This window comes from Spermophilus citellus, assembly GCF_964194105.1.
Source record: "Spermophilus citellus genome assembly, chromosome: 17".
Lineage (NCBI taxonomy): Eukaryota > Metazoa > Chordata > Mammalia > Rodentia > Sciuridae > Spermophilus > Spermophilus citellus.
In genome coordinates this window covers 39408843-39480931 of record NC_138199.1, presented here as the reverse complement: position 1 = coordinate 39480931, position 72089 = coordinate 39408843, and the positions used below count along the sequence as shown (strand labels likewise).

Here is a 72089-nt window from a genome sequence, read left to right as displayed (position 1 = left end):
CTTAGCTGTAAGCCCCCATAAAATCAAAAGTTATATACTTTCAAAATACAATGGCACAGGTAAAAATTTGCATTTCAAAAGGGAAAAAGGAAAATAGCAAAGAAGAAGCCCAGCAGGGCAAACATTAAATCCTGTAGCTCCATGTCTGGCATCTGGATCAGATGGAGCTACAGGATTGAGAGTGGCAAGATGTGAGCTCCAAAGAGTTTGGGTAACCCTGTCCCTATGACCTTGTTGACTGCAGTCCAAATGGTCCTTCTCTTGGGCTGGCTATGCTTGCTGCCTGTTACTTCCCTTGGCAGATGCAGATGTTTCACTTTCCTGGCATCTCCAACCTCCTGAGTCTCTATTTCAGATTTAGTTTCACTCTCACAGTGTCATACAGCACTCAGGGAATGCTTGGAGAGATTCCCTACCCTTTCACACAGTGCCTAGTCTCGGAGACTTTTCTTTGAAATCTGAGTGGAAGCCTCCATGACCCAGTAACTCTTACATTCTGCATGCTTGCAAAATCAGCACCATGTGTATGATGCCAAGGTCTACCACCAGTGACTGGAGTACTTGGGCCCTTCTGGACCACAGCTGCAGGGGACTCTGAGTGCCTGGATGATTGAATACAGGAAATAAATCCTGGCAAATAATTCAAAAAACTAGGTGTCCCTGTGCAAACAGAGCACCCTGGGGATTTCTTCTCAAAGCAAAAATCTTTGAAAGGAGTTTACACTTTTACACTCTTGAGCCTGGCTTGGGTTGGGTCTTGCCAATTCCCGAGATGCCCTCAGGTATCTTTCCTATTGTTCCTGAGCCTTATTTTTTTTTTTAAGAGAGGGGGGGAGAGAGAGAGAGAGAATTTTTTTTAATATTTATTTTTCAGTTTTCAGCAGACACAACATCTTTGTTGGTATGTGGTGCTGAGGATCGAACCCGGGCCGCACGCATGCCAGGCGAGCGTGCTACCGCTTGAGCCACATCCCCAGCCCCTGAGCCTTCTTTTTAATGGCACTAATCAACTGCAACTTTATTTTTTAATTTTTTTTAATATTTCTTTCTTTCTTTTTTTTAAGAGAGTGAGAGAGAGGGAGAGAGAGAGAGAGTTTTTTTAATATTTATTTTTTAGTATTTGGTGGACACAACATCTTTGTTTGTATGTGGTGCTGAGGATCGAACCTGGGCCACACGCATGCCAGGCAAGTGCGCTACCTCTTGAGCCACATCCCCAGCCCCTCAATTGCAACTTTAAACATAGCAATTTTCTGACGAAATTATAAGTTTTTCAAATCTTTCTGCTCTGCTTTTTGCTCCAGATTTGCACTGAAAAATCTCGCTAAACACAGCCAGTAATACCCATGGTGCTGTATGAATGCTCTGCTGTCTTGAAATTTCTTCTGCCAGATAAACTAGTCCATCACCTTTAAACTCAGGCTCACACAAAGTCTCAAGCCATTAACAAAATGTAGATAAAGTTCTCTGCCAGAATGTAACATAAATGGCTTCTGGTCTTCCCAAGAGTGTCCTCATTTCCATCTGAAACTTTATGAGTACAGTATTTACTGTCCACATTCTTATCAGCATTTTGGTCTTCTGGGCTCCCACTGGAATCACCCACTGAGCTGTGCTTATAGCCTTCTAGGGCTTTTCTAACAAATTTCCCCAAAATTTTTCCAAATTGCTCCTGCAAATCAATTCTAAAGGCTTCTGAACAACATCATCAGTTATAGTCATAGCAATGAACCCACTTCTTGGTACCAATTTGCTGTGCCAGTCAGCTTTGCATCACTATGACAAAATACCTGGGATAATCAACTCAGAAGGAGGAAAGACTGATTTCAGCTCATGGCTTCAAAAGTCTCAGTCAATGGTTGACTGGCTCCACTGCTTTGGGGCCTGTGGGGAGGCAGTACATCATGACAGGGAGCACGTGGCAAAGCAAAGCTACTCACCTTATGGCATCCATGAGAGAAAGAGAGACACAGAGAGAGGAAGGATCTGGGGTCCAATAGACCTTTCAAGTGTATTCCCCCCAAAGACCTACTTCCTCCCACTTTCTAAAGTTTCTACCACCTCCCAGTAGCACCATCAGCTGAAACCATCATTCAGAAAATGAGCCTTTGAGGGACATTTAAGATCCATACCAATACAATGGGCATGTACTATTTTCATAATCAGAAATAAGAATAACTCTCATTTTATAAAAGATAAGATTCACTATGAGGGCTGGGGGTGTGGCTCAACTGGTAGCGCGCTCGCCTGGAGTGCGTGCGGCCCAGGTTCGATCCTCAGCACCACATACAAACAAAGATGTTGTGTCCGCCGAGAACTAAAAAATAAATATTAAAAATAAAATTCTCTTCTCTCTCTCTCTCTCTCTATCTCTTTAAAAAAAAAAAAAGATTCACCATGATAAGTATGGAACAGGATAGCTTTCTAAAATAATAGATTAAAAAGAACTCTATTGGGCTGGGTTATGGCTCAGTGGTAGAGCGCTCGTCTAGCACATGCGAGACCCTGGGTTCAATCCTCAGCAGCACATAAAAATAAATAAATAAATAAATAAAGGTATTGTATCCAACCACAACTAAAAAAAAAAAAAAAAAAAAAAACTCTATCTAGCCAAAGTCAGGGGCTTTTCCAGGAAAAAAAGAAAAGAAGCAGGGACTGGGGTTGTGGCTCAGAAGTAGAGCACTTGCCTCACACGTGCGAGACCCTGGGTTCGATCCTCAGCACTACATAAAAATAAATAAGTAAAATAAAGATATTGTGTCCAACTACAACTAAAAAAATAAATATTTTAAAAAAAGCAAATTGCTGGGATTACTATCATGTGTCACCGTGCCTGGCTACCTGATTTTTATTCTTAGTTTATTATCCCTTTTCTATTTGATGTATTCATGGTGAACAGTTATATTGCTTTGTCCTCCCTTGGACTAAGATGGACATGTGACCCCAGATATCCAGTCAGACTCTCTATCCCTAGAACCTGAATCTCCAAGTCACATAATCCAAAAACATCAAAAAATAGTTGGGGGCTGGGGATGTGGCTCAAGCCTGGCATGCACGGGGCGCTGGGTTCAATCCTCAGCACCATAGAAAAATAAAATAAAGATGCTGTGTGCACCGAAAACTGAAAAATAAATATTAAGAATTCTCTCTCTCTCTCTCAAAAAAAAAAAAAAAAAAGTTGGGACACAAGCCTGTAATCCCAGCAGCTCAGGAGGCTGAGGCAGGAGGATCATGAGTTAAAGCTAGCCTTAGCAACAGTGAGGTGCTGAGCAACTCAGTGAAACCCAGTCTCTAAATAAAATACAAAATAGGCTGGGGATGTGGCTTAGTGGCTGAATGCCCCTGAGTTCAATCCCTGGTACCCTCCCCGGCCCCCCCAAAAATTGTTGAAGCAGTTTCATCCTCCTAGTGGTCAGCATCTGCATGTTGGTCAATGTCCTATTTAGCCCTTGGGCAAGGTGCCTGTCTACATGCCCATCACTGCCCTGATTTCCTTGTTACTGGGGATTGAACTCAGGGGTGCTTTACTGCTGAGCTATATCCTCACCCCTTTTTATTTTGAAACAGGGTCTTGCTAGTGAAGCCAGATTTAAAGTTAGGTAGTCAGTGTAGTTAGGTAAATCGGGTCTAATATCGAGTAAGAACTAAAATGGAGGCCATGTTTAGAATGAATTCCGGGGAAAAGTTAAACAACTCATGGAATGTTAATGAAGTCCAGGAAACAGCCCCCAACAGATTTGAAGATAGCCCATCCCCAAGAAATGTTAATGAACAGCAAACTTGAAGATGCTGACTCGGAAGTGCCCAGATTACTTCTTTGGCCCACTTGTGTCCCACCCCTCGGGACTTCCCACCTACATTCCATCACCGAAAACTATAAAATGGAGAGACAACCGCACTTCCATGGATTCCATCTCTTGGGTCCCCTTCTTCCTCCGGGAGAAGTCTTTTCTGCTGTCCTTTCATAAACTTCTAATTTTCCACTCTGACCTTGCCTCAGCGTGCTTCTCTGGTGTTATTCTTCAACATTGGGGAAGCAAGGACTCCTGACCAGTCAAAAGTGGTAACACTAGTTTGCTAGTTTGCTGAGGGTCTCACAAAGAAGTTGCTGAGGCTGTCCTCAAATTGATTTCCTCCTGCCTCAGCCCAAGTCACTTTGATTATAGGCATGTAGAACTTTTTGAGAAATAGATTTCTCTCTCCTCTCTCAAGGGCACTGTTATAGTAGAACTGTTAGCCAGTGGCCTGTTCTGGAAGACAGTATAAAGTCCTTGCACACATAGAAGTCATTCTGTTGTTCTAAGCAACTCTTGGATTGCCCAAAGCACTTCATAGATGCTAGTTACCCTCAGGTATTCAAAAGAGTTATTCTATTACTCCTGTATCATACTGGAGGCTCTGAGATTTTGTTTAAGAAGCAAATTGCTGGGATTACAATCTTGTGTCACCATGCCTGGCTACCTGATATTTATTCTTAGTTTATTATCCCTTTTCTATTTGATGTATTCATGGTGAACAGTTATAGTGCTTTGTCCTCCCTAGGACTAAGATGCACATGTGACCCCCAGCCTGGGCATGTCAGACAGCTGTTCTCATTTAGGGTTCTTATTTCTGGACTTTTCCTATGAAAGTGGACCCTATGTCCTGGAACTGCTCACATCTTTTATTTTTTTTCTCCCCTTCTTTACTCTAGGATCCATGTTGGGGTTGGGAAGATGGAACTGTTGGTAAAGGGACAGGGTGCAGGGTACATTCTCCATAATCAAGTTTCTACTCTGGGCTTTCCTTTCTTTTCCTTGCTCCTTTCCAGGGAAACTGGCTAGTCTAAGGAATAGGGAAGCTCTATTTATCCAGTCAGTCCCACATCTACTGTATGGTCTTTGGTATGAGCTCTTTTTCCCTTCAGAGCCTAGACTTTTAAAATGCAAAAACAAAGAAGGCTCCTTGTTTCTCTTTTCTGTGCCCTCTGATTTAAAACAAATAGGCACAGAACCACACTAGCTGCTGCCTCCATGGGTGGGGGGAAGGGCTGCACAGTAACATCCGCTCATATATATTTTTTTAATTTTATTTATTTTTTAGTTTTTTCGGTGGACACAACATCTTTGTATGTGGTGCTGAGGATCGAACCCGGGCCACATGCATGCCAGGCGAGCGCGCTACCACTTGAGCCACATCTCCAGCCCATCCGCTCATATTTTAAAACTGATATCTTAACACATAAACGAGCTCTATAAATATCCATATGCATACATTTACTTGAATATGTGAGGAAACATCTATAAATCAAGTGGAAACTTGAACATTTTTTTTTTTAAAGAGAGAGTGAAAGGAGAGAGAGAGAGAGAGAGAGAGAGAGAGAGAATTTTTAATATTTATTTTTTAGTTCTCGGCGGACACAACATCTTTGTTGGTATGTGGTGCTGAGGATTGAACCCGGGCCGCACGCATGCCAGGCAAGCGTGCTACCGCTTGAGCCACATCCCCAGCCCAAACTTGAACATTTTTAATTGCTTTTATTTTTTAAAAACTTGAAGATTTTTAAGACTCTAAAATGTTTACCTAAGCATTTTTCCAACGTGACTGGTGTCTTAGACTCTGTATTTAGTATACCTTTCTATTGGGCTAGTTCATTACTCTACTGTGATTTTTTTGTGAAATGCAAAAATATTTTACCACCACTTCACACCCATTAAGATTAGGGTGACCATTTGTGTGTGTGTGTGTGTGTGTGTGTGTGTGTGTGTGTGTGTGTGTAAAGAAACAAGCATTGGCCAGGATGTGGAGAAACTGGAATCCTTCTGCATTGCCTGTGGGAATGTATGATGGTGCAGATGCTGTGGAAAATAGTTTGGCAGTTCCTCAAAAAGTTAAACATAGAATTACCATATGGTCCAGCAATTTTACTCCTGGGTATATTCCCCAAAGAATTTAAAATAGGGTTGCAGACAAATACTTGTACATTTATGTTCGTAACAGTGTTATTCACATCTTCCAAAAGGTAGAAAAAAAACAAATGTTCATCAATAGATGAATGAATAAACAAAATGTGGTATGTACATACCGTGGAATATTATTAAGCCTTAAAAAGAAATGCAAGTTTGACACCTTCTACAACATGGAGAAGCTAAAAAATATGCTAATAAAAACAAGCCAGAACCCAAAGGACAAATATTGTATGATTCTACTATATTAGGTACCTAGAATAAGCAGAGTCAGAGACAGAAAGTAAAAAATTAGTTGCCAGAGCCTGGGGGTTTGGGGGACAGGAGAATGGGGAGTTAGTGATTTGTACTTATAGAATTTTTTATTGGAACAATGAAAAATTTCTGGAAATGGATAATGGTAATGGTTGTACAACATTGTGAATATACTTAATGCCAATGAATTGCACATTTAAAAATGGTTAGCCTGGGGGCTGGGGATGTGGCTCAAGCAGTAGCGCGCTCGCCTGGCATGCGTACCGCCCGGGTTCGATCCTCAGCACCACATACAAAGATGTTGTGTCCGCCAATAACTACAAAATAAATAAATAAATAATAAATTTTAAAAAAAAAATGGTTAGCCTGGGCTGGGGATGTGGCTCAAGCGGTAGCGCGCTCGCCTGGCATGCATGTGGCCCGGGTTCAATCCTCAGCACCACATACCAACAAAGATGTTGTGTCCGCCGAGAACTAAAAAATAAATATTAAAATTCTCTCCCTCTCTCTCTCTCTCTCTCTCTCTCTCTCTCTCTTTCCCTCTCTCACTCTTTCTTTAAAAAAATAAAAATAAAAATAAAAATGGTTAGCCAGGAGCAGTGGTGGCGCATACCTGTAATTCTAGTGACTTCAGAGGCTGAGGTAGGAGGATGGCAAGTTTGAGGTCAGTCTCAGCAACTTTGTGAGGCCCTGTCTCAAATTAAAAAGTAAAACGGGGCTGGGGCTGGGGCTCAGTGGTAGACTGCTTGCTTAGCATGTGCCAGGCACTGGGTTTGTTCCTCAGCACCACATAAAAATAAATAAATAAAATAAAGGCATTATATACATCTACTATCAAAAAAAAATTAAATAAAATTATAAAAAAGTAAAAAGGACTAGGAATATATCTCAGTGGTAAAGCACACATGGACTCAATCTTCAGTAATATCATCATCATCATCATCATTGGTTAAAATGGGGGCTAGAAGTGTAGTTCAATGGTAGGGTCTTACCTATTATGTTCAAAGCCCTTATTTTGATTCCCAGCACTGGAAAAAATGGTTAAAATGGCAAATTATATGTTATCTATATCATACCACAATTTTTCAAAAGTATTTTAAGGAGTGTTTTTGAAAGTTTGAGTTGTAAAGAAAGTGTTGTTGTTTGTTTATTTTGGTGGTAGTGGGGATTAAACCCAGAGGCACTCTACCACTGTGTTATATCTCCAGCCTAGGAAGTAAATATTTTTTTTTTAAGAGAGAGGGGAGAGAGAGGGGAGAGAGAGAGGGGAGAGAGAGAGAGAGAGAGAGAGAGAGAGAGAGAGAGAGAGAGAGAGAGAGAGAGAATTTTTTTAATATTTATTTTTCAGTTTTTGGCGGACACAACATCTTTGTATGTGGTGCAGAGGATCAAACTCGGGCCACACGCATGCCAGGCGAGAGTTCCACCGCTTGAGCCACATCCCCAGCCCGGAAGTAAATATTATGTGATATGACAACCATGTGTTCCCCCCACCCCTGTAAAGAAAATGAGGAGGGACTATTCATTTATTACTCCAATTATTGAATGTTCACCCTGTAATCTGTTCTTGGCTTGGTACTTGAAATGTATTATATAGTTGTGTTCTCAATATGCTTATTGGACAGGTGGGGAAATATGGCATACAGATATATTGTTATAATAATTAAATTATAATGTAAGTTATTATTACAAGATATATTAGATGGCAGATTATAATGCCTGAACTTTTTCTTCTTTTTCTAATTATACATTCTTCCTCTCTTATCTATCATCAGTAATTATAAACTATATTTTTCTAGTCTTGAAATTTTTCTCAAATCTGCTTGCGTATTTATAGACCCAAACTTCAGTATGTTTTTAAGCTCAGTAAAAGCCTTACCATATATATTTTTAAAATATTCTTTTAGTTATAGATTGACATAATACCTTTATTCTATTAATTTATTTTTATGTAGTGCTGAGGATTGAATCCAGTGCCTCACATGTGCTAGGCAAGCACTCTACCACTGAGCCACAACCCCAACCCTATGTTTTCTTTTAAATTAAAAATTCAAGGTTTGGATCATTTGAAATATTTGTAATTAAAATGTTTGGTGGGAGGTTGGAGGTATATGATATCACTTAGGAAAATAGTATTCCCATCAGATAGCACAAGAGTTATTACTATTATATAATTATATCATATTGCCTGTAGTTTACTTGTTTTTATTTTCTATCTCAGTGAAAAAGTTAGTTTTTCACTGTCACAAATGAAGAACTATGAGTTTGATTCACAATTTTCCCAGGTATTCTGATAGATTTCCCAAGAAATTTTAACCAGGTATGATATAAAGGTAAATGAAAATGAACCCACTTATGATTGCTCAAGTAAATATGTTCCAGTGTTATCTTCCTGAGAACTTCATTGCAACTAAAAATACTGTGAGAATTGACCTACTTGGAGCTGCATTATTACATCCAAACCCAAGTCATTATCTTATCCATGGAAATTCCTACAATATCCTGGGAAAACTCTATCACAGTATTTCTGACTCTGCATTGTTATTGGTTGTGTGTCTATCTTTCCAAGAATGATTCTTAAGCCTTACATTGGACCAACACTGTCACCACAAATTTAAAACCCACTCAGTCCTTTTATACCCATTATTTCAGAATGTCAGGATAAGAATGCAGTATGTATTCCAGGTGGGCTTCCTCAAAACAAAGACTGGCAAATCATAGGGTATATTTTCCATTGCTTTGTAGGTCCAAATGGGGATAGTATATATGTTAATGAAGACATGGAGTTAAAACAAAAACAAAAACAAAAAATGACAACAACAACAACAAACAATGAGAAAAAACCTATCAGGTAACTTAACTATCTTGATTATGGAATGCCACATATAAGCAGGGTGAATTGAAAGAAGTCAAAACAACATGAACAGTAACTATGAACATGTCCATGAATCTTTAAGCAGATATAGGGATGAGGGTTGAAATTAAGCTGGATTTCCTCTCTGTATTGTTTCTTCCACATGACCAAAGCTTGTTGACAAAGACTTTCTCTGATCTTTGTTGGCTGCAAGTTACATGGATCATTTTTCTTATATGATTTGTGATGCCTTAGGTACACCTGGAAGACCCTATTTAGGAGATCCATGTGACCGTTAGTCTGGGGTTGTTAATGTGTGGGTATTGAATATAATTCATAGACTTAGGTTTGAAGGACTCTGAAAAAGACTCTTCAGATTTAAGACAAATATCATTGTCTCCATTTTGATATCCCATGGCTCAACCTTTTAGTGTGACAGAATGACCATTGGAAAATTAAGAAACCACAGGCAAAGAACTATATTATTTTCATGAATAAAGTAATATGCTTAGTAATATATATACAGACTTGAGAGGGAACAGTTTCATTATGGAGTTTAAGGTGATGTTTTTTTTCTTTAATATTTGTTTAGCTGTCAGTGGACCTTTATTTATTTGTATGTGGTGCTGGGAATCAAACCCAGTGCTTCACACATGCTGGGCAAGTGCTCTACTAGAGAGGTACAATCCCAGCCCAGGTTATGGGTTTCTAGAAACTTTAGGGGACTGGATAACTGGGGTGTTCCTTTTTTCTACTATGGCATAATAAATGACCTCAACCTTAGTGATGAATGAACAAGTATTTTATAATGTCCCTGTGGGTCAGGAATTCAGATGGAGCACAGTAGGGATGTTTGTGTCAGCTCCATAATGCCCTCATCTGGAAAAACTAAGGGTGACAAAAATGTCTTAGAATTGGAATTATTCAGAGATTCTTTGTTCAAAACATCTGGTAGCTGGGCCAGAATGATTCTGAGACTATGGACCAATGCTTCCATGTAGCCTTCCATTTGGCTTGTGTTGCCTCAGTGGATGGTGGCCTTAGGATACTCAGTATTTTTTACATGGTGCCTTAGGGATCAGAGTATTTCAGAAAACAAGGTGAACTCTTCTTGGCCATTCACATCTAATTCCAGCAGTCATGCAGCATCATTTCTGCTGCACTCCATTAGTCAATACAGTCAGAACCCATCAGATTCAAGTGGAAGTATTTAGGCTCCATTTCTCAATGATGGCAACTTCAAAGAAACTGCCATTTAAAATCACAATGGATATCATAGCCTCTTATGGTCCTCAGGAATCCTTTTGGACCAGGGACATGTCCTCATATATATCTGTATCATGCAAGGGTCTCCTGCCAAATTTGAAGATACCAGGAGGAATTTAGTGGACTGTGCAAGTGCGTAACACAAAGTTCCTTTGTGCACAAAAATATATAGAAAGCCATGACAGGGGGCTGGGGTTGTGGCTCAGTGGCAGTTGATGGTTGTGGCTCACTCACACATGTGAGGCACTGGGTTCAATCTTCAGCACTACATAAATTTAAGTAAACAAAATAAAGATATTGTGTCCATTTATAACTAAAAAATAAATTTAAAAAAAGCCATGACAGCTTAATAGTTTAGCAGGCCTCTTGTGTATTCTTTACTTCTGGAGCTGGGAATACATAATTCTAAATCTTCTGGTTCTCTCTGCTAGTCATAGATTATTGCTATCTTCCTTCCTTTTTCTTTCTTTTTTCTTTTTTATTTGTATGTGGTGCTGGAGATTGAACCCAGAGGTGCCTTAACCACTGAGCCACATCTCCAACCTCATTTTATTTTGAGACAGGATCTCACTAAATTGCTTAGGGCCTCACTAAGTTGCCGAGGCTGGCTTTGAACCTACAATCCTCCTGCCTCAGCCTCCTGAGCCACTGTATTATAGGCATGTGCCACCATGCCTGGCTTCTTTTTCTTTCTTTCTTTTTTTTTTTTTTTTTTTTTTGAGGTAGTGTCTCCTTACTCCTGGGTTCAAATGATCCTCCTGCCCAGCCTCCCCAGTACCTGGGACTACAAGCATGAACCACCACACCTAACTTGTCATGTTTCTGACACACAAGTCTGATTCTTTTACTTCCATATTGTCTCCAAGATAAAGTCCAAGGCCACTTGCAGCATAATAAGCCCTTTTTTGATCTGGTCCTGACCACCAGAAACTCAGATTCTATGCTGTAGTTCAAAATATGAACAACAGCACAGTATAACGACTGAGTTCAAATCTGAGCTCTGGCAGACCTAATTTTCTGGAGTGCAAAGGACAACCTTTCTTCCATCAGTTGAGGACTGTCTACAATAAAAATGGCCTAATTTCTACTGATGTCTCATTTCACCAGTTCTCAAGGGTCTAAGCCTCCAGATGGATTCTAATTCAGAAGTCAATTCTCCCCTTTGACCCTTGACCCTCCATATAGATGCCAGTCTAATAGTCCCGACTCATTTAACCCTCAAGATAAATTGTTTCTCAGTGGCCTCATCATTTTGGCTGGTCTGTCTCATCTTGTCCAGTGTCTCTAAGTCCATCTCACCCATTTTAATAACTCTCAGTCTCAAAGCAGTGAAGAAAGGATTAAGAGGCCCATTGTTCACAATGTCTCTCTCTCTCTCTCTCTTTTTCTCTCTCTCTCTTTCATTTATATTTAAAAACTACTTGTTTATCTGAAATTAAAAAGTAATTTGGCATTTATAATTTTTTTCTTGCTACATTTGCCAACCATCGTTTTTAGGTTCATAAAATTAGGATTATAAAGTAAGAACTAGTATAGACTGAAGACTAAATGTGTTTCTTTCTTTTTTTTTTTTTTTGGTACTGGGGATTGGACCCAGGGGTGCTATACCACTGAGTTATATGCCGCTTTCCCGTGGCCACAGCCCCCCATCTTTTTTGAGACAGGGTCTCTCATTAAATTGCCCAGGCTGGCCTCCAAATTGTAATCTTCCAGCTTTAGTCTCCAGAGTAGCTGGGATTACAGGCCTGTGCTATGGCATGGCATATTTCTTTCTTTCACTAAGTTATCTAACCACTGTTATTAACTGAAATACCTGGGTGAAGGGTAAATTTAAAGAACCCCATCCATTTCCTTTACAGCTAAATATCAGGTTATTATTATTGCTGTCTTCAGTATTTACATTGTTATAGAGTGACTATGAGATAGTGTCATCCACAGCAATGGCAATAATTTCCTTGTTAAATACCTACAACAGAAAGATGTTGCAAGTTCTTCAAATCACAGACTTATAAAATTAAACTACATTAATAGCAGACGTTCAGGCGGAAGAAGGAAAGCAGCTGAAACAAGGACTCCCATTTATTCGATAATCCTTTAAAGTCGGACTGCTAATCCTGGAAGAAGATTGAAATATTAATTTCTATCATTAAGTCCTCTCATAGACACGAATGAGCCTTTTTAAAAATCTTACCACTACAGTTGTCTTTGTGTCAGCCATAATCAGGCTAATCTTTCTACCCAATTCTTCTAGAGCGACTCCTATTCTTTTTTTATTTTTGTAAATTTTATTTGGATTAAGAAGAGTGATAAAAGTTCCAACGGGGCGAATAGGTCATACAATCAAAAGCAATCCCTTCCCTCATAATCTCTAGTTCCTGGACAGCGGTTTCTTAACTTGGGTTTAGGACTTTGGCTAAGGAAGGATTTCGATTTGTGAATTCCCTGAATGCATAATTTTCAACGTATGGATTACTGTGTACTTTTCTAGGGAGAGGATCCAAACTTTTACCTGAAACTCAAAAGGATCAGCGTCCAAGAAACCCGATACAGAATTTTGCTGAAGGACTCGAGTGATTCAGAATGGAGGGTTGAAAACTTGTAATAGTTTATCCCTGGGCAGAGTCTCGCATCTACCCTCATCCCAGGCCCCTCAAAAAGTAGGATGTGTGTGGGAGGGACGTCGCTCTTTCTTCCCAAGTTTTCCGCCTGCCGCATTCCTTCCTTCCAGCGCATCGGCGTGGCGCTGACGTCATGACGCCGCACACGCAGTCCCGCCCCTGCAGAGATCGGCGCTGGGACGGAACCCGGGTTCCTCTCAAACCCGGAATGTGAGGCTTCGGCCCGGTTGTCTGCTGCTCCCTGTCCCGCTCTCTACCCGCGCCTGCGTCTGCTGCCGCTTCCCTGCAGCTCGCCCCCTAGGAGCCAGGGCTGCCGTGCCCTTCTACCGTGTGCCCGCGTGGCTGCCACCGCCCCTCCGAATCCTCCGGGGCCGCAGAGGAGTTCGCTACGGAGGGAGGCGGGGGCCTTCGGGAGGAGGAGGCGGAGGAGGCGGAGGAGGAGGGAAGGAAGATGGCGGCCGTGGAACTAGAGTGGATCCCAGAGACTCTGTACAACACCGCCATCTCCGCTGTCGTGGACAACTACATCCGCTCCCGCCGAGACATCCGCTCCTTGCCCGAGAACATCCAGTTCGATGTTTACTATAAGGTACGGACCGCTGGCTGCTCCGGGCTCTCCTGCCGCAACCTCTGGAGCCGCACCCCCTTCCACGTCTGCGAACCCCCGCAGTTAACCCCTCACCCCTCGTAGCGGGCTAGCCGCCCAGACGTCTGGTGCGGTATCCACGATTCCAATACAGGAAACACCCTCTCTTCTCATTCTCTCTCTCCTAAACTTTAGGGCCTTGATGTTTCTTCCTAATGAGTATTACCCCATTTTGTTGTTCCCTTCTACACAGTGGCCCCCTGGAGTAGGCCTTTTGCGTGGACTTCCTCTGTTGCGCCTCTGTCCCATCCTTCTCTTCTATATTTTCCATTCTGTTCTTTCAGTTAAGTATCAGCAGCAGCTGGAGTTTTTGCTCTGCTCCTCCCCATCCCTTCCACTTTCTCACCCCATTGCCCTTCTTTCCCAAGTATCCCCCCCACCCCCACCCCCTCCTCGCGTTGCTTCCTTTCTTCTTTTTGATCCCAATTGGAAGGGAGTTGGGTATTGGAAATAGTCTGTGTGCTTTATTTGCATGTACTTTAAAGCTCCGAATTTTTTGGTTGACATTTGGTGTTGAATTGGGGATTTTATTAATATGAGAGTGTTGATCCACTCTTTAAAAAGGAAGGGGTGAAATTTCCTGAAAGAAAAAAAAATTAGAAATTTAAATTATGTATTTGAAAGTTGCAATCGTGCAGCATTCCTATGTCGCTCCCCCTCAAAAATCTCTGAACAAAAAGTCTCCAAGGAGTTTCAAGGGTAAGTGTTCTTAGACAATTTTTGCAGTGTTTTCAGAGGGAGGAGAACTTTATGAACTCGGAGCCTCCCTTTTCCTCTGCCCCTCCACATTTGAATGTGAACACTGGATTTATTATTCAGTGCTTGCCTTGAACCAGCATGGATAACCCCTAGTCACCAGTAGCTGCCTCGAAAAATGTAACTAGAAGTAGGATAGGATTTATTTTTTTAAATCTTAAATACTTCTTCTTGATTATACTTCTTGATTTGTAAATTGGCTGGAACAGTGTAAACTGATATCTAACAGATGTGTATGTTCATGTATGTGTATGGTGTGTTATGGGAGTTTTATTGGGAAGATTGCCTTCTTTCTCCACCCTCGGAATATTTTTTCAGGATTAGCAGCTGGCATACTGCATTCTGCTAAATCCAGTCTCTTTGTCCTAATTTTAACAATTAAAATGTGTCCCCCCCATTATTTGGAAAAGGTTAATTTTGGCTATGCATATTATTATCTTTGGATTTAGAGGAAAACTTCCCTCCTTTCAAATTCCTTGATACATTGGTTTACTTTTGTATATAGGTAAGGAAATTCTGTTCATTTAAGGTAAATTCTTCCCCAAGGACAAATTAGATCTTTCTCATACTGGACAACTGCAGTTTTGTGAGTGTCCATTTTATTAAATCATGTGTAATCTGGTACACTTTTTAGAGGAAATCACTGGGAATTTATTTTTGCTATTTGAATTTCTTCAAAATATTTGGGCATTTTTAGTAACTTTTACTTTTAATTGAAGGTTTTCCTTTGAAGATTATTATTAGCTGGTATGAACAGATGGTGCTTTGCCACATTTTCTGTCTCACATAGTTCACAAAGTTTTGAAATTGCTTCTTTTTGGTACGCTTTTACTCCTTTAAAAAAAAACATATAAGAGGAAAGGAGGAGTAGGAGAAAAATTATATAAGTGGAAGAAACGATTTATAGTAGAGGGGGTGGAGAGAGAGAAGGGGAGGGGAAGGGAGGGGAGGGGAGGGGGGATAGTGGAGAATGGGATAGACAGCAGAATCCATCAGTCACTAGAAAGGCAATTTGTAAATCAATGGAAATGTAACTGATGTGACACAGCAATCTGTATACGGGGTAAAAATGGGAGTTCATAACCCACTTGAATCAATCTGTGAAATATGGTATATTAAGAACTTTGTAATGTTTTGAACAACCAATAATAAAATAATAAAAATTAAAAAAAAAGAAAAAAAATTAAAAAAAAAAAAAAACCAACAACAACAACTGGGGATTGAACGCAGGGTGCTTTACCACTATCCTCTACAGTCCTTTGTATTTTTTTAGACAGGGTTTTGCTAAATTGCCTAAATTGGCCTTGAAGTTGCTATACGATTACAGGCTAGTCCCTGGGATTACAGGCGTGCACTTCCATGCCAGTCACACTTTACTCCTTACTGGTTGTATATTATTGTGAATATGGTACTGTGCTAAAGTGAAGGAAGGTATTTGATATGTGCCTGGAACTGTGTTAAGTGTTTTGACCTATATTGTCTTAGCCTCACAATTAAACTGTGTGAAGTAGAGTATGACCCTGTTTTATAGGTGAGAAAGTTAAGTAATTGAGTCAGGTTCTCAAATCTAGGGCTTAGTTTCTGAGTACTTTGCTTTTTTGCTTGGAAAGAATTTGTATCTTCAGGTAGTAGTTTATTTTATTTTTTTTTAAACTCTTTTTTTTTTAATATTTATTTATTCTTTTAGTTTTCGGCAGACACAACATCTTTGTATGTGGTGCTGAGGATCGAACCCGGGCCGCACGCATGCCAGGCGAGCGCGCTACCGCTTGAGCCACATCCCCAGCCCTAGTAGTTTATTTTAATGGAAGATATTATAGAACTAATTTTTTATGAACACCTATAGAAATACAGAGAAAGTCAATCAGTATTCCATTCTTTTTTTACTATTATTATTTTTTAAAATTTTGAGTCAGGGTCTCACTGAGTTGCTTAGGGCCTCACTAATTTGCCAAGGGTAATCTCTAACTTGATGCCTTAACTTTCCAAGTCACTGGGATTACAGGCCTGCACCACTATTCCCAGCTCAGGATTCCATTCTTTAATGGAGATATAAGAAGGATATTTAAATACAGTACTCACACATAAAACATTTTTTAAGCACTTTAAGTCCACACATAAATATAGATACTCATTCCCTGCCCAACTTGTAGAAGTTTTAGAAAATGAATTGTTTACAGTTTTCTCCACTTAAGAGCCAAAGAAAAAATCAGATCTCTTCTATAATCCCTAGTTTCATCAGTAGGCATAGTCATAGACAAAATACCGTAGTATTTTTGGAATAAAAAATTTCCATATGTTCAGGTCTGGGGTTGTGGCTCAGTGGTAAAATGCTTGGCTACATGTGTGAGGCACTGGGTTCAATTCTCAGTACCACATATAAATAAATGAAATAAAGGTCCATTGATAAATTAAAAATATTTTTTAAAATTTCCCTCTGGGGGGGAATGTCCTCGTGTGTGTGTGTGTTTTTTTTTTTTGTTTTTGTTTTTGTTTTTTAGTTGTAGATGGACACAGTACCTTTATTTTATTTATTTATTTTATGTGGTGCTCAGAATCAAGCCAAGTACCTCATTTGTGCAAGGCAAGCGCTCCACCTCAGACCCACAATTCCAACCCCCCTATTTTTTTTTTTTAATATTGTATTCTTAAGTTTTAGGTGGACACAATATCTTTATTTTACATTTATGTGGTGCTGAGGATCGAACATGCAGTGCCTCTTGCATGCTAGGCGGGCACTCTACCACTTAGCCACAACTCCAGGCCCCCCCCCCCCATATTTTTTTAAAAATACATTTTTTTTAATATTTATTTTTTGGTTGTAGTTGGACACAAAGGTATTGTACCTTTATTTTTTTATTTTTTTAATGTGGTGCTGAGGATCAAACCCAGGGCCTCACACATGCTAGGCTAGCGCTCTACCACTGAGCCATAACCCCAGGCCTGAAAATATTTTCAGTTGTAGATGGACACAATACCGTTATTTATTTTTACATGGTGCTGGGGATCAAACCCAGTGCCTCACACATGCTAGGCAAGTACTCTACCACTAAGCTATCCCAACCCCTCCCTATGTTCTTGATTGGTGTATTCCAATGTCACTATATTAATTTTGGTCAGTAGTTTCAGATGAAGGCGTAGTAGCAAAATACTAGTAGAAAAGGCTGTGCAATGAATAGAAGGTCAAGAAATAAGAATGTTGACTGCTCCTGAAGAAGGGAAGGGAGAGAGATAAAAAGAGTGAGAGATTGAATATACTAGTTAGGCAGAAAATAGGTTAAGGAGCAGAAGCATTAAATAATGAGTCTTGGACCTTTTTGGTCTTTCCTCTTTCATCATTCATAAATTAAGGAATTAGTCTTAATTTGACATTGGGGAAAGAAATACATCTTTTCTCTGAGAACAGAAGGAAAGAGTTAACAACCAGGGTATAGAGGTAAGTTTGCAAAAAATGATTGTCACAAATTTGGAGGTATCATACTATGTACCAAAATGAATTCCACATGAATTGAAAGATTTAAATATGGCTATTGAGGACTGGGGATGTGGCTCAAGCGGTAGCGCGCTTGCCTGGCATGCGTGCGTCCCGGGTTCGATCCCCAGCACCACATACCAACAAAGATGTTGTGTCCACCAAAAACTGAAAAATAAATATTAAAATTCTCTCTCTCTCTCTCAAAAATAAATAAATAAATAGATAGATAGATATGGCTATTGAAACCTTGGAAGTGTTAGAATAAATTATTGGGTCAGTATATTTTACAGTGGGAAATGGCTGAAATGTCTTCTTGAAAGTTTGTTTTTTTTTTTTTTTTTTTTTTTTTTTTGGTACCAGGATTGAACCCAGGGGCATTTAACCACTGATCTACATTCCAGCCTTTTTAATTTTTTGGGACAGGGTTTTGCTAAGTCATTGAGGCTGGGATTACAGTCGTGTACCACTGTGCCCAGCTTTGAAACAAATTGTTTTTAAGGTAATTTACAAATTATAAAAATGTAAAACATTTTTCAAAATTTATAAAGAGGTGAATACCTCTGCTACTTATCTTGCCAACATTGTACTGCCATCTTGGCATGGAGAAGACTTTTCTAAGCATGAAACCAAAAACCAGGAGGGGAAAATAAAATTGATACTTTTTAATACTTTTTTTTAAAAATAGGTGGGATTTAATAGGTAAAAGACAGCTTTCCTAATACAGAAAGATCAAATCAGTATGAAAAAGGCAAACTACCTCATGTCCAAAGAACTTGAACTGGCTAGCTTATATGAGGAAAAATGCTCAGTAATCATCAAAGGATGCACAACTGAAATGCAGATTCAAATATCAGATCAAGCCAAGGCAGTCAAGAAGATGAAAGAACAAAATCTGTGGGACTTACACCACCAAATACCTAGCAGTAATACTTTTAAAAGTATGAAAAAAAGATTAAGATAGTATAGTATTGGCAGCAGTGAAACAAAAATAGTTCAGAAAAAGACTGATATGTAGACTGTCACTTGCTTTATGATAAAAGAGACATAGTACAATGGGGAAAGGAAGGTCAAAGAAATGGTGTTGGTCAGTTTGGTATCTGTGAGGAGAGAAAAGGTATCTTAATCTTACCTCACACCATATACAAAAATCATTTCCAAATGAATTGCTGATATAAATGTGAAAAATAAAATAGTTTTGAGTTTGTTTTTGTTTTTCTTGTTGTTTTTAAACCAGGGATTGAATCCAGGAATGCTTAACCACTAAGCCACATCCCCAGCCCTTTTTTATTTTAAGACAGGGTCTTGTTAAGTTGCTTAGGCTCACCAAGTTGCTGAGGCTAACTTTGAACTTGTGATCCTCCTTCATCACCCTCTTGAGGAGCTGGGATTACAGGCATGCGCCACCATACCTGGCTAATAGTTTTATAAGAAAAAATTTTCTATTATGTCATCAGAGATTTATTAAATGGAATACAAATCAGCTAACTGTAAAGAAAGTTTTTTTTTTAAATGACTATATTAAAATCCAAAACATCTGTTCATCAAAAGATACCTTAAGAGAGTGAAAAGCCAAACCACAGAATGGTGGAAGATATTTGCAGTACATATATCTGACAGGAGCCATATGCATCTAAAGAAATACAAATTAATAGCAAAGAAAAATAACTCATTTTCTAAAAAAGGTTTTTTTTTTTTTTAAATAATGAAAGAACTTTAATAGGCATTCAAAAAAGAGAATATTCAAAGGCCAATTAGTTACTTAGTCTCATTTCATCTTCAGGGAAGTATTTTTTCACCATACACTCATCAAAATGATTACACGAGAAAGAAAAAAAATTGTTGATATGGAACAATAAAACTTGTATAGTGTTAGTAGGAGTGTAAATTGATATGTCATTTTGGATAATTAACATTACTAAAACTGAAAGTATATGCCTGTATATATACATCCTATAATTCATTAATTCCACTTTAAGATATACATACGCAGAAATTTTCATAGCAAAATTTCATAATAACCAAAAAGTGGAAATTTTCCAAATTCTCATCAATAGGAGAATTAATAAATTATGGAATAGTCATATTATACAGTGAAAATGAATGAACAACTACTTGAAATAAGATAGATGAGTTTCACAAATGTTAGCAGGTAAAATAATCACAGTACAGTAGTCTCTCTTTATCTGAGATTTCACTTTCTGTGGTTTTTGTTACCTGTGATCTGCCATGATCTAAAAATATTAAATGGAAAATTCCAAAAGTAAACAATTCATAAATTTTAAATAGTTTGCTGTTCTGAATAGTACAGTGAAATCTCTCCATGTCCAGCTTCGTCCTATTGTATGTGAATTACCTCATAGACCAGTGTATCCATGTTGTATATGCTACCTTTGAGGCACTTAGTAGTTATCCCAGTTTTCAAATAGAATACCCCATATGACAATGCTTATGTTCAAGTAACCTTTATCTTATTTAATAAAAGCCCCCAAACACAGGAGTAGTGATGAAAGGAGGCACCCAGGTATAAAACATGAAGGACAGATTAATTTGTACTATGTGGCAATTCTACAGGACATGTGGAGACAAAACATTGTGTGTGCGTGTGTGTGTGTGTGTGTGGGGGGGGTAACAATCACAATTATTAATGGGATGTTTGTGATTGCTGGGCACTGTACAACGTCTCAAAACCTTAGAATCAGATGAACATCAACACTCATTTCCTGTTCCATATTTTTGCACATTTTTATCACAGCAATAACTGAAAACAGCTTCTTAAAGATATCAGTGAAAGTAAGGGTAACAGTCTGAGTTGGTACAGCGTGATACAGATGTTGAATATTATTTCTCTCAGATTAAAAATGTCCTACAGTGCACCAAGGTACCTTGTTGCATCGTTTGGAAACTGTGAGTATATGTATACTTTATGATTCCATTTATAGACTCTCAAAAGCAGCCAAAATTAAGGTGTTGGAAGTTAGGAGAGGTTACCCTGGTAGAACAGTGACTATCTAGGACAATGAGGGGAGGCCTTGGGGATTCTGATCTGGATACTGTGTATTTACTTTGTGAAAATTTATTAAACTTTGAGTTTAAAATTTGAGTTGTGTACTCTTTTGTATTTGTGTTGGGCTTAAAGAAAAATATTTTAAAAATAGTATTCAGTATTCACCTATCAGATTGTCAAGGTTTAAAAATTCAAATCACTCATACACTTTAATCCACAATACCATTTAGAGAATTTTCCTGTAGAAATGTTTGTTGAGTGTACAGAAAATGCTACTGATGTTTATTTAATGCAGCAGAAATCAAAGACAACTATATTCTAATCAATTAGAAATGGAATATTGTATTGTAGGCATTAAGTATGAGGATTCTATACTTTGTATACAACCAGAGATATGAAAAATTGTGTTCTATATGTGTAATATGAACTATAATGCATTCTGCTGTCATATATAACAAATTAGAATAAAAATTTTTAAAAAATGAGAATTCTGTATATCCTGGACTAGAGATGCCAGAGCACAGAGCAGTTGGGGAAAATAGTAATTTACTTGTTGTAAAGTAATATGAAAGCATAATCTGCTATGTGTTTTTAATATGTATGTTACTCTGCTGAAAAATCAAGAGGAACACAAGAAAATTTTAATATTTACTCAAGTATAGGATTGCAGTCATTTTTAGAAATGTGTGTATATATACTTTTAAAATATATTTTTCTAATACTTGGATTTTTGGGGGGCCGTATATTAACTTTGGTAAGCAGAAAAAAATGTATTTAAAGAAAGAAAGTAGAAGGTGGGTGCTCTGGCATGTGCCTGTAACCCCAGCAATTCAAGAGGCTGAGACAGGAAGATCACAGTTTGAGGCCAGTCTCAGCACTTTAGCGAGACCCTGTTTTAAAATAAAAAATAAAACAGACTAATGATGTAACTCAAGGGTAAAGAGCCCCTGGATTCAATCCCCAGTACCAAAAAAGAAAAGTAGAATTTTTAATAGTAAAATATCTTGGGGCTGGGGATGTAGCTCAATGATAGAGCATGTCTTAATCTGCAGGAGGCCCTGGATTCAATATTGGGAGGAGGGAGGTCAGTTATCTTGGACACAAAGTTGTACTAAGAGGGAAATAGCCTGACTACTGATTTTTTTAAAGTCAGAATGAATGAGAACTAAGTCCTTTAAAAATAGGTAATTTATCTAATATTTAATTCATTAGCTAGCCAAATAAAGAAACATATGAGAAAGCTAAAAATTAGGAAGGTGAAAGAAAGAAAGCTAAAATTAGGAAGGGCAAACAACTATTGATACAATAGGAAGGAGAAAAATAGCTTTTTAAATTGTGGAATAGCTTTTTTTTTTTTTAATTTTCTTTTCTTTAGTTGTAGATGAACACAGTACCTTTAGTTTGTTTTTTATTTGTTTTTATGAGTTGCCGAGGATCTAACCCAGTGCCTCACATGTGTGAGGCAAGCGTTCTGCCACTGAGCCACAACCCCAGTCCATAAATTGTGGAATAGCTTTTTAAAATGTAAAATAACTTATTTAATACCATGCTAATCAGACAGAAATTGTGTTTTAGGAAAAAAATTAACTTACTGAAATTTATGGATAAAATAAATAAAAATTATTTATTGAAATTATGTTTGTAGGGCTGGGGCAATAGCTCAGTGGCAGAACGCTTGCCTAGCATATGTGAGGCACTTAGCACTACATAAAAATAAGAAAAGGCATGCTGTCCATCTACTACTAGTACAACAACACAACAACAAAGAATTGTTTGTAAGAAAATACAAATGGCCTGAGAGAGAACATTCGGAGGTTAGATCACAAGAATAAAAGAATCTTGTAAGTGAAGATAACATGCTTATTAAAATATTACTTTATGGGGCTGGGGTGGTGGCTCAGTGGTAGAGCGCTCGCCTAGCATGCATGAGGCACTGGGTTCGATCCTCGGCACCACATAAAAACAAACTAATGTGTCCACCTAAAACTAAAAGATACATAAATAAATAAATATTAAAAAAATATTACTTTATTATAAAGATAAAGGGTATTTTGTAAGGCTTTAAAGAAAAATGTTGATGGAAAAAATTTTAGTATATACCAGGGTAGAGAAGAATAATGAATTCTTATTTATCCACCACAGAGCTTAAAAAGATTATCAGTTCTTAGCCAGTCTTGTCACTGAATCTATTTTTTCCCCCTTTTCCCCCTTTCTTGTGTTTGTAAGTAAATCTAGACACCATATCATTTCATCTGTAAATATTTTGATATCCATTATACTATTATGCCTGAGAAAGCTTAATGGTGATTCCTTAATTTATTAAATATCCAGTCATTGTTCAAATTTTTAGTTGACTCAGATGTCAAATTTGTATGTATTTTTCAGTTTACTTGTTTGGATAAGGATCCAGGTAAGTTCCACACCTTAAGCGGTTAGTATATCTGTCTATCTTTTGGTTTCTTTTGCGATACTAGGGAATGAACATAGGGTCTTGCACATGCTAGGCAATTGCTCTACAATGGGGCTTCAGTTGTGGCCCTCTTTTTTTTTTTTTAATTGTGAGACAGGGTTTTGCTAAATTGCTCAAACTGGCCTCAAACTTGTGATCCTCATATCTTAGCCTCCAAATAGCTGGGATTATAGGTGTGCACCATCTAGCCCAATTGCTATATTGCTGAAGTTTCTCTTTATATTTCACTTTTCATTTTTGTTTTGTCTTCTTAGCAATTCATTTTTTGAAGAAATAGGTTCCTTTGTCCTATAAACTCTGCAGTTTCCCACAATCTAAACTTCACTGATGAATATATAAAACATTTTCATTACTCCTCAATACCTGGCGTTTTTGCATTTGTCTGTGATGACTTTATGGGTTTCATTGGTTTCTGACCAGCTGTTAATTCCAGTTTCTGCATTTATTGTTGGTAAATCATCTAGATAATATGAATTTTTGCTGCATACTCATATGAGTCTTAATCTGTAGGCTTCAGTTTCTCATGGGGGACTTTTTGCTCCTGTCTTTGGGCAGGCAATTAATTTTTAGGTTCCTTTGCTTATAGAATATGCTACGTGAACTCTTTTCTGATCTTTGCTATTCTAGCATGAAGTCATTCAGAGGTATAAAGTATTCTATTTCTTTCTTCCCAGCTGTTTTCAAGTTTATATTTTCTTAATTTTTGGCAACTGTGGGATTTCTAGGCTTGAAACACAGCTGTTTATACAAAACTTATTTTGTGACATTATATTCTGTATTTTCCTATTTGAAAAGGACTAGAAGGTTTGTCTGTGTTTGTTCTATTCATCATATATCTAGAAGTTTTACTCCCATTCCTCTGCAAAACTCAACTGAATTTCTTTCTTGAAGAATGTATTTTATTTGTGTTCCTTCAGCTCTCTGGCTACTTTCATCATTATTTTGTGAACTTCATTTTTCTATTCGATAGATTATCTAATTTTTTTAGATCAGGGAGTAGTTTTACTGACTTTATTGCTGTGGTGATTATAGTCACCACTATTAAAACTTAGCATAGTACCTTGTGCAGATGTTCCTGATATTTATGAAGTTAATAAAAATGGTGGGGGCGGGGCTGGGGATATAGCTTAGTTGGTAGAGTGCTGGCCTCACACGCACAAGGCCCTGGATTTAATCCCCAGCACCACAAAATAAATAAATAAAAATGGCGGTGGGGTGTGTTTAGTCCAGTGGCTGCCACTTGAGCCACATCCCCAGCCCCTAGAATTTATTCTTGATTTTATTTTTTTTATAGGGGCTACTTGGAATTTAACCCAGGGACGCTTTACCACTGAGCCACATCCCCAGCCCTTTTTATTTTTTATTTTGAGGCAGGGTCTCACTAAGTTGCCTGGGACTTCATTAAGCTGCTCAAGCTGCCCTTGGACTTGCTGTCCTCCTGCCTCAGCTTCCTGAGTTGCTGAGATTACAGGCATGTGTCATTGTGCCTGGCTCCAAATTTTTGTCTTTAAGTTTATACCAGTTGGGCATGGTGGCACACACCTGTAATCCCAGTAAGTCAGGAGTCTGAGGCAGGAGGATCATAAGTTCAAAGCCAGCCTCAGCAGTTTAGCGAGACCCTCAAAATAAAAAATTAAAAGGGGCTGAGGATGTAGCTCAGTAGTTAAGTGCCCCTTGGTTATATCCCCAGTATAAAAACAAACAAACAAAAAACAAGTGTATAAGTTTTGGTGTGGAGACAATAGAAATTGTATGTGAGCTGGGCTTGTTGACACATGCCTATCATACCAGCTACTTGGGAGGCTGAGGATAGGAGAATCCCCAATTCAAAGCCAGCTTGAGTAAATTAGTGACATCTCGTCTCACAATAAAGAATTAAAAGAACTGGGGATGTAGCTTAGTGGTACAGTGTGCCTGTCTTCAGGCCTCGGTATTGTAAAAGAAAAAAAAATGTATGCATTTGGAGTATTTCCCTTTATGTCAGATTTACCAACTTCTGGATTGTATCAATAAATAGAATAATAGTACTAATATGTGGTTGACTAATTATAAATTTCAGATTAGAAATTGTCTTGCATTTTTTGTTGTTTCTTCTGAGTGCCAGCCAAAGGAGATAACTACTAATTTGGATTATTCATTCTGAAAATAATGAATGCATATCTATTGCTAGGCATTGTGCTAGGTTCTGGGGATATTATAGTAGTGATTATGCCCACTTCATAGAGTAGTGTGTAATGGAGTGACACATTTAACAAATATCCACTTAAGTGAATGCATGTTGCTATTATGAAGGGAAAGCACAGTGTGTTGTGGGAAAGTATAACAGGAGACAGTTTAGATTGGGGAGTCAGGGAAAGGTCTGAGAAAGTGAAATATTAGTTGAGATAATTTGAATTACAAATTAACAGGCAAAGAATCATGGTAAGGAGATAGAAGTCATGAGCTAAAAGAAACCTAAGGTGGCAGGAATACAGAAGAAAGCGAAAGAACAATAGAAGGTGAGGTCAGAAAGATGGGTGGGGGTGAGACAAGTTATAGGAACTTATTGGTCAAAGATTTTGGACTTGTTCAAATGTGTTAGGGTGCCATTGAAGGGTATTTATTTGTTTCTTTTGCAGTACTGGGGATTGAGCCCAGGGCCTCACACATGCTAGGCAAGCACTGTACCACTGAGATACATCCCCACCCTTTTTCTTCTTTATTTATTTTTAAATTGAATTTGAGACAGGGTCTCGATAAGTTGCCTAGGCTGGCTTTGAACTTGTATTCCTCCTGCCTCAATTCCCTAACCTCATTCTCTGAGATTACAGGCATGTGCCACTGCACCCAACTCATTAAAAGGTTTTACTTAAAAAAAAAAAAAAAATTGGGGAGTACTGGGAATGGAACTCAGGCCATTTACCACTGAGCTACATACCCCAATCCTTTTTATTTTATTTTTGAAATAGTCTAAATTGCTGAGGCTGGTCTTGAACTTGAGATCTCTCTATCTCAGCCTTCAAAGTTACTAGGATCATTGGAAGGTACCTGACTAATTAAAAGGTTTTAAACAGGGGAATGACATGGTATGATTTACTTTTTACAAAGATAGTTGTGGCTACTGTGTGGGCAGTTGACTAAAGGGGAACAGGCTGAGGCAGGAGGATTGCAAGTTTAAGGTAGTTTAGCAAGCCCCTGTTTCAAAATTTTAAAAAAGGATTCAGGATGTACTTCAGTGGTAAGCTCCCCTGGATTTAATCCCCAATACTGCAAAAATAAATAATACTAAAGTAAAAATTAAAGAATATTAATGCAGAGTCCAGTTCTACTAAACCTTTGTAGTAATTCAGGTTAAAGATGATGATAACGGTGGAGGTGAAAGTTTTTAGATAGTAATCCTATACCGTTGATATAAACATTTTATTAACTATTATGCATATAAAACATAGGTACACAATTTAAAAACCAAAATAAAAATATATTAACTCAAACGTTTTGGGAACTTGTTCAGTTTTTGTGTTATCATGGTCATTTTAATTGATAATAATCTTTCATTTTTGAAAGTCTTTTTTTTTTTTCCAATGATTCAGTGACTTGCAAACAGTTACAAACATGTGAGATGCATGAGTTTCCATATGTGCGTGCGTGCATGTGGGCACCTATGTGACTTCAGTTTTTTTTACATTATAGTTTTGGACTCAATTTCTTGAATGCCTTTTTCTAAATCTTTCTGGTTTTTGTTGTTGTTGTTAGGAATTAAACAGATTACTTTGTTAATTAATTTGTTAATTTGCTGTTAAGATTATGCTGTTTACTCTTAATTTGTGGTAATTTTGAAATGAGTTGGGAAGCAGTTATGCCAGTTGAAAATGTTCGGAGATTTTTATTTCCACCTTTATCTCCCAAGGGGTTCTCTGGATTTTGGGCTGTCTTGCATTGCTGTGGGAATAGTTGCTTTAATTTTCTTTCAAGATTTTTATTTTAGATCCTGGAAACCTTTGCTTCTAAAAACATCACTAGGCAGTTCATTTTTTTATTAGACCCCTTTGTGTATTAATGAAAATAACTCTTACACATATATTATTAATATTTTATGTAGTATTGTTGAATTTTAATAGTGTTTTATATTCGTGAACATTTTAGGTTTTTATACAGTCAGTTTCCTTGATGTATGTTTGGTTGTTACTGAGGATTGAACCCAGGGGAACTTAACCATTAAGCCACATCCCCAGCACATTTTATATTTTATTTTGAGATAGGGTATTGCTAAGTTGCTTAGGGCCTCACTAAGTTGCTGAGGCTGTCTCTGACCTCCCGATCCTTCTGCCTCAGCCTCCCAGACTACTTACAGGCGTGTGCTACCAGGCCTAGCTTCCTTGATGATTTTTATTTGTGATATAATCAGTGTTATTTTGTTTTGTAAATTTTTTTAAAGTTGTTGATGGACCTTTGTTTTATTCATTTATTTATGTGGTGCTGAGAATTTAACCCGACATGCTAGGTAAGCGCTCTACTACTGAGCCACAATCCCAGCCCATAATCAGTGTTTAAAAGAAGTAATATTAGAACTGGGGGTGTGGCTTAGTGGTAGAGCACTTTTAATATTTTTAATTTTTTTTAAATATACTTTTAGTTATAGATGAACATGATATCTTAGTTTCACCTTTTTTTTTTTTTAATGCTGAGGATCAAACCCAGTGCCTCACACATCTTACACATGCGAGGCAAGTGCTCAACAACTGAGCTACAATCCCAGCTCTGAATTTTTTTTTTTTTTTACATTTAAAATTTTGATAAATCTGGTATATACTTTATCAGGTAGGTATTTTTGTTTTCCCTTTTATGTGCTGCTATTAACTATTTTTCTTTTAGCAATTAAAATGCCTTTGTCATGTTGTTACATATACTAAAGTATGTTTTATTTGTTTCTCTATCTGGTGGCAGGTATTACTACATCTAGACTACTTCTAGGAATAAGGAATAATTTGACTTTTATTTTTCTTAAGCTAGAAATACTCAAAATAACCTTTCCATAGCTTTATTACTCTGTAGATACAGAATATAAAGATCAGAATAATGAACTAAAATAAGTCTATTTTTAAAAATCAGATATAAGGATCATTACTAGAACCTAGAACCTCAGTTTCCCCTTCTCTATGTTAATCTTTAGGTCTAATATTAAAAGATTTAAAATCTCCCATTTTATGTTTTCTTAATTTTCATTATTTCAAGAGGCAGTTTATTGTAAGGTATTAAGAATATGGATGTAGGAACAGACCGCCAGAGGTCAGATTCCTGAATTGCTTTCTTTGGTGGCAGTGGGGATTGAACCCAGGGTGCTGTACCACTGAGCTACATTCCCAGCCCCTTAAAAAAAAGAAAAGAACAAGAAGTGTGTGTGTGTGTGTGTGTGTGTGTGTGTGTGTGTGTGTGACATTTATTTATTTATTTTAAATTTTGAGACAGGGCCCAGGTTGGCCTTGAATTTGTGATCGTCTTGCCTTAGCTTCTCTAGTGCCTGGGATTACAGGAAAGTGCCACAGTGCCTTGCCTAACATTTCTTAATTGTATGATTTTGAGCGTGTTATTTAACTTCGTATGCTTCAGTTTCCACGTCTGTAAAAGGACAAAATGACTGACTTATGAAAAGCACTGAGAACAGTCCTTGTCTCATATAAGACTTCTATAAGAATTAGGGGCTGGGATTGTGGCTTGGTGGTAGAGCACTTGCCTAGCACGTGTGAGGCCCTGGGTTCAATTCTCAACACCACATATAAATAAATAAAATAAATGTCCATTGCCAACTAAAATAATAATAATAATAATAATAATAATTAAGTGCGATTTAGTTGTTGAATCAAACCCAGGGCCTCACACATTCTAGGCAAGCTCTCCACCACTGAGCTATAACCCCAGCTCTAGATGCTGTTTTTATACGAGATTGTTATTAAAAAAAAAAAACCTTTAGGTCATACATTGTATTAATTTGCACTTATTGGTTAAATTTGGTAAGGATGAAGCAATTAAACTTAAATAAAAAAATTATTATCCTCTTCCCACAATTTAAATGTGAACCCATTTTTACCTAGAAAATTTAAATTTCAGTATATAGAAATGTTGGTGCTTGTAATAGGAAATATTTTGAAACTGTAACTAAGGCAGCAATTATCCTAAATTCTATTTTCAAATCTCACTTAGTAGAATGGACCAATTTTCAGTCATCAAAGCGATATTGTAAGTCATAGAACACATAACATTGAATTTATGTATTTTCAACTAGTGAATACAGGCAAAATGGTTATATAACTTGTTTTCATTTTTTCTGTCTTATAAAAGAAATTCTAAGCCTAAAGTTGGGTAATGATGAGTCAGTCATTTTGGTAAGAAGCTTAAGCTTTTTAACCTTAGTGTTTTTGGAATATGTATATTTATCTTTTTTTTAATATTTATTTTTTAGTTGTAGTTGAACACAATACCTCTGTTTCACTTACTTATTTTTATGTGGTGCTGAGGATTGAACCCAGGGTCATACACTGCAAGGCTATCACTGTACTGTTGAGCTACAACCCCGGCCCTTTTTTTAAAAAAAGAATTTCTGTTTTAGTTGTAGGTGGACACAATATCTTTGATTTGTTTATTTTTTTATGTGGTGCTGAGGATCGAACCCAGTGCCTCATACATGGTAGGCAAGCGCTCTACTACTGAGCCACAACCCCAGCCCCTGTATATTTATCTTGATAACTATATTTGTGGTTCTGCCCCAAATCAGAAGATTATCACATTATGTAGCTTACAAATAAGAATTTGGTTGTAAATTCTCAGTTTTATTTTCCTTGAGTTATTCTGTATTGGTTAATAGGAAAATATTACAATGACTGATTAATAGTTTTATGAGGCTTATTTTTCTGTAGCAGAAAACAATAATCCCCCCAAATAGTAAATCTTTCCTCATGAAGTTTTTTAAGGTACCAGGGATTGAATTCAGGGGCACTTGACCACTGAGCCACATCCCCAGCCCCTTTTTGTATTTTATTTAGAGACAGGGTCTCACTGAGTTGCTTGGTGCCTCACCATTGCTGAGGCTGGCTTTGAACTCTTGATCCTCCTGTCTCAGCCTCCCGAGCTGCTGGGATTACAGGCATGTGCTACCGTGCCCTGCTCCTCATGAAGGTTTTAATGTTAATATAAATTATCTAACCATTATGTGAATTTAATCACATGATAATCTGTCCCTTCTTTCCTCCAGCAATTGTCATGGAATTTTTTTATAGCAGTCATTATGAACTCTTTCTAAAGTCCCATGTTATTTATATAGCATATGTAAATTCAAAAGTATTTGTTACAGGGTCTGGAGGGTGTATTTGTCTCTTTTTGACCATGTGCATGTATTATTTGAGAGAAAAAATTTTAAGATATTTTTAGAAATATTCTTTAAAATAACAATTCTGAAAAATCAATGTATAAATGAGTTGGACAGTTAGAAATCCTGCCATACTCCTAGGGTACTGGTGAAGATATCATGTCCAGAAGTTAACTAAGGTTCTTTAGATGGTTATAAGAACTTCTAGTGGAGCATATTGACAGCTGTGTTTTCTGGACACTGTCTTTACTATTATTTTATTTTATTTTTCTTGGGGATTGAACTCAGGGCCTTGTACAATGCTAGACACAAGCTGTACCACTGAGTCACATCCCCAGCCCCGCCCCCCTTTTTTATAATTTAACTGTCCAATTTTGATAAACCCAATTTGTCTCATTATCCCAGTATGGAACACCTAAAAAACCTTAATTGAACAATAAATATTAACCTATTTTAATGCACTTGTATTGTTGAAATATTCACAGAATTAAAAACTTGGACTTGATGGATTAAGGAAAAAAGTTATGGTTTTAAGTTTCTTGAATAATGGGCTTATGTTTAATGTTATTATATTAAATATCATAATATATAATATTATATAAATTTGGGGAGGTATCAGGGATTGAACTTAGGGGTACTCAACCACTGAGCTGCATCCCCAGCCCTATTTTGTATTTATTTAGAGACAGGGTCTCACTGAGTTGTATAGTTCCTCACCATTGCTGAGGCTGGCTTTGAACTCATGATCCTCCTGCCTCTGCCTCCCAAGCCACTGGGATTTCAGGCGTGGGCCAATATAAAATATTATTATATGGCACTTAGTAATGCTTACCATGTTTTAGGTACTACTACAATGTTTTGGTGTTTGTTTGTTTTTTAATGAGGTATTGGGGATTGAACTCAGGTTCTTGGGCAAGATGGAAAACTCCTGAACTACTTCCCTAGCCTGTGTTTTCCAAATATTAATTCTTTTTTAAAATTTATTTCATTTATTTTTTTAGTTGTAGATGGACACAATACCTTTATTTATTTATGTGGTGCTGAGGATCGAATCCAGTGCCTCACATGTGTGAGGCAAGCATTCTGCCACTGAGCTATAGCTTCAGCCCTCCAAATATTGATTCTTAACATTTACATAAAATTAGTGAATTGTTATTATATGAATTGTGGGAATTTGTTAAATTAGTATTCCATTTTTCTTATTGTAAGCGTCTTTCCTGATAGTATTTTGTAATTATTGTGACTTTAAATCTTACTCATTAAAACCACAAATATTAACTTTATCAATGTAATTAAAAGTAGAAATTAAAATTAAATTTAAAAATTAAATTTAAAAATTTTAAATCATTTTTCATTTTTATTTCAGCTTTACCAACAGGGACGCTTATGTCAACTGGGCAGTGAATTTTGTGAGTTGGAAGTTTTTGCTAAAGTATTGAGAGCTTTGGATAAAAGGTAAATTTTTTTAAGAAAATTACTGTAAAATATGCATAACATAAAATTTACCATTTAACAGTTTTTAAGTATACAATTCACTGACAATGAGTATATTCACCTTGTTGTGCAACCATCAACACTATCCATTTTCAGAAAATTTTCGTCATCCCTAATGAAAACTCTGTTCCCATTAAATAACTCCCCATTCCCTTCTTTCAGCCCTGAAGCTGCCATTCTACTTTCTGTCTATGTGAGTTTGCTGTTTCAGGTACCTCATATAAGTAGGATCCTGTATTTGTTCATTTGTTTTTGCCTTATTTGATTTAGCATATGTTTTTAAGGTTCATTTGTGTTGTAACGTGTCAAAATTTCATTCCTTTTTGAAGTTTGAATGAAATAAAATTGCCTTTATAAATTGGGGAACCAGTAGGTTCATTTTGCTTGTTTTAGGTAAATTCATACAGTATGTACACTTTTGTGTCTGCCTCTCCATCCACCCCAACATCATGTTTATGAGAATCACCTATTTATTATAGTCTGTTCATTCTCATTGCTATATATGTACAATGTTCCATTATATGTCATTACTTATACTGTTGTTAGATATTTGAGCTGTTTGGTTTTTAGCTATTATAAACAGCTGCTACATTTATCCATGTACAAGTCTTTTGGTGAACATATATGCATATCTATTAGATACATCTGGAAGTACAATATGAAAGCATTTTAAGAGTTACAACTCAAGACCAGTTAGCATGATAAAGAAAATGATCACAGGGCTGGGGATGTGGCTTAAGCGGTAGTGCGCTCGCCTGGCATGCGTGTGGCCCGGGCGGCCCGGGTTCGACCCTCAGCACCACATATAAACAAAGATGTTGTGTCCGCCGAGAACTAAACATAAAAATAAATAAATAAAAACGCTAAAAAAAAAAAAAAAAAAAGAAAGAAAGCAAATGATCACAGTAATTGTACAATCCAAACAAGTTTGGTGACAATGAGAATTTGTTCACTTGCCTCCATCTTCTTTGGAAAGTTAATACTCTGTAAATTTAGCTTTTTTTTTTTTTTTTTCAGTTGTAGTTGTACACAATACCTTTATTTTGTTTATTTTTATGTGGTGTCGAGGATCGAACCCAGGGCCTTGCACATGCTAGGCAAGTGCTCCACCGCTGAGCCACAACCCTAGCCCTGTAAATTTAGCTTTTGAGTTCAAGAATTTAGCTTCCTCATTATAGGGGGTTGTGTGGGGGGGTGCTGGGGATTAGAACCCAGGGCCTTGTGCATCTAAGGCAAGCACTCTACCAACTGAGCTATATCCCCAGCCCTCATTATAGGTATTATGAAGTAGGAGCCACAGAGAGATAATCTGGTCTTTGATTATACTTGCTGTTCTCTTCCATGAATTCGCTTCAACTGCAATTTTTTTCACCTAACCTTTCTTCCTTTGTTTCTTTCTTTCTTCTATCTCTTTCTTTCACAACAGGAATTGAATCTAGGGGCACTTAACCACTGAGCCACATCCCAGCTCTTTTTTTAAAATTTTTTATTTAGAGACAGGGTCTCACTAAGTTTCTTAGGGCCTTGCTAAATTGTTGAGGCTGGCCTTGAACTATCAATTCTCCTGCTTCAGCCTCTTGAGCCATTGGGATTACAGTGCACCACCACTCCCAGCCCTAATCCACATTTCTAAAGAAATCAGAATATACTTTCACAAACTGGTTGCACTGGTGCACTCCTGTAATCCCAGATACTCAGAAGGCTGAGGTAAGGAGATTGCAAGCTTGAGGTCAACCTCAACAATTTTGTGAGACTCCTTTTCAAAATAAAGAGCTGGCCATGTAGCTCAGTGATAAAAGCACCCCTGGGTTCAGCCCACATTATCTCCCCGCCCCCCCCCCCAAAAAAAAGAGAATATGTACTTTCACAAAACACTGCTGATCTTGAATGTGAATATTGCCAAATTATTTGATTTGTTCAGCAAGTTAACTAAATAAATATTTGTTGAATGCTTAGGATGTGCCAGGTACTGTTCTGTATGCTAAGATTACAGCAGTGGATAAGAACTACGAGGTTCCTTCCTCATAGTCTGTATTTTTTTTTTAAATTTAGTTGGACACAATACCTTTTATTTTATTTGTTTATTTTTAAATTTTTATTATTGGTTGTTCGAAACATTACATAGTTCTTGACATATCATATTTTTTTTTTTAATTTTTTTTTTTTAAAGAGAGAGTGAGAGAGGAGAGAGAGTGAGAGAGAGAGAGAGAGAGAATTTTTAATATTTATTTTTTAGTTCTCGGCGGACACAACATCTTTGTTGGTATGTGGTGCTGAGGATCGAACCCGGGATGCACGCATGCCAGGCGAGCGCGCTACCGCTTGAGCCACATCCCCAGCCCCAACATATCATATTTCATACATTTGATTTAAGTGGGTTATGAACTCCCATTTTTACCCCGTATACAGATTGCAGAATCACATCGGTTACACATCCACTGTTTTACATATTGCTACACTAGTGTCTGATGTGTTCTGCTGCCTTTCCTATCCTCTACTATCCCCCCCTCCCTCCCCTCCCCTCCTATCTTCTCTCTCTACCCCATCTACTGTAATTCATTTCTCCCCCCTTGTTTTTTTTCCCTTTCCCCTCACTTCCTCTTATATGTAATTTTGTATAACAATGAGGGTCTCCTTCCATTTCCACACAATTTCCCTTCTCTCTCCCTTTCCCTCCCACCTCTCGTCCCTGTTTAATGTTAATCTTCTTCTCATGCTCTTCCTCCCTGCTCTGTTCTTAGTTGTTCTCTTTATATCAAAGAAGACATTTGGCATTTGTTTTTTAGGGATTGGCTAGCTTCACTTAGCATAATCTGCTCTAATGCCATCCATTTCCCTGCAGATTCCATGATTTTGTCATTTTTTAGTGCAGAGTCATACTCCATTGTGTATAAATACCACATTTTTTTTTATCCATTCATCTATTGAAGGGCATCTAGGTTGGTTCCACAGTCTAGCTATTTGAATTGTGCTGCTATGAACATCGATGTAGCAGTGTCCCTGTAGTATGCTCTTTTTAGGTCTTTAGGGAATAGACCGAGAAGGGGAATAGCTGGGTCAAATGGTGGTTTCATTCCCAGCTTTCCAAGGAATCTCCATACTGCTTTCCAAATTGGTCGCACCAATTTGCAGTCCCACCAGCAATGTACAGTTATTTATTTATTTTTATGTGGTGCTTAGGATTAAATCCAGGGTCTTACACGTGCTAGGCAAGTGCTCTGCCACTAAGCTACAGCCCCACAACTCCCATCACCACTATCTTAATTTTAGAACATACCATCATTCCAAAAGGAAAAAATGTTAAGTCACTCCCTATTTCCTCTTAACCTTAATCCCTAGCTGATCATTAATCTTTATGTCTTTATGGATTTGCCTATTCTAGATATTTCATATAAATGGAATCATACAATATGTGTCTTTTTGATTGACCCTTTCACTTAGTGTAATATTTTCAGGGATATTATTATTTATGTTGTTCCTACTTTCCCTTTTTTAGGACTGAGTAATTTTGTGTTATATGGATAATACTCTTGTTTATCCAGTCTTTCATTGATGAATGGATGGGGTTGTTTATATATTTTAGTTATTATGAATAATGCTGTGGTGAACCTTCATTGATAAGATTTTGTGGACATATTCTCATTTTGGGAGGTATGTGCCTGGGGTGTATACATATGGTAACCCTATGTTTAACTTTTTGAGGAGCTACCAGACTTTATTAGAGCAGCTGCACCATTTTACATTCCTATCGCTAATGTATAAGGGTTCTAGTTTTTCCACATCTTACCAATACTTAAAAAAAAAAAAAAAGTTATGACCTTTTTCTTGGATGGGAAGTGGTTTCTCATTGTGATTTTGATTTACATTTCCATTATCACTAATGATATTAAGTGTCTTATGTTTATTGACTGTGGATAGATCTTTGGAGAAATATCTGTTCAAATCCATTGCCCATTTTTAATTGAGTTCTTTCTTTTTTTTTTTTTTTAAACTGGAGATTATAATAACAACAATAAACAAATGGGACTTACTTAAACTAAAAAGTTTTTTCTCAGCAAGAGAAACAATAAGAGAGGTAAATAGAGAGCCTACATCCTGGGAACAAATTTTTACCCCTCACACTTCAGATAGAGCCCTAATATCCAGAATATACAAAGAACTCAAAAAATTAAACAATAAGATAACAAATAACCCAATCAACAAATGGGCCAAGGACCTGAACAGACACTTCACACACGAGGACATACAATCAATCAATAAGTACATGAAAAAATGCTCACCATCTTTAGCAGTCAGAGAAATGCAAATCAAAACCACCCTAAGATACCATCTCACTCCAGTAAGATTGGCAGCCATTATGAAGTCAAACAACAATAAGTGTTAGCGAGGATGTGGGGAAAAGGGTACACTTGTACACTGCTGGTGGGACTGCAAAGTAGTGTGGCCAATTTGGAAAGCAGTATGGAGATTCCTGGGAAAGCTGGGAATGGATCCACCATTTGACCCAGCTATCGCCCTTCTCGGACTATTCCCTGAGGATCTTAAAAGAGCGTACTATAGGGATACTGCCACATCAATGATCATAGCGGCACAATTCACAATAGCTAGACTGTGAAACCAACCTAGATGCCCTTCAATAGATGAATGGATAAAAAAAATGTGGCATCTATACACAATGGAGTATTACGCAGCACTAAAAAATGACAAAACCATAGAATTTGCAGGGAAATGGATGGCATTAGAACAGATTATGCTAAGCGAAGCTAACCAATCCTTAAAAAACAAATGCCTAATGTCGTCTTTGATATAAAGAGAGCAACTAAGAACAGAACAGGGAGGAAGAGCGTGAGGAAAAGATTAACATTAAACAAAAAGACGAGTGGGGGGAGAGAAAGGGAGAGAGAAGGGAAAGCATATGGAAATGGTAGGAGACCATCAATGTTACACAAAATTACATATAAAAAAACGTGAGTGTGTAACCGATGTAATTCTGCAATTTGTATTTGGGGTAAAAATGGGAGTTCATAACCCAATTGAGCCAAAGGTATGAAAGATGATATATCATGAGCTTGGTAATGTTTTGAACAACCAGTTAAAAAAAAGAAACTGGAGATTAAACTCAGGGGCTTTACTATTGAGCTATATTTATATTCCCCAGTCCTTTAATTTTTTTTTTTTTTTTTTTAATTTGTGACTGAGTTTTCTAAGTTGCTGAGGTTCACCTTGAACTTGCAATCTTCCTGCCTTCGTCTCCCAGGTCACTGAGATCATAGGCATGCACCGGTGTACCTGGTGATGGGCTAAATTTTTAATTTACTATAGCTTCATAATTCATAAGGCAAAATGCTTTCTATCTCATTTTATCTTGGAAAATAATGATACTAATATTAATAGAGAAAAGCAACTAGCTTTCTAAAAGGAAAGAAATAAGATTCCTCTATTAAATGTTTTTTTCTTTTTCAGACATTTGCTTCATCATTGTTTTCAGGCTTTGATGGATCATGGTGTTAAAGTTGCTTCAGTCTTGGCCTACTCGTTTAGTAGACGGTGCTCTTACATAGCAGAATCTGATGCTGCAGTAAAGGAAAAAGCCATTCAGGTTGGCTTTGTTTTAGGTAAGTAATACTATTAGTAGGGGAGAGTTTTATCCTATTATGAACTCATAGTAAACCCAACAATAAAGGATTTCTCCAGGAATTTCCCAAAGTCTATATGGGGAAGTTATGAGGAAAATATCAGAAGAATTAGGTGTAATTTATTGGATATTAATGCTGTGCTAAGCACTACACTAGGTATTTAAATGGCATTATCCTAAATTCTCATGACGTTCCAGTGAAGTAATGATATTTTTTAAAAAATTTTTTTTGTAGTTGTAGATGGACTAAATGCCTTTATTTTTTATTTATTTTTTGTTTGTTTATCTTTATGTGGTGCTGAGGATCTAACCCAGTGCCTCTCACATGCTAGGCAAGTGCTCTGCCACTGAGCTACAGCCCCAGTCCTGAAGTACTTTAACCTTTTACATATGAGGAAATAGAAGAGTTGAATAACCAGATCAAGTCACATAGCTAGTAAAGAGCTAAGTTTAGAACCTGTGTCTATATGATTGATTACAAAGCACATATCTTTCTGTCATGTCATGCTGCTTCCAAACTCTTTCACCTGCTTAGTATTTGCTGTGGCATGGGACTTAATCCTTTGGGGCTCAGTTTTCTAGTCTCTAAATTGAGGGTTATTCTGAATTGCTTCATGAAGATGTTATGAGGATAATGAAAACATAAATGTAAAAGCATTCTGGAAGAGTTTTGCATGATATACATACAGAAAAATATTGTTTATTATTTGTAAACATTTCACAAATGTATATAAATAGTGTTTCAAGCTTTAAATTGTTGTTACCTTCTTTCCCTATTTGAAAAAGTTATTTTTTAAAGCATGTGTTCTTTTTTTGTTTATAACTTTATTTATTTATTTATTTTTGGTACTGAGAATTGAATTCAGGGACACTCATCTACTGAGCACATCCCCAACCATATTTTATATTTTATTTAGTTGCTTAGTGCCTTATCACTGCTGACTGGCTTTGAACTTGTGATTCTCCTGCCTCAGTCTCCCGAGCTGCTGGGATTATAGGCATGCACCACCACACCCAGCCTATAACTTTATTTTATTTATTTTCTTATATGGTGCTGAGAATCAAACTCAGGGCCTCACATGTGCTAGGCAAGCACTGTGAACCCAACCACTGAACCCAACCCCAGCCCTAAAAAGTTATTTTTTAAAAATAACTTATTTTGAGGGGCTGGGGGTGTGGCTCAAGTGGTAGTGCGCTCGCCTAGCATGCATGAGGCACTGGTTTCGATTCTCAGCACCACATAAAAACAAAATAAAGATATTATGTCCATCTAAAAAATAAAAAATAAATATTAAAAAAAATTAACGTGGGCATGTTTTCTCTCTCTTGTGTGCACCCATTTTTTGCCAGCAAGTTTTCAAGATCATTTCCTTCAGTCTTTAAACAGTTCTTCGTAGTGGTCTTTCCAGTTTGCTGGGTGAACTTCAAAACATTCTTTTCTGAAAAGAACCTACAGCTTTTATCCTTGAATTGGCTCATGGAAGTTTGGGAAAAAAAGAATTGTTTAAAGAATGTCTCTGAAAATAGAGAATATATGATCTTGACCGATGTTAACAGTGACATCCCTTTAGTTCTAGAAGGTAATATGAAAATTGCTATAGACAAAAATTGTTATCAAAAAAGGTGAAAGACAGGAAAGGTGATATTCATTGAGTTTTTCTGTCATATCCACATGTATGTACGCCAACCTGGCCATTGTGATGTGCTAGATAGATATCTTGGAGATAGAACCAAGCCCTTGCAAATTCAGAATCATATCATCAGACTTAATTATGAAATCATTCAGAGAGTGAAGAAACTTTATGCCAGAAGTACACAGTAGTAAAGATTTTTTAAATGATAACAACCTTTTTGAGACATAATTCTTAAACAGTATAATTTGAACATATAATGTGTACTTTTCAGTGATATTCCATATACTCACAGATTTTATAGACATCATCAGAGTAGGTTTTAGAACAATGCCATCACCCCAATAGAAAACTATACCCTTTAATAGCCATTCCTCATTTCCTTCTTATTCCAGGCCAGTATCAGTCTACTTTTTCTTTCTATAGATTTACCTGTTGTAAATTATTCATATAGACTCATAAAACATATGGTCTTTGTGACTAGCTTGTTTTAGATAGCATAATGTTGTCAAGGCTTATCCTTGTTGTAGAGATAGAATTTAATATAACAAATTTTTTAAAGATTTTTTTTAAGATGGACACAATGTTGTTACTTTATTTACATTTATATGATGCTGAGAATTGAACCCAGTGCCTCACATGTGCTAGGCAAGAGCTCTACCACTGAGCTATACCAGCCCTGATATCACAAATTTTTATTAGAGCACTGAAAATATAAAAAGGGAACCCCTGGAATGTTTTTATTATGAATAATAGCAACTCCAAGAATCAGCTACTACATTTGAGCTTAGGGAACCAAACAAATAGGTTTTTATTATGTAATTCTTTTGATGCTAGGGATTGAACCCAGGGACACTTTACCACTGAGCTACATCCCCACTTTTTAAAATCCGAATACAAGGTCTTTCTAAGTTGCTGAAAATCATACCAGGTTGCTAAGGCTGGCCTGCAGCTTGATATCCTCCTGTGTCCCAACTCATTGGGATTACAGGCATTTGCGACCATGCCTACCTAATTGTGAAAATTTAAAGCTTTAATGCTGCAACATTGATACCAGTGCCTCAAAGCTCTGTAAAGGGGGGCTGGAAAGGGGGTCCAAGAACTAGCAACAGGCTAGCTGTTGCTGGTATTATTGATAGTGTGCTATGAAACTGGTTTTGCAAGTGTTGGAAAACTCTAAGTGGAATTGACTGCTACTGACTGCAATGAACTGCCACTGGCAGAGTGAAGAAACATATTCTGTCAGCAATAGGAAAAGGTGTTACTTGCTTTTCCAGTCTTGGAGCTCCCCCTCTCTAGCGCTTCCTATTGGCAGAACCCAACAGGGAGCCAGGTAAAGAAGGAGAAATGTGGTTTGAAGAATCCTTGCCTCAACATCATAAAGTCTAGAAAGGAGATTTGAAGCCGAGAGATAGCATGATAACCAGCACATTATATAGTACATTGATATGATAAGTAGAAGGTTGCTTAGTACAAATATTTATAATAATCTAATTATTCTAGTTTAGTCTCTTGGAAAGGGCCCTAAAATGTTCTAATGCACAATTCTTTCCAATTAATGAAATAATATTTAGCTGTATTTTGCTTTAATTAAACATAAAACAGGGCAGGGTTGTGACTCAGTGGTAGAGTGCTTGCTTAGTATGTGTGAGGCACTGGGTCTGATCCTCAGCACCACATAAAAATAAATAAAGGTATTGTATCCATTTACAATTAAAGATATTTTTTAAAAAACATAAAACACATGGGTATGAGGAAATATATGTTGTTGGCTGACTCATTAACATTATTAAAATGACACACCATATATTTTATGCTACCAAGAAAAAAAAATGCTACCACTATTAATGTTAGACACCAATTTTATGATCTGTCCTAATTTTAAAGATTCTAAAACATTCAAGGGCTGGGGATGTGGCTCAAGCGGTAGCGCGCTCGTCTGGCATGCGTGCGGCCCGGGTTCGATCCTCAGCACCACATACAAATAACGATGTTGTGTCCGCCAATAACTAAAAAATAAATATTTAAAAAAATAAATAAAAAAATAAAGATTCTAAAACATTCAAAAAGAGCTAGGTACACTTGCACATGCCTACAATCCCAGTGACTTGAGAAGCAGGCAGAAGGATTACAGTTGAAGGTCAACCTCAGCAACTTAGTGAGACCTGGTCTTAAAATAAACAATAAAGGGGCTGGTGATGTGGTTCAGTGGTAGGGACTTGCCTAGCACATGTGAGACACTATGTTCAATCCTTAAAATCCACATAAAAATAAATAAATAAAGGTATTGTGTCTGTCTGCAACTAAAAAAAATATATATAAAATAAATAAATAAAAAGGACTGGCGATGTAGCTTAGTGTTAAAGTACCCCTGGGTTTAATTCCTAGTACCTTAATTAGTTAAAAATATAAAAAATGTGCAAAGTGTGTGTTTTAGGATTGAAAAATATAGTAGTTTTGTTTTCTGGCTATTGTTAACTAATGCTGAGTAGCAACTTGAAAGTGTTCTTCATAATAGCAGATATAGATTTAGCCTCTGAAGTCACATAGTGTGAATTTGAGTCTTTCCACTTATCAACTTGTAACTTGGTTTCTCTGCCTGAAGTCCCCCTCCCTCCCCATATTAAGTTGAGGCAATAAGGTTTGTGGCTCAGCGGTAGAGCGCTCACCTAGCATGTGTGAGGCCCTGGGTTCCATCCTCAGCACCACATAAAAATAAATAAATAAAATAAAGGTATTGTGTCAAATACAACTAAAAAATATTTAAGAAAAAAAGTTGGGGAATAATAGCATTTAAGTTGAAAGTGTTTTGTGAAGATTAGATAAGAAAATTCATGTGGAATGGTTACCATAATGATAGAAAGTAGTTTGTGCAGTGTAGTAAAATGCATCATTAGCCATTTTTTGAGATCAGGATCCTTCAAAAAACAAAAAAAAACAAAAGGACGGTATTTTGAGGTAATTGTCTAATACATTAAAGCTATTGCTAGTCAGTAAATTAGTTTCTTGCCAAAAGAATGAGATGACAAGCATCACCATCCCTTTTATGTGTATATTCATCTATGATGAGTAAGAAGAATGAGTTTATAAGAGCCATTTGTCTTTGCAATAAGGCCTATGGAGATTGAAAAGTTATGTGTATACTGCAAGATGAAAATATTTGTTTTTTAGTTGAGATAATATTCACTGTAATCATGTCATTTTAACTTTCAGGCAATTTACTAAATTGTCTAAAGTTACTTTTCTTTTTCTGCAGGTGGTTTTCTTTCAGATGCAGGCTGGTACAGTGATGCTGAGAAAGTTTTTCTGTCTTGCCTTCAATTGTGTACCTTACATGATGAGATGCTTCATTGGTTTCGTGCAGTAGAATGTTGTGTGAGGTAAGTTGGAACAGATTCTGTAATTACACACTGTGATTGTATACAGTGTCTTCTACAATTTTAGCTCTTTTAAGTGTGCTCTAACATCTGTGTAAATCTGTGAGATGATATTTCTATGTCATAATTTCATTAATCTGGCTTGTTTTCCATCTCCAGAATATAGTGAATCTGCTATGGATGTCTTAGCTTAGATTTCAGCATTATGAACCAGAATGTGAATCTGTATCTCTCTTTGCTTTTTTCATAGGGTTTATTCAACAAACATTTATTGAAGATTTATGTGCTAGGAATTGTGCTAGGCAATGGGTTCTAGGAAACTCAAGAAATATATATATATATATATATATATATATATATATATATATATATAGTTTTTTGTTTTTTTTTTTTTTTTTTAGTTGTAGGTTTAAATTTTATTTATTTATTTTTTATGTGGTGCTGAGGATCAAACCTAGTGCCTCACGCATGCTAGGCAAGCCCTGTACCTCTGAGCCACTACCCCAGCCCACTCAATGTTTTTTTTTCTCTTTTATTTTTTTCAGTATATCGGTGATTGAACTCAGGTGTGCCCTACCACTGAGCTGATGAGTTAGCAAAGCCAAACCCCTTCAGAGCTAGAATATAGATATAGTCTAGATATTAAATCCATTGTTGATTTAAGCTAAAATTGAGTACAACGCTTTTTTTTTTTTTTTTTTTTTTGGTACTGAGGATTGAGCTCAGGGATGCTTAACCACTGAGCCATATCCCCAGCCCTTTTTTATATTTTATTTAGAGACAGGATGTCACTGAGTTGCTAAGTACCTCACTAAGTTGTTGAGGCTGGCTTTGAACTCAGAATCCTCTAGCCTCAGCCTCCCAAGCTGTTGGGATTACAGGCATATGCTACAACACCTGGCTTTTTTTTTTTTTTTTTCTCCAGTCTTTTAAGGATGTTATTGTCCTGTTTATATAGTTACCTGTGTAATGGAAACATTCAAATCCTGAAGTTAGCTTTTTAGTTTGCAATCTTAGTTATAAATAAGTTGGAAGCTTATAATTGCCCATATGTATGTTAGAAGTACTATATGATAAATTATAGGGATATTTGTGTGCAGAACCTATAAAGGGATTAGTGTTTGGGTTTATAATCTGTAATACTGATGAAAATAATCTTTCTGTCATCTGCCTTTTTCTGCCTATTTTATCTTTTTAAGAATAGGAGATAAGACTATCTCATAGTGGTGTGGGAAGTTAAATATTTCTATGTGTATGAACTAGTTTATTAGGAATAGAAAAGCTATTAACATTTTTTTTTCTCATGTGCTTGACTTTTATTCACAGGATCAGAAGATCTATTCCATCCAGATAACCTAATTTTTCTAATTTTTAAGGCTTTTGTATAAATTTTACTTTAGCCTAACACACTGGGTTAGTTTTCTTGCAGGACCTGGGCACTTTCTCTCCTTCCTTGTTTGTCATTTCTAGCAAGTAGCTCACATCTTTAGGTTTGCAAGTGGTTTTCTCAGGAGAAAAAGGAAGGGCAGAAGGCTCATTCCAGCTGAGTCTGCTTTTTTCTTTCTCCTTCCTTCCTTTGCTTACCTGTTTCTTAAATGGGAAATCTAGGATTCATTATATTCTTTAACCCATGTAAGGTGTTCTAGGGAGTAAAACATTTTTAATTGTGCATATACCTACCTTGAATGAATTGAGGGTCTGCATTAAGAAAGAAAGGAAAGGGCTGGGGATGTGGCTCAAGCGGTAGCGCGCTCGCCTGGCATGCGTGCGGCCCGGGTTCGATCCTCAGCACCACATATAAACAAAGATGTTGTGTCCGCCGAGAACTGAAAAATAAATATTAAAAAAAAAATTCTCTCTCTCCCTCCCTCCCTCCCTCCCTCTCTCTCTCTCTCCCCCTCCCTCCCTCCCTCCCCCTCCCTCCCTCCCTCTCCCTCCCTCCCTCCCTCCCTCCCTCTCTCTTTAAAAAAAAAAAAGGAAAGAGGATAGTGAATAGATAGCTAAAAATACAGTAAATAATATCTTTGGAAATTAGAATGTTGTCTAGACTAAGAAACAATAGCATTTATAGTTTCAGCTTACTGTCTGTGTACTAGGACAAGTGAGTTTGTACTTACAAATTAGAAATTTCAGAGCTGGGGTTGTAGCTGAGTGGTAGTGCACTTGACTAGCATGTGTGAGGCACTGGGTTTGATCCCCAGCACCACATAAAAACAAATAAAATAAAGGAATTACGTCCTTCTACAACTAAAAGTTATATGGATATTAAAAAATATTTTTTGAAAGAAATTTCAAAATAAAAATTTGCCTCTACACAACTATACTTGCCAAATTCTTCATCAATATAAGTATATGTAATATAGTTAGTATGTAGTATATAATCATCTACTGAATATTAATTTTTAAAAAAAAGATTACACTTTTCTAATTTAGATGTGTTTAAGGCATGGGAAAATTTGGGGTTTTAATTGACCATGTGTTTAGTTGAATTGGAAAAGAAATGTTTTTCAGAACAGATACTAATGGAATCCTTTAGTTAATCTCAGGGTTTTTGAGCTTGATGCAAGAGTAAAGTGTGTTCTTCAATTTAATATTATAAAGTCAGTTTCTAATCTAAGGCTGGCATTGAAACATAGAGCAAATGTCAGAGAGCCTTCTTGGTCTTTCTGTAGTTAAACTTGGTACCATTTTTTTTAAGTAGTTTTTTTTTATTCCTTTGAAACTCTGCCTATTTCCCTTTACTTGTTTTTGTTGTAGTTTTTTGTTCATACATGTCTATTGCCAAACAAATTTAAAAATACAGAAACTATTAACTATTAATAAAATAAATGTTGTACATAATCTCACTGTCCAGAAACAATCAGAATTACTATGCCATTATTCCCTTAGTATACAAAAGTAGTTGGTTCTAAGACCCCCATGGATACCAAAAATATTTTTGGATGCAAAATGAAATTACTTTGTATTAGGCATATATGATAGCCTATTTTTTTAAGTATACATTTGGGAGAATAGAGAAGAAACAGCATTATAAATGTCTCATCTTGGTGGGGAAAGTAGGAATGGGCATCATTATTTAATGTCCAAATACCAGTTTTGAGCGGAGGGAGCATGGGTTAGAAGGATTAGAAACTTGATCAACCAGATATAAGGAAAGAAAATATAGACATGACTAAGTATGATATATAAAAATAAGAAGGAAAGATTATAAGCATTTATAATGATTATTATAATACATGTTATTATAATTAGTTCCTCAAATTGCCAAAAGGGCTAAAATAAAATCTAGCCATATTTTGTTAAGAGGAGACACACCAAAACAATAATGTTGACAATGAAGAATTCAGGATAAAAACAAAAGGGATTTAGTTGGTACAAAAGGGATATTGATAATAGATTGTGTAATTCACAAATAGCAGTGCATCCTCAAAATACAAAGCATTTGATAAAATGATAATACAGTGTTACCAGGCGTGGTAGCACACATCTGAAATCCCAGCTGCTCTGGAGGCTGAGACAGGAGGGTCAGGAGTTCAAAGACAGCCTCAACAAAGGCGAGGTGCTAAGCAACTCAGTGAGACCCTGTCTCTAAGTAAAATACAAAATAGGGCTGGGGATGTGGCTCAGTTTTAAACGCCCCTAAATTCAATCCCTAGTTTGAACTCAAAAAAGGAGGAAGAAAAAAAAAGATGATATACCATTGAGTGCAGATTAATGCAGAATTCATGGAGATTATCAAGGAAATAAGTTCTTTCCATCTTTCTGTTGTCTGTTGTGAGTCTGCTGTTTTGGGCTAGCTCTCCAATGCCAGGTATCAAGTACAGATTCCACATTGTCCATAAAAAGAAGTACTCCCTTCCCAAGCACTATTTTTCTTTGAAGATAAGGAACCATCCAATTGAGTTACCCATTAGTTTTACAAGTTTACTTGGCTCTGACTTGTAAAAAAGATACTTGGAATTTTAGAATAACCTTAGAATATTATTTTGTATAAGGGTTTTATTCTTTTTGAAATGAAGATAACTATGTGGTGATTATTGGCACTACACTATAGTATGTATACACCACTTATTGATTAAATGTCTTTGTAATCAATAGTCCTTAGCTTTTTTTGAAGTTGTTCTGTTTCCCTGTGAAAGAAATGATAGAGGAGAAAAAATTGAATTTTTCTCATTTTAGGTTATTAATCTGTTAATATTTTTGGTGTAGCTAAAAAAAGAAAAATCTTAAGTTTCTACTTGTGATACCCCTGAAGAATGCTTCCCAACCTTTCCGTACTTGTTCCCTTCCTTCTCTCGCTGACCCCCCCTTTTTTTTTTGGTACTGGGAATCAAAGCTAGGATCTTGTGCATGCTAGGTTAAGTGCTCTATCACTGAGCTACACTCAGCCCACTTGGATTTCTTTCCTTTTTTTTCTTTTGTGTATGTGAGATGTGGGGGTGGGGGGGGATACTGGGAGTTGAACCCAGGTATGATCTACTATTGAGCTATATTCCTAGCCTTTTTATTTTTCATTAAATTGTCCAAGCTAGTCTTAAACTTGGAGTTCTCTTGACTTACCCTCTCCAATAGCTAGGATTAGGCAGGTGTGACCATACCCATGACTATTTCTTTTAAAGTTATGTTCCTACGGTTACAATCCAACCCATCCATCACTCCTAAATATTTACCCAAGCCAAATGAACCCAGGGGTGTTTTACTGCTGAGCTGTAACCCCAGCCTCTTTTATTTTTTTGAGACAGGGTCTCACTAAGCAGGGTAACATTAAGCCTGTAATTCTCCTGCTTCAGAAAGAAACACTGGGATTACAGGTTTGTGCCTCTGAACCTGTCATTTGGCTTTCATTTAAAATCTTTTATACTTTCGTTCCTTTTCAAGCTGAGCATCAGAAATTTGCATTAGCCTAATACAAAGAAAATAATATTGACCTGACATAATGTTCAAGCCATCATTATAATAAGATATATTTATTTAGTCCTAACATTGTGCTCATGTGTTATATAGATGTACAGTCTATTGCTATTTAGACTTTATTCTGATCTAAAGTGTTTTAGTATTCTTGAATATCATTAAGTTGATTGATGGGCTGTACAGTTACTTTATGTAAAGAACACTGTATTTTCTGCCACCAAGGATAAAGGTTAGCAGTAACTGATATACTGCTATTTCCCATAAAATAAGCAAAAATGAGCATTCATGAAATCAGTGACCAAGTTTTATGCAAATATACTAAAATAAGAATGAAAAGTAATGGTGGGTAATGGTATCTCAGGCTGATTTTTATTTCCTTCATTATTTTCCTTTCCTTTCCTTGGCCCTCCACCCCAATATTGAGAATTGAACCCAGGAGTGCTCTACCATTGAGAACTATATCCCCAGTCCTTTTTATTTTTACTTTGAGACAGGGGTCTCAAAGTTGCCTTGGCTGGCCTTGAACTTGGGATACTCCTGCCTCTGCCTTCTGAAATAGCTGGGATCACAGGTGTGTGCCATCACATCTGGTCTGTTGTCCAGATTTCTTTCTTGGGGATTGAACCAAGGACCTTGTGCATGCGAGGCAAGCACTTTACCAACTGAGCTATGTCCCTGGCCCTCTTTTTTTTTTTTTAATACCTGGAACTGAACTTAGGGACCCTCAGCCCCTGAGCCACATTCCCAGCCCTATTTTGTATTTTATTTAGAGACAGGGTCTCACTGAGTTACTTAGCACCTCTGATTTGCTGAGGCTGATTATGAACTCGAGATCCTCTTGCCTCAGCCTCCTGAGCCACTAGGATTACAGGTGTATACCACCGCACCTGGCTATTTTCAGATTTCTTATACTGAAACTATTACTTTTGGATTTGGAACCAAAAAAGTAATTTTATATATATATATAGCACATGCTGAGTACACAAAGTGTACAAAATACTTAGAGAAGATAAGAAATCAAAATTGGATCAGGTTAATTATGTGAAGCTTCTTGGAAGAACATGTATTCTACTTTTTTTGTTGTTGTTGTTTATTCTGGTGCTTGGAATTGAACTCAGGCACTTAACCAATGAGCCACATCCCCAGCCCTATTTTGTATTTTTTAATTGCTTAGCACCTCGCTGTTGCTGAGGCTGGCTTTAAACTCATGATCCTCCTGTCTCAGCCTCCCAAGCTGCTGGTATTACAGGTGTGCGCCACCATGTCTGGCCTGTATTGTACTTTTTATGGGCCTTAATTAACCCTAGTCTAGGCCAATTTTTTTCTGATGTTGCCTCATTTCTTTCATCTATCTTCAGTTATTTAAGCATTACATAGTAATTATAAGTTATCAGGTTATATGTGCTGAAATAAAGGACAGTTATTTGTGTTTTACAGGTTGCTTCATGTACGAAATGGAAACTGCAAATATCATTTGGGTGAAGAAACATTCAAGTTAGCTCAGACATATATGGATAAACTGTCAAAACATGGCCAGCAAGCAAACAAAGCTGCACTCTATGGGGAACTGTGTGCACTCCTATTTGCAAAAAGTCATTATGATGAGGTAAGTGTTTTGAGGTATATGTCAGTGTGACCAATAATTGCCCATAAAATGGATAAATCAAATAGTCTTCTCATATGCTTTATAAATCTCAGTTTCACATATTAAGTTTACTTAAAGCAATACACATTTGTAATACTTAAGACAATATTAAAGAAGTATTTATCAAATGGATTTCTTTAAAATTTTTTATTTAGTTTTTGATGGACCTTTATCTATGTATATATATATGTATGTATGTATGTATGTATTTATATGTAGCATTGAGAATTGAACCCAGTGCCTCACACATGCTAGGCAAGCTCTCTACCACTGAGCCACACAATCCCAGCCCCGTGTATTTGTGTGTGTGTGTAAAATTCATTTGACAGGGGTGGGGTTGTGGCTCAGTGGTAGAGGGCTTGCCTAGCATGTGTGATATGTGAGGCACTGGGTTCGATTCTCACCACCACATATAAGCAAATAAATAAAGGTCCATCAATAACTAATAAAAATATTTAAAATAAATAAGTGTGTGTGTGTGTGTGTACGTACGTACGTACAATTCAGGGCCTTTTTTTATTTTTTAATTTAACCAAGTATTTCTCTGCCTAAATTGTTTTAGTGATATCCTCTGGTAAGTAAACCTTAATAGATGTTTTTGATTAGATGTGTAGTTCTGAGTGAACTCTCATAACTTGGAAGCTAGATTTTTATTTATGCCTTATAGCATTGCTTTTCTCCTTCCTCCTCCTCATGAATAAGATTGCTTCATTCCTAGTTTTATACTATTAAATTAATGCTTTGGTGATAATAAATACATAGTTGACTAGTGTGCTTTGCTGCTTGGTTGCTTTATTTTATACGAAAATATCATAATTATTTCATGCTATCAGTCATCATTTAGCTTTCATATTTTAAAATTATCTCTATATTGATTTTTGTCCTATTCCAAGTATATGTGCCATATTTAAAGGGAAATTACAATTAGTAGTGATACCAGAAAATTATAGAATAGTTAAAAAAGGATGTTTGTGCCTTTTTAATATTTATGTAAGAATACTTAAGACTGACATGTAAAAATCTAAAATCCATATCAGCATGCCTATAGTTTTTCAGGAAATAAGTGTATGTGTAATTTTTTGATGTTGAGATCCTGTGTCTGCTAAATTTGTTCTGTGGGTGGATTGTTTTATTGCCCCTTATGTGCAATGAGTGATGCATAGTTGTTTATCAACTTAGATGTAGGGCTTGGCCCCTTTTTCTAATTCTCACACACCAGAAAACAGCTCCATTCACAGAAGATCTTTGTGCAGATACTTGACTTCATGGAAAATGAGAGTGAGGTTAACAATAGAAATTAAGTAATACCTGTCTTTAAAAGTCTTAGATGCTGAGCTGGGGTTGTAGCTCAGTGGTAGAGCGCTTGCCTAGCATGTGTGAGGCACTGGGTTTGATTCTCGGCACCACATATAAATAAATAAATAAAATGACAACTAAAAAAAAATAAAAAATTAAAAAACAAAAACAAAAAACAACAGTTCTTAGGTGAACCAACATCTTTTTATATGTTTGCATAGGAACTCAGCCATCTCTGCTTCCTCTTTCATTTCCTTTCTTTTCTTTTTCCCTCATACTGCTTTCTAAAACACTGTAGTCATGTCCCCCCACCTCACCCCCCCATCCCCCACCCCTACCTCTTACATAGAGTAGTTTGTATTGTGCCATTCTTTACTCAGGTGACTTTTATTTACCAGTTTCCATTTTATTTCCTTTTAGGCCATTACTACTTAATTGACAGTTATTTCTTTGGGTTTAGTAGTTTAAATGATGCCTTACTCTTGATCTTTGCAGCTCTTAGCACATTCATGAGGAATATTTAAGTTTGTTGTTGTTTCTTGGATAATTTGACAGTGTATTCTTTTATAAATAAACTTTTCATTGCTGTCTTCAAGAAACTGTGCAGATCTTGAGGATATAGTGTGATGAATTATCACCAAATTCTTATTAGTCACAATAGGGTAGGCCATCTGGAGTCAATATCCCAAAATAACAGTGGTTTGTAACAATAAAAGTTTGTTGTTTTGTTTATACTTGGGATGACTACAGCTGCACTTAACAGTATGCTTACATTTTGTTCAAGACCCACTATGGTTTATTTAGGACATCTGTCTGGAATATTAAAAATCTTGGAGCAGAGAGCAAGAAGGACTGCTTGTTCTGTCGATTGAATGTGTAACATAAAGTACAGGCACTTTATGAACAATAGCTAGCACAACATAAGCATTTTAACTAAACAGGCAATTAAGATTTTTTTTCCCTGGTACTAGGTATTGAACCCATGGGAGCTCTACCACTGAATTATATCCCCAACCTTTATTTTGAGACAGGTGTTTTTTAAATTACTGAGGCTGGTGTGTGCCACCGTGGCTGATCAGGATATAAAATAATAAGTGTTATAATAGAGGAAGTAAAATACAAGAAACTTAGACCAGGACTGAAACCTGAAAGACAAGTTAGGTGTGTTAAAGAGTTAGAGGAAAAGACAATGTATTCTAAGGCAGAGGAAATATGTATAAGGACTTCTAGGCAAAAGAGCACATGCCTCTCATTTCTTGAACATATGTCATATATCTGCAAGGTCTGATTCAGAAAACCTGTACATAATTAAGAGTAAAAATAATGTAACATTCATACTTTAAAGAAAATACAGAGAAAACTTTTTAAGTGTAAATATTTCGTGTTATTTATGTACTTGATAGCTTATTGGAAAAATCTGCAATAATTTTATTAAGTACTGTCAATTGAATTATCAAATTGTTCTGTTCTAAAAATTTTTTTGTTTTTTAGGCATACAAATGGTGCATTGAAGCAATGAAAGAGATTACAGCAGGCTTACCAGTTAAAGTTGTGGTTGATGTTTTGAGACAAGCATCTAAGGTGAATATCATGTTAAAATTATTAAATGAATTATAGGATTTATCAGGATTTAAATTTGTTTTAGTTAACTTACTATTTAACATCTTAGTTATTGTATACTGTATATACTACCAAGATCTAAATTTTAAGTTTCTGTGCCAAGTTTTAGGAAACCTGGTATTTAAGCCAAACTATCTTACATGGACTTTAATTACTTTTCTTTTTTCAAGAAAACTTGTGATATAATTCGTTTTAATAATTGTTTCAGTTCACTGAAGTACAGATTATGGTATTTTGGGGAATTCTGATTTGAGTTCTTGGTTTTCTTAAACCTGTGGAGTAATCTGAATTCTTTAGGCCAAAACTATATAGGCTATAATCACTTTTCTCCTTAAGGATAACCTAGTATTAAGTGTTTTACTCTAATATTGCACTCTCATAGCAAGACACCTTGCTATACTTGACCTCGTAGATGGTTGTTGTTTTTTTTTTAATCTTTCTGTACTTTCTTCTTATTCTGTAAACAAATGCATTAATTCTTTCACCACTTAGTAGCATTTAAAAATTATTGCATTGGAATCTGAGGATGTAGTTCATTGGTAGAGTACTTACCTAGTATGATAAGGTGGGGGAGGGTAAAAATTACTGCTTTGGTTCACTGAAGCCTTAAAGCATTAATGTACTTTTTTGAATATAGTCTTTCTAGAAGTTTTTCAAATTTGAATATTCCATTTTCATCAGTTTGGCTTATGGAAATTCAATTGGAAAAAAATATTACAAAATTGTGGATCCTAGAAGACTGCAATATTTTTGCAAATATTAAATCACTTATTTTGGAGCAAGTAAATGGCAGCATAAATATTCAGGTTATCATCAGCATTATAAAAGGGATCTTAGTATGTTTTTAATTATGTAAAAACATCAAATATTCAGTTAACATAAAGACAGTAAATATGTAAGATTTATATTCCTATATGCAAATGGTATTTAGAGTTTTAAAACTACTGACAATCCTCATGGTTGAAAATATTTTGAGAAATAATAGAAAAACTTGAAAATCTGTGTATTTAAAAATTATTAGTTGAGTCTAAGGCATACCACCCTAAATACTCCCCATCTCATCTGATATCTTAAGGTGAGGGTTGGGCCTAGGTTGCACTTGCATGGGAGAGCACCTGGAATACCAGGTGCTGTAGGCTTAGGAAAAAATATATTACAGGAAAACTATGAAAGATCATTGTAAGCCACTCCAGAACTGGGATTAAGTACTTTAAGGTACCTTTCTAAGTACCTTAGAAAATACTACAGTAAGCCCTCCTCCTACTATTTTATTTTAATAATAAGGAAGGTAGTTATACCAGCTTTGTTAGGAAACTTTGCCATGGTTTTGCACTGAAAATGGCTGTAAAAATTTTAATCTTTACGGTTTTTTTAGGTTATATGCAGATCTGTGTATAATAGTTTATAAATAACTTAGAAATAAAAAAATTACAAATAGAATCTTTCTGTTTGAAGATTTTTTTTCTTACTACTATAACTAAAATATATAAACTATATTTATTTTAGCACATTAATGAACTGTTTAAAAGGTAACAATTTTTCATTTTATCATCTTTAGGCTTGTGTAGTAAAACGTGAATTTAAGAAGGCAGAACAGTTAATTAAACATGCAGTGTATTTGGCACGGTAGGTGGTGGTTATTTCAAATGTCATTTTATTTATTTATTTTTATTGATTTTTTTCTTTTAAAAAGACAGCAGAATGCATTATAATTTTTATTACATGTATACTGCACAATTTTTCATTTCTCTGGCTATATATAAAGTATGTTGACAACAATTCGTGTATTCATACGTGTACTTTGGATGATGTTGTCTATCACATTCCACCATTATTGCTGATCCCTTGCCCCCTTCCTTTCCCTCCCACCCCTCTGCCCTATCTAGAATTCTTCAATTCCTCCCTACCCCACTATGAGTCAGCCTCCTTATATCAGAGAAAACATTCAGCATTTGTTTTTTTGGGATTGGGTAACTTCACTTAGCATTATCTTCTCTAGCGCCATCCATTTACCTGAAAATGCCATGATTTTATTCTCTTTTATTGCTGAGTAAAATTCCATTGTGTATATATGTCACATTTTTTTAATCCATTCATCCACTGAAGGGCATCTGTGTTGGTTCCACAGTTTAGCTATTGTGAATTGTGCTGCTATAAACATTGATGTGGCTGTGTCCCTGTAGTATGTTGTTTTTAAGTCTTTTACAAATGTCATTTTGAATTGTTACTCTCCATTATATACTAATAGTTTTTCATCTTTTTATAGGGATCATTTTGGATCCAAACACCCAAAATATTCTGATACACTGCTAGATTATGGGTTCTACTTACTCAATGTAGATAATATCTGTCAGTCTGTTGCAATTTATCAGGTATGTTGATGGTTCTTTTTTCTTTTCACCCTAAATTGACTTGCCGACTTGTGTTTGTTTGTGGTATATAAATCACTATTTCAAAATAAACTCTTTGAGCCCTGCCTTCCTTTTATAGAGCACTCATTAATTTACTATTACATAGAAGGCTTAAAAACTAATGTTTTAGAAATTAAATTTATGAGATTGGGTATATAAAATATTAAAATATTTAATTTAAGATAGGTGGTATTTTCTAAAGGCTGACAATATTATTAAATATTTTTGTTACTTTTTCAGGCAGCCCTTGATATTCGACAGTCAGTGTTTGGTGGCAAAAATATCCATGTAGCAACTGCACATGAAGACTTGGCTTATTCTTCTTATGTTCACCAGTATAGCTCTGGAAAATTTGACAATGCACTGTAAGTTCCACATTCCTTCTCAGTAAATTAGTAAATACCATTTTTTGTTTGTTTGTTTTATTTTTTTCCCCAATACAATAGTACTTAATTTAGTTTATGGATTAAATTTATCTCCCAGAGCTTTAAGAAGATGCCTAAAATGTTTCTTAAGTTTTTTAAAATCATACCAATTTATAAGCTATTCATTTAGACTCTATAGTTTAATATTGAGACATTTTTATATAGAAAATGATTTATCTTTTGATTATTTTCTTAAATAATTTTTCTTTGAGTAATACAGCAGCCTGTGGCTAAATATTAGACCGTTTTAATAACCTAAAAACATCTTGCTTAAAGCACACAGAAATATTGAATAAAATATTACAGTCATCTCTTAAAATGTGTAACTGAGCTTGCAAGAATGAGGATAAATCCTTAATCAATAATGGACATTAAAAATTCAAAGGCAGGGCTGGGGATGTGGCTCAAGGGTAGCGCACTCGCCTGGCATACGTGCGACCGGGGTTCGATCCTCAGTACCACATACAAACAAAGATGTGTCCGACGAAAACTAAAAAATAAATATTAAAGTTCTCTCTCTCTCTATCGCTCTATCTAAAAAAAAAAAATTCAAAGGCACAAACTATGGTGTAAACCATTTAGGGGTGGTAGGAAAGCTTAGAAATTTCTGTAACTGCTGTTGAGTTAGAAATGAAACCCTCACATGAAGCCAGGATCAAGAGTATACCCTCAGGGATAGGGGTTATGGCTCAGTGGCAGAGCGCTCACCTGGCACGTATGAGGCCCGGGTTTAATCCTCAGCACCATGTAAAAAAAATAAAGGTATTGACAACTACAACTAAAAAATAAATATTTAAAAAAACAAAAAAGAGTATACCTCAAGAAAAGGACAAATGGGAAGGAAAAATTACCCCACAGCAGAGACATGACAAGGAAACATTATCTGAGCTTGGGCTCACAGTAAACTAAAGGAGTGCCACAGAGGAGTGTATTAACTACAGATTATATCACTTTGGAGTCTGGGGATTATGCATGCAGGAACCTACAGACTGAGAAAAACATTGAAGAGCACTGTGAGGCTGCTAGTTCTCTTGGGATATCTTCTGGGAGAAAACCCAAAACACAAGTATGTCATAGATATAGCTCTACCTAAAGTGAAGTCACCATCAAAAATTACAAAATACATAAGGAAACATTTTTCTATAAGTGAGGGTCAACAAACATAATGATTGGAACCCTTTGAACTTGAGTCAAAATATTATGAAGTATGTATTCTTTAATGATTAAAGATATAAGACGGGTTAGCAAACTGTGGCCTGCAGGCAAAATAAAATTTTACTGGAATGTAGCCCTACTCATTCATTTATTCATCTGTTTTCTATGAATGCTTTCATACCATAACAACAGAGTTAGATAGTTAGGACAAAGAATGTCTGGCCAACACAACCTAAAATATCTGGCCCCTTAAAAGTTTGCCAACCCTGGGCTGGGGATGTGGCTCAATGGGTAAACACCCCTGGGTTCAATCCCCAGTACCAAAAAAAAAAAGTTTGCCAATCTTAATATATTAAAAAAAATTAGTAATATTTTGGAGGGAAAATAAAGATTGTGTTTACTTTTTTCCCCCAAGTTGGGTCTTGCTATGTTGCCCAGGCTGGCTTGGGACTCCCAGGCTTAAACCACTCTGCCTTAGCCTTAGCCTTCAGAAGACTAGGACTACAAGTACTCAGTTTAGATTTCAAAATAAAATAACTGATACATGCTATAGCACAGTTGACCCCTTGAAAATTTTGTGCTAAGTGACAGAAGTTGTCAAAAAGGATCACATCTTGTAAAATTCCATTATATGAAATGTCCAGAATAGGCAAATCCATAAAGACAGAAAGTAAATCAGTGTTACTTAGGCTGGGAGTTGGAGGGAAATGGGGAGTGACTGCTAATGGACCTGGGTTTCTTTTGACGTGATGAAAATATTTCTAAAATTGATTATGGTGATGGCTGTATAATGGAATATATTTTAAAAATCACTTGAGTTACATATTTATTTAAATAGGTGAATAACTTGTTGTGTAAATTAAATCTTCATAAGGAAAAGACCTTTTATAAAAAAAATAAAATGAATAGCTAGAAATGGAAAATAATCATTGACATTAAAACTCAGTAGACAAGGCTGGGATTGTGGCTCAGTGGGAGAGAGCTGAGTAGCATGGGCAGAACACGGGTTTGATCCTTAGCACCATATAAAAATAAAGGCATGTGTTGTGTCCATCTACACCTAAAAAATAAATATTTAAAAAAAAACTCAGTAGACAGGTTAAACATCAGGTTTAATTATGAGAGAGAGATAATTAGTGAATTTGAAGACAGGTTTGAGAAAATTTAGAATTACTAGAAATGGAGATAGGAGGCTTAGAGTTGTTTGAAAATTGGCAGATAAAATAGACAAATAGCTTACCTTTTATTTGGTGAGATGGAACATAAAACAAGTAACCAAGCATGTCAGATAAGAATACTTTGTAAAGAAGACTGAGTTTAGAGAATGATAGTAGATTATTTTTAGGGACATTTATATAGTCTATTCTGGAAAGGCCTATTCAATGAGAGTGAGCCATGTGAATATTCAGGGGAAGAGCATTGCAGAGAGAGGGTAAATCACATGCAAGGGTGAGACTATGCTTTGCATGCTAGGAATCATGTAGGCCTGTGTGGATGGAGGGGTAAGAGAGTTAAAAGCTTAGTCCACAATAGATTGAAAATATGAAACAAACAAAAAATTGATTATTTACCATAGTTTTATAAGTACTTTCTATCAGTATTATAGCGTGATTTTTTTTTAAATGCTTAAATCATTTGTAACTAAAAAGAAATGCCAGACTATTATTTATCTGTATTGCAGATTTCATGCAGAAAGAGCTATTGGTATTATTACCCACATCCTACCTGAAGATCATCTTCTTTTGGCTTCTTCAAAGAGGGTGAAAGGTACCCTTTGTAATCCAGTCTCAGATAATTTTAGAATGATAATGTGTGGCATAAAATAGGGGTATTTATTTTCTCAGAGGTAGTAGAATTAGACTGTATCTCCGTATTTCTAAAATAACCAATTCTGTCAACTCCACTTCACAGTTTCCAGTGGTTCTTGGTGAAAGATTGTTCACTTCTCTCATATAATATTATTAAGATGCCTTTTTCCTGTCTCTCCTTTCTTTATTCCTTCCTTTCTTTCTTGCATGCAAGAAATTAATACAAGCATTTCTTATGAGAATAATGAGTTACACAATGTTTACATAGTCATGAGTAAAATACTGAAGATGGGTTTATGGGTTTTGTAGCTTTAGTTTTATAGAGGATAGAGGAGGGTATTTTTTTAAGTACTAGGGATTGGGGATTGAACATGGTAGGCAAATTCTACCTCAGGAACTTTTTTTTTTTTTTTTTTTTTTGAGACCGGGTCTTACTAATTGCTGAGACTAGTTTTGAACTTGGGATCTTCCTGCCTCTATCTCCTGAGTTTCTGGGATTATAGGGATACACACCTGCACCCAGCCCACCAAAGATTTTTGATTTAATGCATTTATTTTGCTAACATGTTGGTCATCGTTAGGGTGATTTCATGCATTTTGGATAAATTTTACCTTGTTTCTGGAACTGGACTTTTTCTTCCTTGAGGTTGACAGTTAAGTTACTCAAGTACATGAAAATTTCAAAAATTAAAAGCAAGTTTAAAAAGAAGAAAAGTTACCTGAAACCCCACCATTTCTGTCAACATTTTGATGGATGTTATTTCAGCTTTTTTCTTTAAATAAGATAATTAAGTGAATAAGTATTTCTTTTAGTTTTATAACCTGCTTTTTTCACCTAATGCATTATGAAAGTTTTTCCATTTGAATATATGTTGCTATTTACCCTTTTTTCTGGAAGTGTATTTAACCTCACCTCTGTTACTGACCCTTTGTATCTTTAACATTTTGTTGTTCAGTATTGCTACAGTGAGGTAAATCTTTTACCCACATTTGTGTAGATAGTTTTTCAAGAAATGAAATTGATACAAGTGTGTGTGTGTGTGTGTGTTCTATATGTGTGTGTGTGTGTATTTTTTTTTCAAGATTTTAGATGGAATTTTAAATTTTTGAATGCAGCTTTGAAAATAAAATATCTTCTGGCCTGACTTAGTGATAAGTAAAGTAGGAAGAAGCCGGTTCTTCTAGTTGTGTTTGGTTAAAGGTCATGTTTTATAAAGGCTGGTTTCAAAAATTTCAAAAGTGCTTAGGTACTCCTTGATACAGTTTCATAAGATTAAAAAGTTTGCCTCTTCCTGACATTTACCTTAAAAATATACTTACCAAGGGCTGGGGTTGTGGTTCAGTGGTAGAGCACTTGTCTCGCATAATGAGGCACTGAGTTCCATCCTCAGCACCGCATAAATAAAATGAAAGTATTGTTCCTATCTACAACTTTAAAAAAATACACACACTCACTTATCAGTAAAGTAAAACAGTCCATTAAAGTAGAAACTGATACTGCAAAATAATTTGAGTTATACCATTGTTTTTCTTAAATTTGAATTGAATATACTATCTAAAATAGAATGATTTCTGCAAAAATGTACAGTTGAAGTGGAATCCTATGATCCTGACCAGTTCTAAATTATAATTACATATAAATATAGTCAATAAATATTGCTATTATTTGTTTTTCATTTAGATGTTCCTTTAGCTTAGTAAATGATTTTGAAGTACACTAATTTGTTGCTTTCTATTCAGCACTTATTTTAGAGGAGATTGCTATTGACTGTCATAATAAGGAAACTGAACAGAGGCTGCTTCAAGAAGCTCATGATTTGCACCTGTCTTCACTTCAACTAGCTAAAAAAGCTTTTGGGGAATTTAATGTACAGACTGCAAAACACTATGGTAACCTTGGAAGACTTTATCAGTCAATGAGAAAATTTAAGGTAGAAACATATTTCATATTTTTCTCTCCTTAAATAATAAATGTTCAGTAATTTTAAATAATGTAGCATAGATTCATTATATTTCTACTTAATTTCACAAAGTAATTTAGCAAACAGTGAGTGTAAAACAACATAATCGTTAAAATAAAATTAGAGAATTGGGACCATGGAAAAGAAACAGGTCAAATCAAAAAGTCTGATATGATTGTTACAGAAAGACTTCAAACACATGGTAATTGCAGGTAAATGGATGGAGTTAGAGAATATAATGCTAAGTGAAGTTAGCCAATCCCAAATAACCAAATGCCGAATGTTTTCTTTGATATAAGGAGGCTGATTCATAGTGAGATAGGGAGAGGGAGCATGGGAGGAATAGATGAACTCTAGATAGGGCAGAAGGGTTGGAGAGGAAGGGAAGGGGCTTGAGGTTATAAATGATGATGGAATGTGATGATCATTATTATCCAAAGTACATGTATGAAGACAAATTGGTGTGAATATACTTTGTATACAACCAGAGATATGAAAAATTGTGCTCTATATGTGTAATAAGAATTATAATGCATTCCGCTGTCGTATATAAATAAATTTTTTAAAAAGGCTTCAAACATAATCCTTTGCTAACTTACGTATGTCAAGCTCATAGCAGAAAGCCTGACACATGATTGATATGCAAGAAATAACAGGTATTAATACCAAGAGGTAATTGTATAATTACTCATTAATAATTAAATATTCTTTTTTTTTAAGATTTTTTTTTAAGAGAGAGAGAGGATTTTTTTAATATTTATTTTTTAGTTTTTGGCGGACACAACATCTTTGTTTGTTTGTGGTGCTGAGGATCGAACCCGGGCCGCACGCATGCCATGCGAGCGTGTTACTACTTGAGCCACATCCCCAGCCCCAATAATTAAATATTCTTAAGTGTAGCAATAAAATTTCTGATTTTGAATCTCTTTTATAATTGTGGCTTATAATGTATTAATATTGTCCATTTTGAGCTTACAGGAAGGAAAGAATGAGTTTAACATGTTCAATTTTGGGCTGAGGTTGTGGTTCAGTGGCAGAGCACTTACCTCACATTGGTGAGGTGTACTGGGTTTGAGCCTTGGCGTCACATAAAAATAGATAAATAAAGATACTGTATCTATATACACCTAAAATTTTTTTTAAAAAAGATGTTCTTTTTGCCTGATAAAAACTATCAAAATTCCCCAAAACAAAGTGTATGTTTGTATGAATTAACACCTCCTTAACAAGGTCCTATTAAATCTTGGAATGTATTAACTAAATTTCATTTTTAAATGCCTTGTTAATTTTTTCTTAACAATTTTCTATTTCTGTTTTACTTTTGGCATTAGAAACTAATCACTGTTATCACCTTATGTACACAGTTTCCAAAAACCAGGAATGTTTTCCATTGGCAGCTCTTGGAATAGCTTGGTGTATTTTTTGATCTTATTACTTTATGGTACTTTTCATAAACTGTCTTTGACATTTAGAAGAATTTTGCTCATTGGGTAAGAATTGTTGACACAAGTAAAGTATATTAATTCACATAATTATTTTACAGGAAGCTGAAGAAATGCACATTAAAGCAATTCAGATTAAAGAGCAACTTCTTGGTCAAGAAGATTATGAAGTAGCCCTTTCAGTGGGACATCTGGCTTCTTTGTATAATTATGACATGAATCAGTATGAAAATGCTGAGAAACTTTATTTGCGATCTATAGCAATTGGTATGTTACCTTTAAATTTCCTTTAGTCATTTGATTCAAAGACCTGTGGGTCACCATGTCTTTTAATATGTTGTAAAAGGGAAATACTATTACTGAATTGCAGAGGATATCCAGATACCACCAGGACATCATCTGGAATACTTTGCTAATGGTGCTTATTTGATATTGAAGCAATAGCAAGAGGTGTGACTCTTATTAGAGTGTCAAGTGTAGGTAAAAATAGTTGTTTTTGACTTAGTGCAGTTACTGCCCCATCTCTCCCACACCTCCCTTCTATTCTGTTTTACATCACAAAACAGATTCTTCACCTGTTTTTTGAACTTTATGTAAATGGAGTTATATGATATTTTTACATCTGACTTTTTTAATGAACCTTAATTGTAAAATATATCTGTATTATGGCATTTCACTCTCACTTGTTAATTTCATGTTATATAATGTAATATTTTATTGGATTAGTGTGTCATTGTCCATTCCACTGTTAATGAACATATGGAAGATTTGGATAGTTTCCAATTCAAGGTATTACAAAATAAGATGCCATGGCTGCCATCTTATGAAGTGCCTTTTATACCTCTTGCCTATTTCCATATTGATTGTCTTGTCATTTTCTTAATAATTTATGGAACTTCTTTATTTACTATAGATATAACAAACCTTTTTTGTTGGTTACATATATTGCCAATATCTTCCCTCATTTTATTGCTTGTTTTTCTAAGGGTGCCTTTTAAAGAACAGAAGCCCTTTATTTTATAGTATGAGACAGCAATCTTTTTTTTTTTTTTTTTTAAAGAGAGAGTGAGAGAGGAGAGAGAGAGAGAGAGAGAATTTTTAATATTTATTTTTTAGTTCTCGGCGGACACAACATCTTTGTTGGTATGTGGTGCTGAGGATCGAACCCGGGCCGCACGCATGCCAGGCGAGCGCGCTACCGCTTGAGCCACATCCCCAGCCCGAGACAGCAATCTTAAAAAATAATTTAAAAAATTATTTTTTCATTTTTTTTCCATATGGATATACAATAGACCCAAGACCATTTCTTCAAAAGATTGTCTTTTCCCCCTTGTCATAAATCATGTATTCCTATTTACATGTGTCCCTCATTAGCCATCATATATTGACTTACTTGCTTAGTCCCCAAATGCATGTAGTTTCAGAATTGGTAACCCATACACCTGTAAAAAACAAACCTGCTACTTAGAGTTCTATCATTGTTTACAGTTTTCTTTGTCTTTAACCTGAAAGTAGTGTATTTTCGGAATACTATGTTCAAAAGCAGGTGGAGTTATCACTGCCCTCTTCAATATGGATATGTTATTAATTTGAAAAACAATTAGATTCATTTATTTTCGTATTACATTTGCCCCCTCCCTGTGTATTTTGTTAAGTATTTTTTGAATATGTGAAATATTACTGTTCTTAAAATCACAACTATACAGAAAGGTATGTCCAAGGACATGTAATATTCCCTCATTTCTTCTATCCATTCCCAACTTCCTGCTATGTAGATAAAAGATAAATATGTACTTTCTTATTTTCCTACACAAACATATAGCATAGTACATAGATACTATTTTTTGACTTTTTTTTCTTTAACTTAGCATACCCTACAAATCCCTGCCTATGAGCTCATTGAGTGCTGAAATTTTCCTCCTTGGCTTATAGCTTAACATTATGCCAGTTAAGTGATCATACCACAATTGAACTATTCTAAATATTTTCATTTGTTTCTATATTTTGCCAGAACAGTCACTGTTGTTGTGCATAGCCTTATGTATGTATGTTTTTCTGTTGTTGGAAATGCTGCCATTCTTCTTTGAGATTTCTTTAGAAATTCAGTCCTTCAAAGTTCAGGATAGCACATGGGTGGAAATGGTTCCGAGGTGGTGATAGAAGAATGTTCCGAACTGAAGTTTTTGGGGGGTCCGGGATGGGGGTAAAACCGAGGACTGAAATATATCCCCAGACCTTTCTATTTTTTAAATAGAGACAGGGTCTCACTTGAGTTGCTGGGGTGACCTTGAACTTGCAGTCCTCCTGCCTCAGCCTCCTGAGTAGCTAGGATTACAGGGATGTGCCGCTTGCCTGGCAGTGATATAAGAATTGTATCCAATCCTTTTCGGGGAATAAAACCAAGCCAGTCTATCTATCTATCTATCTATCTATTTATTTATTTATTTATTTATTTTAAAGAGAGAGTGAGAGAGGAGAGAGAGAGAGAATTTTTAATATTTATTTATTTTTTTAGTTTTCGGCGGACACAACATCTTTGTTGGTATGTGGTGCTGAGGATCGAACCCGGGCCGCACGCATGCCAGGCGAGCGCGCTACCGCTTGAGCCACATCCCCAGCCCCCAAGCCAGTCTATTTAAATAATTAAACTTAGTTTGTGTTGAAAGACTTTCATTTTGTTATTAGAACTTTCCTTTACTTATTTATTTTTATTTTCAGGGAAGAAACTTTTTGGTGAAGGCTACAGTGGACTAGAATATGATTACCGAGGTCTCATTAAACTTTACAACTCCATTGGAAATTATGAGAAAGTGTTCGAATATCACAATGTTCTGTCTAACTGGAACCGGTTGCGAGATCGGCAGTATTCAGTGACCGATGCTCTTGAAGACGTTAACACCAGCCCCCAGTCCACTGAAGAAGTGGTGCAGTCCTTCCTGATTTCTCAGAATATTGAGGGACCAAGTTGCTGAGGGAGGACCTCAGTTAACCAATTATCTTTTCCCAGATTCCAGGGAATTCATACTGTGAAATCAAAACCATGTTGTTTTTGGGGACTGGAATTTGCATTGAAACACTGGTCCAGTCCATTGAAAGCCCTATTTTGGGTAATCCCTATCTTGCAGAGTGTCCGTAGAATAAGCATATATTCAGTTATATTCAGCATGTATCGCATGTATAAGTAGTCTGGCCCACATTCTCAACCTAGTAGAACAAACAACAGAAAACCCCCCCCTTTTTTTTTCTTTCTTTTTAAAAAATAATTCGTTTTACAGAAAGCCTGAAAGGAAAAAAAAAAAAAAAGAACCCCTAAATAAAACTATTTAAGAGTTTAAAAGAGTTGCATTCTTATTATGTAAGGATGATCTTAACAACTTTTTAACATAAAATTCTTCCATGTGGAGGTATTCAATACTGTACTGCAAAGAAATTTTACGGGGAAAATCTTTATATGCAGTATAGAAAAGTTAACACAAGTACTAATAAAAGAGGGACATCCTGACTTTAGGTTTGGCCACCTTTCCCAGAGAAGTGGATACAACCACTCTAGAACTATATTATAAGAGAAGGACTGTCAGATTCATCTGAACTGGACCAGTGTTGATCTGTAAGTAATAGAAAATATGATAGACCAGCGGTTTTAACTCATTTTTTTGTTTGTTTGTTTTTGGTACAACAATGCAAGATGCTCTAACAGTGTTTGCTAACAGGACCAGGAGGATCTAAAAAGGACCAGCCTAATAGAAAAGGTGGTTATTTGGACCAGAGGCTTTAGATTATTATTTTAGCCCCTGCATATACTTTTATCAATAGAATGATTTCATTTAGCTCTATAAGGGAAAATGATAATGCACAAACTACATTCATATAATAGATACCGAACTAGGGAAATTTGGTAATTTTAGTGGCACATCTTTAGTCAAGGTACATAGATGACAATGCCATAAGCAAGTCTATAATGCCTGCTGCAACTACCACCATTATTTAAAATTTACTCTAATAATCAACACAGTAAACAAATATATTGGCTAAGAGTCGTGAAATAGCTCATGTCTAGGTGGAAATTTTAGGTTACTGTGTTATCTGTGGGGATAATGGAAAATGAATGCCCAGAAATATGTCTTCTAAGAAATTCCTTTATTTTTATGGTATATAAAATAGCATCATTTTATCTGAAACCCAGTAGTCAAATGGAGAGATCCCCTAATGATAGTTGTATTTCACCAATTTGTCTTTTCATTTATTGGGTTCTAATTTTCTTTTTCATCTTTTTGTTCTTATTTTTTAAATTAAGTCAGTTGGGTTATTTAATGTTGAGGTAATGTTCAAATTTGAGAAGTTATGACATGTAGCAAACCAAGAAACAAAGGTCTTTTGCTATTACCTCAATTCTTATTATAGTGGCCCATCTGGTGCCTCTACAGTTAAGAATCTGGGTTTCTCCCCTATTTTCAGGGGTTCATAACTTGGCCATTAGAGATGTTATTCCAAGCTAATGCTTGGAGTAGTCTGTGCGTGAGTGAGTGTGTATTGAATTTTGGTTTTTCTCTTAACATGCATGTTGGGTGAGAGGGGAAATAAACCTAAATTCACATAGAGTACAGAAAAACTAATTGGTGATTTAATTTTAAATATTTTTTTTAACTTCCCAACTTTAACCTTGTTTGAAACCGCTATTTGCATTTTTGTTAGTTATGAGCCAGTGCATTTAAATTATTCAGAGGTATACCTGAAGACATAAGCAAGCCCAGATCCCTAAGATGATAACTTTGTGATTTGGAAATCTGGATTTTTTCCCTCAAATTATTCTCTTTAAATTCTGGAAAGAATAAATTGGCATGCCTGCAGTTTATGAATCTGGTCCCCCTCCCAGTTAATTGCAGTCTGATGCCAAGAGTCACCCTTTATTAATTACTAAATAGTCTGTGTGACCAAGGACTAACATTTTAAGTTACTCAGCTCTATCCTCATGGACCTATATATTTAATACCTCCAAAGATATTTTCAGGATAGGCTTTGTATACTTTTATTGGTTATTAGAGTCCTATGGTATATTTCTGGCATAGGAATGTTGTGATAAATTGTTTTTCAATAAATATTTTGAAACTTATGTTTCCACATGAAGTTTCTTTTTTTTTAATCTTTTTATCTTTTTTTGTTTTGTTTTTTCTTTTTTTTTTCTTTTGTTTTTTGTTTTTTTTTTGGGGGGGGGCAGGGGGGTTTGTGCACATACAACATTTCCTAGGATAAAATCAATCAAAAGACTTTAAAGCCTTATCTTCCCTAACTCAGTTTGAATTCAACTTAGCTCACACTCAGTGATAAAGTGACACAATATTTAGAAGACTTGGATCACAGGGTGATAATGTCAGCTGGCAGCCAGTGTCATCCCCTACCCCATGTCATTATTGGCAGTTTTTCCTTTTTACCGCTAATTTAATGTAGTTTTCTTTAAGTCCATAAGTGTTTATAAAACATACACTCTAGCTGTTTTGTTAGTGATATGACTTAATAATTGCACTATTCTGATTCTGATCAATAATAATAATATCCTAATAATTTTTAAGTATAGGATTTATCCCTTTAGTAAAGATGTTGAGAGCAAATTTGAGAAATGAATGCCACCATGATTTATGACATTAAGAAATAAAACTAAAAGTAATAAAATTATACCCACAATAACTAAACTTTTTACATATTATGGGGTCCAGTGTAAGGAAGCCTTGGCCAACTTAAATATTTTTCTGGAAGCTTAGTGAAGTAATGTTAAATAAGGGCCTTTGGTCTCATCATTACCTGAGTTCTACCCAAAAAGATTGGTGCTATTCAAATTGAGGGCATCAGGGAGCTCTCACACACATGCCATACAGGTGGTCACTCACTTTCAACTTCAGTTTAATAGAGCCTATTCAGTTTTTTAGAGCATAATATTTATGGGTCCCCAAAATGGACTTTGCCCAAAGAATAAGGACCTTTACTACTATCAAATCTGTTCTTTAGTTAAGAATGCACTTTCTATTGCTTTGTAGTAACCCCTGCCCAAATATTGTTGCATTGCGAAAACAAAGGATTTAACAAGAGACCTTTGTTCATAACCTGTAGGATTTCACAATCTTGCAAAAATTAAGTACAGAAAGCCACATGTAGTGGTGCATGCCTATAGTCCCAGCTATTTGGGAGGCTGGGGTGGGTGGGAGGATCACTTGAGCTCACAAGTTCCAGGCCACCATGGGCAACACAGTAAAACCCCCATTTTTAAGTACAATGGCTGCAATCTTAGAAATAATCAGAATGCCATTTGGCTTCTCTTTATAGTGCATACGGAAAGCTGATCGGTAAACATGCCTAAAACATGATTGAAGCTTTTGGCCAAAACTTTACAAACTTAAAAAAAAATGATTTACTAAGAGCAGGCATTGTTAATTAGCACTTATTTTTATGTTTTCCCCAGGATTTGTATCCTTTTTGTTTCCAGACTTCTTTTTCTGAATGGCAAAGTTACTACTGGAAAAATACTTTAAAGAATTTTTTTTAAGAATTTTATTTTTGCTTTAAAAATTAATGCATATTTCACCTCTTGACTTTGGAGGACTTCAAGTTACCAAGACATTTTTTTTTAAATATGATATTTGGATTAAATTCCAATTTGAACACTTGTAATTCTTTTGTCCACGAATCTCAGGAATGTTTTAGGTGGAAAGCTGGTTTTACCCTGTTGATCTGAAGGAGTGTGCTTTAGGACTTATTAAATAATACTATTCTTAGTTGCAATCCTAGGTATCTATAGCATGAGTGGCCTTAGTGAGTTTGTTGAAGTGCACATGTTTTTCAAAAGTAAAATTTAAGATTAAATATATATATGCTATATATAGATATCTAGAAAACTTGGTTTGTGGTGCACAGTTAAGTGTTGGATCATTAAATAACCGTTGCAGGTACCATTTGTGTAACATCACTCATTTCTGTATATTCCTTTTATGGAAAGATATGTTGCCATGGTAACTAAAACTTTTCAATTTAGTTTTATGATGTGAGTAAATGCTACATTTTATTAAATATTACCAGGTCAGTACTATTTTTATACTTTATTAAGCAACAGGGGATTTTAGTTTAATAGCCTCAAAATAAAAAGCTCTTAACGAACAATTAAAAACGAATCACTAACATTCTTTACATGAAAGTTCCCACTACTAGTGCCACAGTAATTTCTATAGAAATAACTAAGTTTAATAGATTTTTGAAGACAGTTCATTGTGTCAGAATGACTTTTCGTATCATTCTCACTGACTTGTAGTGCCCACCATTATTTGTAATTATTAAATCATACTAAGTATGTTTGTAACCAGCATTGTGATATATTCTGTACTTGTATTGCTAAAAACGAATTATTGACCTAATAAATATAGTGTTCCTGCATTCATAGTCTGTTTCCAATTTAGTTGTGATTGCTTTTGGTTGGGACTCAGGATTATTTACATTTTGCAGACTTTTTATTACAGAACATTGTGAGAGAAACAGTTGGAACTAGAACAAAAGCACTCTTATTCAAGAAAATTAAGATGTGTAGCAGAAGAGACTCGTAACAGCATCTGGAGATGGTGTTCATGAAGTTACTTTGAAAATGACTAATGAAGCGAGTTTTTTAGACTTTAAGAATGTGACCATATCACTCTTCCCTAGTCTTCCAGCTCTAAAAGCCTAAAGATGGAGATAAAGAGACCTGGGAAAATTCTGCTGGAAAAGGAGAAAAATCCTAAGTTTGGAGTTTCAGTTATAGCTCTTCCTCTGCACTGTAGGAATTGTGTTATATTATTACAAACCTCTTTGTGTTTCACCTCACATGAAAGACAGGGTCAAGTTAGGTCTTTAAAAAGCACCACGAGCAGTGTACCACCTGTAATCCCAGCAGCTCAGGAGGCAAGAGGATCTCGAGTTCAAAACCAGCCTCAGCAGTGGCAAGGTGCTCAACAACTCAGTGAGACCCTGTCTCTAAATAAAAGACAAAGTAGGCCTGGGGATGTGGCTCAGTGGTATAATGCCTCTGAGTTTAATCCCTAGTACCCGATCCCACTCCCCAAAAAAGCACCATGAATAAACATAATTTTTTTTTTTTTTTTGGTACTGGGGATTGAATTTAGGGCCCTCAACCACTGAGCCACATCCCCAGCCCTATTTTATGTTTTATTTAGAGACAGAGAGTCTCACTGAGTTGCTTAGCGCCTTGCTATTGCTGAGGCTGGCTTTATCCTCCTGTCTCAGCCTTCTGAGCTACTGGGATCACAGGCGTGCGCCACAGTGCCCAACCCAACATAAATTTTAATAAGCACTGAGACAGTGGAAATGAAGCTACATTTTAAGATATTATAAAGAAAATATTTTAGGCCTGGGGATATAGCTCAGTTGGTAAGGTGCTTGTCTTACATGCACAAGGCCCTGGGTTCAATCACTAGCACCACAAAAAAAAAAAAAGACAAAATCCCACCTTTGTTTGTAATAGCTCTAGCTTCATTCTGCTTCAGCAATACTAAATTTCAATTTTTTTTCTTTTTACATCCCCCATGACTTTGAAACTCTGAACACAACTGTTTCCTCTTCTGTATGGAATGCAATTTCCTAGGTAAGGTCTTATCCATCTGTGAGCTCAAAGACTAATGGGAGCTTTCCCTTAAAGTTTGACTTGCCATTTCTTAGTAATTTAGCATTTTACTAAAAGCTGAGTGCAGTTGCACATGCCTATAATCCCACCCAGTTTGGGAGGCTGAGACAAGAGGGTTGCAAATTTGAATCCAGCCTCATCAATTCAGTGAGACCTTGTTTCAAAGTACAAAATAAAAAAGGCTGAAGGTTTACCTCAGTGGTAGAGCACCCAAGGGTTCAGTCCCCAGTACTGGGGGATGTAAAAAGTGGAATCACCTTATTTTTGTTTAGAAAACTATGTGTAGATAGATATTGATAGAATGAATGAGTGCACAGAAAAAAAATATGTATCAAGCCAGGTACAGTGGCATATGCCTAAAATCCCAACAACTTGGCAGGCTGAGGCAGAAGGATCCTAAATTCAAGGCCAGCCTTGGCATTTTAGAGAAACTCACAAAAAGGGGTGGGGGGTGTCCTGGGGATGTTGATCTGTGGTAAGGCACCCTGGGATCCAATCCATAGTACCCGCCCACCAAAAAAAAAAAAAAAAAAACAAGTTTAACCCAGTTATATAGTGATATAACTTGCAGTATAAAAATTATTTCCAGCTTGTAAACTTTGCTGATTTGTGCATTTAACAAAGAGCATAGAGTTTACCCTGTCACAGATACTGTTCCAAATGTGTTCACAAACTACACCCAGATGCTTTAACACATTTTATAGTTGTAAAATTCAAGACAGGGTGACAGGGTAGCTCAGTGATAAAGCATATGCTTCGCATGTGTGAGGCCCTGGAGTCAATCTCCAGGACTTCCCCAAAATTTCCTTCCTTCCTTCCTTCCTTCCTTCCTTCCTTCCTTCCTTCCTTCCTTCCTCCCTCCCTCCCTCCCTCCCTCCCTCGCAAAGTGAGGCTTGACCACATCCCATATCCCCAGCCCTTTTTTATATTTTATTTAGAGACAGGGCCTTGCTAAGTTGCCAAGGGTGGCTTTGCCCAAAATATTTTGAGATGAACATTTTTTTAGGATGGTATTCTAAAACAAGTATTGTCAAGGATGTAGAGACATCATAACTCTTCTGTACTATTGGAGATGTAAAATGGGTCATATGTTATGCATCACTGTATCACACCCAGTGACACATACAGTTTCGTATGTATGAGGATCCTCAGAAGTTTTTATTTTTTTATTTATTTTTATTTTTTTTATTGGTTGTTCACAACATTACAAAGCTCTTGACATATCATATTTCATACATTAGATTGAAGTGCTGGGCATATTGGCATGCACCTGTAATCCCAGTGATTCAGGAGACTGATGCAGGAGAATGGCAAGTATGAAGCCAACCGTAGCAACTTAGTGAGACCTTGTCTTAAAAAAAAAAAAAAAAAAAAACAGGAAAAAAGGGAGGGAAGAAGGGGAATGCTGGGGATGTAGGTCAGTGGAAGAGAGCCCAGGGGTTAAAATCTAGTACTGGAATTTTAAAAAGTATATATCCAAATTAATTAAAAGTATGCTTAAAACCCATACTTGTATACCAATGTTCATAGCAACATAATAATAACCAAAGATGGAAGCAACTCCAGTGTCAATGGATAAACAGATAATGTGGTGTATATTGAAAATGAAATATTATTCAGCCTTTAAAAGAAATGTTTATGGGCTGGGGATGTGGCTCAAGCGGTAGCGTGCTCGCCTGGCATGCGTGCATCCCGGGTTCGATCCTCAGCACCACATACCAACAAAGATGTTGTGTCCGCTGAGAACTAAAAAATAAATATTAAAAATTCTCTCTCTCTCACTCTCTCTCCTCTCTCACTCTTTAAAAAAAAATTCTGTCTCTCTCTCTCTCTCTCTCTCTCCTCTCTCACTCTCTCTTTAAAAAAAAAAGAAAAAAGAAATGTTTACATGTGCTACAATCTTAAGGACATTATGTTAAGCAAAAAAATAAGACAAACGTGGGCTGGGGTTGTAGCTCAGTGATAGAGCCCTTGCCTTGCACAAATGAGGCTCT

At 36.1% G+C, this 72089-nt stretch overlaps 1 protein-coding gene across 1 annotated transcript; it reads left to right on the top strand.

The window, feature by feature from the left end:
* Positions 1 to 12731: 12731 nt before the first annotated feature.
* Positions 12732 to 68861, top strand: APPBP2 (amyloid beta precursor protein binding protein 2). The gene is made up of 13 exons (XM_081270994.1): positions 12732 to 13527; positions 31995 to 32083; positions 37586 to 37737; positions 42645 to 42768; positions 49114 to 49282; positions 52109 to 52198; positions 53796 to 53863; positions 54504 to 54609; positions 54889 to 55013; positions 57910 to 57995; positions 59777 to 59967; positions 61541 to 61706; positions 64158 to 68861. The coding sequence occupies exons 1-13, from the start codon at positions 13390 to 13392 to the stop codon at positions 64409 to 64411; spliced, it is 1758 nt and encodes a 585-aa protein (XP_081127120.1). The 5' UTR covers positions 12732 to 13389; the 3' UTR covers positions 64412 to 68861.
* The last annotated feature ends 3228 nt before the right edge of the window (positions 68862 to 72089 follow it).

Coding starts and splice junctions, on each gene's coding strand:
- APPBP2 (XM_081270994.1), top strand. CDS start 13,390: ATGGCGGCCGTGGAACTAGAGTGGATCCCAGAGACTCTGTACAACACC. Junction 42,769..49,113: donor GCAGTAGAATGTTGTGTGAG/GTAAGTTGGAAC, acceptor TGTGTTTTACAG/GTTGCTTCATGTACGAAATG. Junction 49,283..52,108: donor CAAAAAGTCATTATGATGAG/GTAAGTGTTTTG, acceptor TTTGTTTTTTAG/GCATACAAATGGTGCATTGA.